Here is a 62,534-nt window from a genome sequence, read left to right on the forward strand (position 1 = left end):
TTATATTATTAGTTATTAACATTTTAATAAAATTTTATTTCCTACAACAGAATTAGATTATAGCAACATATGTTTGGAACACATTTGTATAAGTGTCGCATTTATGCCAAAACTTAAAAAAAAAACCTACTAATGCCTAAATATAAAGTCAAATCCAACTAAAAATAAAAGGGTACTCTACTCAACCCATTTCATCCAGCCCATTCGGCCTGATTACAAACAGAAAAGAAAAAAAAAAAGAAAAAGAAAAAAATAATCGATTACCATTTCCCCTTCTCCCCTCACTCAATCGATTGAAATTCTAGACGAAAATCTTTTCCTCTCATCCTCCTCCGCCACTGCAGCCAACAAGGTAGAGTTCCGACGGTTGCTGGATGCTTAAATAAATGTTGGTAAATTAGCAGCACTTTTTTATATTATAGCGACACTCTTTAACTGTCACTATATATCTAGCGACCCCACATATAGCAACACTTTTTAAAGTGTCGGTAATTTAGCCAACAGCATTTTTTTTTATCTATACCGACATTTAAAAGTGTCACTATAGACCGTTTTTATTGTAGTGTTTAGGTCACCAAATTTTCATGTCTTTCATTCGAGTGAGTGTGCTTGAACTTCAGTTTTCGATTCAATTAGGTCGCTGAATTTTAATTTCATTATTTTTTTGGTAAAGCTAATTCCAATAATACTCAAATTAAATATTATTTTATTTCAAAATTATAATTATTCAACTATTAAATCATCTTAAAAAGGTGATTTGATAATTGAATTAGCACTTAGATCATTTCTATGCGGTAAATTAATAGTCATATCCTTCTTGGAATGTGATGTAGTACCTAAATTAGTTGTTACATTACCATTTTATTTAAAAATTGTAAAAAAATAAACAACAACAATAAAGTAGCCTAAACGAAATAAATAGAATAATTTAGTGACCAAATTAAAAAATAATAATAAAAGTTCACTAAAAGTTTTGTCACTAGTGGAGGTGTAATATATTCTTTAAATTGCACTTTTTTTTTTATTTTGTATTTTTTTTGGAGGGAAATGGTCGGTTGGAGGGAAAGGTTCGGTTGAGCCCGTTACCATCTTTCTATCAAGCGGTTGAGATATCAAAACATATTATTATATTATACTTCATTGCAAATGCTAATTTTTTGTTTTTTTAATTTATTTTTTGGATGTATATATGTGAGAGATTATAATTAGCGTATTAGAGAGAGATTAATTATTTGATTGGAGTATTGGAAAAAATCCATGAAAAGCGATAGGTTGGTGGTAGGATATGTGGACATTAACACAGGGTATTGTTTTGTAAGGAGAGGTTCTAGCTAGTTTAACTTGTTATCATTGTTGTGATTGTGTCAAGGAATATTCTCTAGCAGATGAAGTGAGATTTGAATTCGAATTCCATCGCAGAAAGAGAATGATATAAACAAATTATTTTTACCAACAATACTATTACACGTATCTGAATTAGGCTCTCTTGAGGATAAGAGAAAATGCTATTTCTACACTCAAATAAAGTTTACGTCCCACTCATTTAAGGGATTTAGATTGTTTTTTTTTTTTGGTTTTTTAGTATTTTAAAGAAAGAGATAGATAAGACCAATGTGAAAAAATTGGCCGTTGGATGGAAAGTACTAAATTTATACCTACTTTTTGGATATACAAGCAGCATTGCCGTTGGGAATGATCACATAATTTTACTTGATCATTGTGGTTGTATTGTAAGTTATTGGTATCGAATTTTTTCTTGAACAGAAGCACTACTATATTTTGTCTCCGCGAGTCATTTAGATAACCTTTGTAGCGATGGACGGTATTTTATACATTTATTGGGTTTGGTTTACTAGTAATGTAGTTCAGCTCAACTATCGCCAAAATTGAGAACTGAAAGAGTAAATAAAATATACTGACAAAATGTCTAACTGGTTTATATGTAATAGTCATTAGATGATGATCATCTAATAACTAAACTGTTAAACGCCAATATGTTTAGATCATAGATTAATAAATTAATTCACCCTATATTCTACAGTAAAAAAAGAAAAATAAGATTAGCGAATAAATTTAGTCATACTTTTATTCTTTGCACAACCATTAGGCCAGCTAAATTTTCTAAAAACCGAATTATTTCAGTTCAGTTTGATTCTTTCATATATGTACACCATTCGCTTTGATTGATCAATTTAAGAAGGATCGATACATCTAAAATCGAGCCAAATCAAGCCGAGTCACAAATAAATCGTAGTAAAACTAACTAATTTTGATGAGATTAGGTGCCGACACTGCTACATTGCTGATCATTGCTCTCATAAATTAAATTGTGCACATTTTTTTTGGTCTTTTTCTCAAATTTTAAGAAATCGACAAAGTTTTTGACTTATTGTTGAAAAATCTCAAACCGAGTGTCTTGTTTCATTTCACCTGCATTTTGGCAGTGTAAAAAATGTTGTGAGTAGAATCCCCTCCTTATGCATCACGTGTTAGTTCCCATGCCAAGGAAAAATAATTTATATACACTTTCATATGCATCACGCGTTTGGTAAAACGTTCCAAAGTTTTATCTTTTCCCTAGCTAGATGAAAGATTCTATTGTTTGAGATTGTTCGGAATGTCGTTGTAGGATAGACTTACAGCGAAAGAAGCATAAGATCGTAAGATGAGATCGTCTTTTTTTTCTCTTAATTGCTTAGTTATATTGCAGATCGGAGCGCTTCTATTAGAGTTCATGCTGTTGGAAAAACTCAAAATTTTCTAATATATATTTTATTTATTTATATTTATATATTTATTATTTAGAGCCGTTTGGAATCCGAGAGTGGCGCGGACGTTACGCGCCATAGTGCGCGTCGTCAGGCGTGAAAGCGCTCGAAGGCCTACTTTCCGGAGCCGAACGTTGGAGTCCATCTCGTACTCGCCTTATACATATAAATGTTGTCCTAGCCTTCACCTTTACACAAGGGAATTAAAAAGGACAAAAGAGCTCACAAAAAGAGCTACTAATTAATTATTTTGAGAGTTGATTTAATTTAATTTTTATTTATTTTATTTGATCATTTTATCGCCGGGTGTTGAAAGAAGCTTCGTCAACCTCGTTCACGATCGTGCTCGCAGGAGGAGGAATTCCGATCGTACCTTGGGGTGTTGTTCCCGGTTAATCCCGCACGTAAGGACGGGAATACGCCTTAGGGCAGTGCCTCGCACACTTCCGGATCAATTAAATATTTATTTGGATTTAGCGATCATCTGTAAGTTGATTTATTTATTTTCATAATAAAATTTAGTTAGATTTAAATCACAATTAGATTTCTATGCGGCATTTGTTCCAGCAATCTAAGGCGTATTCCAATCTGATTGTTGTTAAATCTGACTGTGCTAATCCATTAAAATCTATACATATATACATTGTAGATAATTTGTTTGATAGCTTGCTTGTATAATTGACATATAATATTAATTTAAATTGGGATTAGCATTTTCAAATTTTAATTGCATATAGTTTGCTTGTAATTTTTTATTTGTCTTCTACTGTTATTTAGAATTAAAAAAAAAAATGTTACAGTATTTTTTTTATATCTCTTGTGTACGGAGGTTGGTTTGAATCTTGCTACAGTAAATTATTTTTAAGTGTATAGCTTTTTAAAGGTTAATTTATGTACATACTATTTTCAAATATATATATATATATATATATATATATATATATATATATATATATATATATTACTGTTTTGATAATAAAAAAAAAAGGAAAGGAGGTTTTTGTTACAGTAAAACAATTTTAGCGTGTACGGATTTTCTTAAAGCTTAATTTTATATACATATTATTTTTCAAGAAAAAAAAAAGGAAAAAATTCTGCTGCAAAATTAATTTTAAACAATTTTGCTCTAAGTGGGATTTCAACCCATAGTTTCTAAAAGCACGGTTTTTGAGCGAGATCACCTAACAAGCAGCACTAATACTATTGTATTGTTTTATTGTTGCTGTCATTGTAAACTCTGTTTGTTGGATTTAATATCACAACTATCTAACTTCTCAGCACGACTGAATATACAACATCTAGCACATATTTATTGTGATAATTTTGCTGATTGTATTTAATATTTTTATACATTGCTTGCAATATATTGTTTGCAAACAAATTACCTAATTAAAATCAATATTTTAAAATTGTTTCTGCAATCTATTTGTTGTTGAACCGAATTTTGTTAAATATGATTAAATTTTATAATTTTTTAATTTTTAGTATATCTCTGTAATTGTGGGGGAAGTTCTTTTATCAGTTTGATAAATTTTGATATTATACTTACCCTCGTGATTTTATTTTGTTTATCTTAATGTTTAGCTTGTAAATGATATTAGTAAATTCTAAAGTTAACTGACATATTAAATTGAAATAGAAGCATGTTAGATGACTAACCTCTCATGACATTATAATTTCAGTTTTGTCAGATTTGATCAGAAATTTTGTAGATTACTTAATGAAAGGCCTGAACAGGACTAAGCTCTAGAATCATCGAGGGGGATGGGACTTGCCCATAATGGGCCTTCCTGCAGTGGGAACCCAACCTTTGTGATAGGAGATCCCTTGAAGAAGGTTCAATGTGGTAAAAACAAGCTGTCAGGTTGGCCAAAGAGCACTTTCTACAAATTTTATATAGGAGCTTTAGCTCCAATCCCATCCCTATGGTGAGTAGTGCTCTGTGTAGTGGATTAGGTTGAGCTGATAGCTCTTAATGGGATCCAAGACGGTAATTTTCGCGAGATGTGACTCTACACACATCTCTGGAGGAAACCACCTATATAAGAGTATCCGTATGTGGCCGCGGCTATATGAATGGGCTATACATAGAAACTCTTATGAAAAATCAAGGTACTGTGCATGGCCATTAACGCACAGACCCGCGACGGAGAATTCTGTACTGTGTGTGTGATAGTTGAAGTCAGGGACAAAGGAACGTAGTTCAAGACCTGGTTCACTCTAATTCTTTCTGATGGAAACTATTTACACTAAGTAAGGTTAAGTTTCTTAAAGACATCTTACCTATTGCATAGTATAAACACCCGGTGATCTATTCTTTAATTTGTTTTCGAGTATAATTCTTATTTTGAAAATTTTAAATTTTGTGGGGGATTATTGAAAAAACTCAAAATTTTCTAATATATATTTTTATTTATTTATATTTATATATTTATTATTTAGAGCCGTTTGGAATCCGAGAGTGGCGCGGACGTTACGCACCATAGTGCGCGTCGTCAAGCATGAAAGCGCTCGAAGGCGTACTTTCCGGAGCCGAATGTTGGAGTCCATCTCGTACTCACCTTATACATATAGATGTTGTCCTTCACCTTTACACAAGGGAATTAAAAAGGACAAAAGAGCTCACAGAGAGAGCTACTAATTAATTATTTTGAGAGTTGATTTAATTTAATTTTTATTCATTTTATTTGATCATTTTATCGCCGGGTGTTGAAAGAAGCTTCGTCAACCTCGTTCACGATCGTGCTCGCAGGAGGAGGAATTCCGGTCGTACCATGGGGTGTTGTTCCCGGTTAATCCCGCACGTAAGGACGGGAATACACCTTAGGGCAGTGTCTCGCACGCTTCCGGATCAATTAAGTATTTATTTGGATTTAGCGATAATCTGTAAGTTGATTTATTTATTTTCATAATAAAATTTAGTTAGATTTAAATCACAATTAGATTTCTGTGCGGCATTTGTTCCAACACATGCTACAGTACTGCCGCTAAAAAACTTTTCGTTCCACATATTAAAAGAAGAAAAGAGGAGAAGGAGAATTGAGAAGTAGGAATCGGAGATGGAAAATTACCGTAACTTCCCATATTATACGAAGGGATGGGGACGGTTTTTTTTTTTTTTTGGTCAAAAGAGTCAACAGGCTAATTTATTAAAAGCAAAAACGGATTACACTTTGCGTAAAAAGACTCTACCTGCAAAGTCTTCAAAAAGTATCCTAACGAAGTCTATGGAAAGGTCACTGGTAGGATCAAAAACCAGTTTACTTTCTGAATTAAGCGCATGACATACTAAATAATCAGCGGCCCTATTAGCTTCACGATATATTTTAACAAAAATGCACTGCTGTAAATGCTTCGCTAGAGATGCGCATCGGTCAATGATATTTTGGAGTCGCCAAGGAGGTTTAATCTGTGACCTAACATAAGAGAACAAGTTTTGAGAGTCTATTTCAACTATAGTTTTAGAGATTCCATGCTTGATCGCCTCCCTCAACGCCTCGAGCAGTACGATAGCCTCGGCATGTAAGGCCGATGTAGCCATGAATTAGGCTGCCCCTGCCTAGAATAAATTTTCCGTGTCAATACGAATAATAAAACCCCAACCTCCCTTTGAGATTCGCATGTTAAAAGCACCATCTGAATTTATTTTGAAACATCCAGGAGGTGGAGGGTTCCATTGAACAATGGTTTCCACATCCATTGTAGACTGTTTAGCAAACTTGTTAGTTGGCTTGGTAGTTGATGGTTTTCGTAACCATTACCTCTCACTCACATTCTCGTTCAAACAAATGCTCTATTCGGCTAATGTGTTAATTTGGGTCGACCTCTTATTGGTGTCCTACCCGAAAATATTAATTAACAGCCACAAATGCAATAGTATCTGAGTTGCAGTGATAGTGGTCTCCTAAGGTTCTGTGGTGATTCCTTTAAGGTTTAGTGAGTAGTTTGTAAAATAGTATGATTTACGAGATGGAATTAATTAATCAAAGCATAGATTTAATGGTTAAAAGCTAGATAGCACCAAGTACTTGATACTATTAATAATATCTCAAACGGACTCAAAACAATCATCCCTCAAGATCATGTTATATATAGAAATAATTCAGAACACCAAAGAAAAGAAAGATCTTGAATGATTTTTCCTAGCAGGTCAAAATTCATGACGAATGATTTATTCTCTGTTCGGTATCAAAACAAAATGAAATTGATTTGATTTTCAGCTCAATGAATTTAAAAGAACTAGATTTAAAGTTGAACTCTTTCGTTCGATCGAAATGAATAGAATGGACTTGAATTTTTTTTATTATTCACTTTTTCTCGCGTATTCGTTTGCTGACTAATTAATTAATGCAGAAGGTGGAAAGGATAATTTTGAATAGATAAATTTTCTTTTATGTTTAGAAAATACAAATCATCACAAATCCGATCGACATCAAATCATTAAATTTGCTTATACTCCTAGAAATCCTTCTAAATCAGTACGTACAAATCAGTTGAAATCACAATCGCTAATAATTTCAAACGGGCGGAGATTTAACAAATTGAAATTTATAATTCAGTCCAAATTAATCAGCAATCTTGAGGATGCTAATCCATAATATTGGTGATAATCGACGAAAACGATAATATTATATAAGGAAAATAATATGTGCAACTTTATTAGATAGGTTGAAACGTTTGTAAAAATTTAAAATTTTCAATAAAATAAATTAGAGTTTAGGGTGCCAAAAAGCAATATCTCTCATTATATATATATATATATATATATATATATATATATATATAGCAACCATGCACCAGTGCAATTTTTTCTAGGTTCTAAATCAATTTACATAGTACATCACCTTGCCCGCGAGTTAAAAAATACTTATCACCTATTTGCTTTTATTTATAATGATCGGGACATTTAGTCTTCATATCGAGGGAATTAGCTAGCTCGTTCCGTAAAGTTAAATATTTAATTATGTAGTGTACATGCATTTGATAAATTAATAATACGTAAAAGTTGATTATATTTCACACGCCATTTCGGCGAGCATGTTTTCGTAAATACTATTGAGCCGAAAGAATAAAGCATATAAACAATACTTTTTTGTTATTATGATGAAAAAATAGAAATTATATTTTAAGTAAATTAGTACGGTCTTAACGATATTGTGTCACAAATAAAATATTTTTTTTATCGTACATTTTTACAGTACGTAACACATTTTATCTATAATCACATATCATGCGTAATTCTTTTCATCTATCATTACAAATCAATTAGCACGTAACATAAATGTTCCAAACACTGAATAACATTGATGAGATATACCGACCGTCTCTAATGCAAGTAACAAAAGGCTTAGTGATTGATACCCAAAATCTCAAATTCGAATCCTAACTGATTTACATTTCCAGCTAAGTTTATTTCTAAATAAAATAAAGGAAGCGAATAGCATATATACTATCTATCTCTTTCAAAAAAAAGAAAAAAGAAAAAGATTTATGAGGTATACTTCTTGAAACCCTTTTGCATGAATGAGATGAATCTTTCAAACTAATGGACAATTCAGGCTTAATGCGGAGAGAAAATTTTTTATAATTATTTATATAATTTTAAATTTTATATGTACAATTGATGGTTACTTTTATAGAAGGGTTAATTGCATACAGCTCCTCGTAAACATATCGAATAGTAAATATATCCCTACAAATTTCAACTTTTCGTATTTATTTTTGCCTAACATTTTTAAATATATCCCTGCTATTAGGAGCCATTAGAAAAATATAATTAACCATAGTAAAATATATAATCCTAGTTAGTGAATGAGGTAAATTAAATTTTTTACTTTTTTTATATTATCTGTGACGAAAGGAAGAAAATGACCATTAAAGATTTTTAGAATGATATTTCTGTATAATTCTAATAGTTGGAACTTCTGGAGGGGTATATTTGTGATGACAAAAGTATCATTTCACTTATGTTCTGTTAACAAATAAATAATATTCTAACTGTGATAAATTAGAGAGACAAATATAAATATCATCAGTGGACTTTGCAGGGGTAAATTAAAAAATTAAACTTTACAGTAATATATTTACTATTCAATATATTTACAGGGAGCCGTATGAAATTAATCCATTATAGAATTGTGTTAGATAGAAAATCTATATTTTATGTGTTACATATATGTGCAAATGTCTAATTTTTATGATAAGGGGATGGGTTTGCAATAAATTATTCTATAGGGTACAAGAACGCAAAAGTTACCAAGAGGGTGAAATGGTCAATATATAATATCAAAATTCCAAATAGGGTCATTGCAGTAATTTCACTTTATGCGCTTTATGCAAGTATCGTTGAATTCGTGCTTCGCATTCAAGTTTAAACGGCTCAAGAACACAGAAACATGATTTAGGACATTATTCAAACTTTTAGATACTAAATTTTATAATTTTTCAGTATTATTTGCTTAGGGTGGCTGTTTGGTTGCTTGAAAAAATAAACAAAATTTTTTGAAAAAAAAATTTCTATGAAAAATCCTTATTTCAATTTTTCATTTGTGTAGTTTCACGAAAAATTAGCATTTTTTTGGAAAGTTTTTTTTTTTTTTCAAATTTCATAGAAAACTCACTTTTTTTACTTTTCTAGAAAAATTTAAAAAATAAAAATATTAATTTGCTATAAAATTTGGAAAAAAAAAGCTTTCCAAAAAAATAATATTTCTTGAAACTAAACGACTGAAAACTAAAACAGAGGTTTTCGTAAAAAGCTTTTTTCTCAGAAAAATACTTTTTCACACTTTTCCGAAGAACCAAACGCCCTCTCAGTCTTGAAACCAAACAACTGTAAACTAAAAAAAAGATTTTTCATGAAAAATAATTTTCTCAATTTTTTATTTTCACACTCTTCCGAAGAACCAAACACCCCCTTAGTGATCAAAGGCGTCAAAGTGAAAATTTTGACGGTCTATATAAAATATTTTCTCGTTTAAGGGTGCAGAATGATCCAAATTGGTTGAATTTTTCATAAATTTTTTTTTAACTATTTTGAACAAGATCTACAACTCTAATCTTAAATCCTTAAATTTAAGGTTCCTATCAGCTATTTTTATCAATCGCTGATTGTTTTAAGTGAATTGATGACCTAACAAGTGATTTTCAAAAATCATAAAATTTAGATCTTATATTGTTCATATATCTCGGATCATATTAAACAGCGTTGATCATCGGATCAGCCATATTATAAAAATAAAAAAAAAGTCTACAGCACGAAAAGCTTGCTCGCTATCAATAGCACTATAATTCAACTCCTTAACGCGAATTTCTACGGAGGGATTGCAGATGAAGCAACATGAACCACAACCTTTTTATTAATACCAAATTGTTAGGATCCTCGAATTCTAGCAGTTGCTCTGATTCTAAGCTATTATGTCCCCTAATTCCAAAAGTCACATGGCTACCGACCGTTCCTAGAGCAAGTGGCAAAGGGCTCGGTGGCTGGTACCCGAGATTCTAAGTTCGAATTCTAGTTGATTCACATTTCCAGTTAAGTTTATTTCTAAATAAAATAAACGAATTGGGTAGCGTGCTATCTATCTCTCAAAAAAAAGAAAAAAAAAAAAAAAGAAAAGAAAAGTCGCACTGCTTAATATAGTTAGATCCCCCAGAGCATAACTTGCAAGTAACCAAACTTATTGGTAATCTTATAAACTTCCCAAAACCATCATTCATACAAAATAGTACAGCACAGAATTATTAGATAGTAAATAAATACTATATTATAACGCTCTATAATTTTTAAAAAGTATTAATTTACTATCCAATTAAACGACAGAATTTTACAATAAAATAAAAATAAAACTACAAAGTTGGTTATTAAGTGTAATATCTTGAACCACAAAACAGCGAAGGAAAANAGTAAATAAATACTATATTATAACGCTCTATAATTTTTAAAAAGTATTAATTTACTATCCAATTAAACGACAGAATTTTACAATAAAATAAAAATAAAACTACAAAGTTGGTTATTAAGTGCAATATCTTGAACCACAAAACAGCAAAGGAAAATTATACAGCTAAACGGTAAGATAGCAAAATTAAAACTTTCTCAGCTTATATATTATAGATGTTCCTCCAAAATCTAAAATATCATTCATATTACTCTAGACATATAAATATATCACAAATGCCCCGTTAAGTAAACCCTAAACCCTTGTAATTAATGCACTAATGATCCTTCACAATTTGAAGGGCATTTATGAAATTAAAAATTTTGGTATAATAAAAGACAATATTTTGTTTGTTGGACCCACAGTATTTTCATTGGCACAAATTCAAGATTACCTCCACCACCACCAGTCACCACTACTATTTCTTTTCTAGAAAGTCTAATAAACGCTCCACACACATACACACGTGCATGCTGTAGCATCATCATTAAGTGGTGTGGACTTTGCGCCTCTCTCTCTCTCTCTCTCTCTCTCTCTCTCTCTCTCTCTCTCTCTCTCTCTCTCTCTATGTAATATATATATATTTATAATATGTACTTGGACACTCCAACAACTCGGAAAGTGACAATCGACGCATTAGAAAAAAGCTGAGAAAAATACCTTTCACCAAATCCTGCAGCGCATTCATTCCTTTTTCCGTTTCTTTTTCTATGTATTTTATGTATGCATGTATGTATGTACAATACCTCAAACTCACTCTTCAACCATAAAAAGGTCCTCTGTCCTTTTCTTCTTCTTTTTTTTTTGTTTGGTTTTCTCTTTGTTTTTTTTTTGCTCTCAAATGTATTAGCACTGCATGCATTAAGGAGGACTAAAAGGCATGAGAGGAGAATCTCATTGCCCACGCTCATCAAACATGTGAATCTTCATTACTTACTATACTACATAACTCAAGAAGACCCCTATTGTTCTGTACCAATCGAGTATATATCTATGTACAACAAAGCCTTCTCTCTCTCTCTCTCTCTTCTCTTCTCTTCTCTTCTCTCTCTCTCTCTCCTCTGCCTCCCCATTTGCGAGAAATTAACCTCATTGCTTCAATCGCAGCGGTGGTGGCGGGTGCGACTCGACGAGTATCGACCAGAGTATGTGCACATCCTCATATTGGCATGACTTCACATCCTCGTAAAGGATGTATATCCCTCGTTCTATCAGAAGAGAAACAATAAATACGAGCTTGTTAGCTGCGAATTTTGCAATATAAGTGCATCAAAAGTCCAGAAAAGAAGTGATATCATAGCCACTAAACGTAAAATGATAGAGAACTACTACGTGCTACTCCAAGATTTCAAAAGGCAAGTGGTGTCGAATCTGTCGACTCGGATGTGTGAACTTGAGAAGATTTGCACAGCATGAATGAAGCGGTGAACAAAAGATAGTCGAAGATGATGCAAACTAAACAGTAGATTGCGTAAGTAACGTTTGTTGAAAAGAAGAAAAAGAAGCACTAGAGATTGTAAGCGTAGAGCGGAACATACTCTTTTTGTGGGCCGAATGGATACGAAACCACAGCTTCTTTAGTGGGGCGACGAGGGATCGAAGCCACCCCATGATGAGGAGGTGGGGACTTGCTATCGGTTCATCGGTAGAGAGAAATGAAGGAGAATGGAGAGGGAGTCAGGAAATAGAGAGAGGGGGATTGGAAAGTTAAGTAAACCCTCTGCTTGCTTTAGGCTTGGGTGAAGTCTATTTCACTATTCCTGCTGCCACATTCCATTCCCTTCAAATCAAATCATGAATATTACAAGTTTTTTCTTTCTTGGTACCATGTCACTTTCCACCTCTCACTCTTCCTTCCCAAGCTCAATCTCTCTCTCTCTCTCTCTCTCTCTCTCTCTCTCTCTTTGAAAAGCCATTTCTTTCCCTGTACACCATAAACAATAGAGGGGAAAAAAACAAATAAATATGCAGCACTATACATGTATATGAAAAATAAATCAATGTTTAAATTCCAATTAAGAGGAGACATATTAAAAGCTGCATGAAATCAACACAAGGCCCACAAGATAATCTCTCAAGTCAAATCATAGTAGGGAGGATGGTCCACAATCTTTCTTTGTCAAAAAGAACAAGCTAGCCAAGGGTCTCCCTTGCATTAAGGAGACTCTTCTACACTGAGGCACTGATATCTTAAAATCTTAGCAATGCCAATAGAAAATTTCTCTTCTAGTCGGCAGAGAGTATGTGGTATGGTGGTGAGATGTCCACATGGTTGTGATGCAAGTTGATCCACATGTCCTTAATCTATTGGTGCGACGATTTATCTCTCGTAAGCAGCTGTTATGCCATCACCATTAATGAATAATAAAGAATGCTAAAAATACAATCGTATAGTTGGATACCTTTCGAAATGAATCTTCTGAAGCCGAAATATTAATTGCTACGTTTGCTTCTCTGCTAACAATTAAGTTTCTTTATTTTCATTTCGTCCGCATTTGTGGAATTTGGCTTTTCTCTGCTGCTGGATCCGAGCAAGCAAGCGTGAGAGCAATGAATCTCTGCATTTAACAAACTAATAAACCATAAACAATTAGCTAGGTTGGCTCTGATCTTAGAGAAGATATTGACCTAGATGCAGGTGCCAACCTCCCAATATGCGACTCCTTTCTCCCAAGAAATGGTGTTCAAAGAGGTGTTATAGCTAACCGTAGGATGCAAGGTGATAACAGGGAAGAAAAGGTTAGAAATATTAAGTGCATATAAAAATTCAAGAATTTAGGGATTTGTTTGTTTCGGATTAAAGAAGAAATATTTTAAATAAAATAAGACAATATAAATATGGTAAAAAGGCAGTTAAAAGAGAAGTCGATGAAAAGGTTTACGAACATGTAAAGAAAAGATTAACATGCATGTGCATGTGCGTAAGTGTGATGATCGTGACATATATTATGCACACGGACACCAAAATACCTCAACTACAAAAGCAAGAAAAAAACATTAGGAATTGCATGTGTATGCTCACATTCCTGTTTTCAGCAATTATGGGACTTATGATCCCAATTCAGAGGATAGAAGTCAGTCATATCATTACAGAGAATACGCAGAAGGAATGATTATTAAGATAAACATTCATGAAGTCTCATAGGCTTAAGCATTCATTTATCCTGACCTAGTACTAGTAGCACTAGAAATAAAAATATGAACAAGTAGAAATGGGAGAAACACAGCATAAGAAGGATGAAGACAACTAAATTTACATAGAGAACACAATATGAAACCGTAGGCGTATTACGTCCCATGAATCATTAGCACAATAAAAGCTACTTTCATCTTTTAGTTTACATCAATGGATAATAACAATAAAAAAAAACAAAAATGGTATAGAAATATGCCGCCCAAGAAAACATTCTTACTAGATGATGCCGAACAAATATCAAGTAATTATTTAAGTTAATCATGTAAATGGTGGTTAGTGCAGCTCCAATAGAATGAAGGAAGCAAAATATGTGGAAATTTGCTGTACATAGAGAATGATGCATGATCAAATTAAGCAGCAGCTAATGAAAACTTCAAGTTATGGAGCTCAAAAGATCCCTATGAATTACAGTGTCCCATTAATCTGTCATGAAAAATACATTTAGGCTAAATTGCATGTTTGGTCCTCAAACTATAAGGTTTGTGACAATTTGGTCCTCAAATTTTAATTTATTGCAATTTCTGACTCGAACTTTCAGAACTATTGCGATCAAGTCCTATAACCCAATATAATTGATTAAATATTGATGAATCAATTCTCTCAAAAAAATATTGATGAATCAATGATATAAAAGTGCTGTAGCATTTTATTTATTGGCACATCATAAATCACAACACTGCTATATCACTTCTACATTAACGAATCATCAATACTTAATCAAGTAAATTGGCTTATAGGATTTAATTCCAATAATTCTGGAAGTTTGAGCCAGAAATTACAACAAATTAAAGTTTGAGAACCAAAATATCACCCGCCTCATAGTTTGAGGACCAAATGTGCAATTGCCCCATTTTTTTTCAAGCACTTATATTTTCTCAACAAACTTTTAATTGTAACTCCCACCTTGAAGGCTACAGCACAGTGCTTAGTTGCCTAACAAGAAAATTTCTTCTGAAGTTCAATTGATGGGGAATACCAACAAAGGAAAATTCTTACAAAATTTTCTAGTTTCTTCAGCAGTGTTCGGATTTCTTTGAGAACAAACATAGTAGCATTTGGAGATGATACTATCCAAATGGTTTCCAGTACATCATGTGTGCAGAAAGGTCAGCATCCTACCAACCTGGCAGAGGCCTGATTATGCTGAGCTACAGAGAAGACTTTGTAGATACTGTGTCTGTGCACCTTAGAAAAATTGACTGAATCCTTTCGATCAGTGTAAGCTTTCAGAGTAGTAGGTTAGCACTAAAGATCTTGACAAGTGATATAATTACATATATCACATGTTCGATTCCAAGGCATGTTGTGTAAATATGTGTAGGTATTTAGGGGTGATTCTTAGTGGATGCGCCAGGATCTAAAAATTCCCATGTGGCAAAAACCAAATTTGGCCAGGTCACCGTCGAGACTCTAGGGGCATTATGTTGTGCACTTTAAAGGTATTGGGTGTACCCTTCTCGTCAGCTTAAACTTTTCTGACAGTATGCTAGTGCCAAATTTCTCGGCACATGAGGTGCCCATCTTTAACAGTCATAACATATTTAATAAAGTATCTAGTGCAAACCCTCACAAGGTTTAATCATCAAATTTAAGCAAATTATTGCATTTGAATTTTTTTGCAAACAAAGTGAGTTACTGTTGCTGAAGACTTGACCAAACTTTCTTATAAGAACATTGTGCCGATTCTACTACAAATTAAGGAAAATCAAGAAGAAATAGGAGTACAGCATCAAAAGTTGCAAACCTGGAATGAATGAAAGGCAAGTTGACTTACCACTACAAAAATTTAAAAAACCTAGAAAGTAATATTTTTGATAAAAGGGTTTCCTTTACTTTTGGGGAACAAAAAGCTAAAAGTGCATAGTTGAAACCAAACCCAAAATATTCTCGCTGACTGCAAATTAGTATCTTTTACGAAACAAACAAAACAATGCTGAAAAACATCATTTTCATAAATCCTTGAGAGACATGAACAACAGAATCTGTTTTCAATCAAAAACATCAATTCCTTCTATAAGAAAGAATCATGTCAGGAACTTAGAAATTTCTGCACAGCCTAGTCCCTAGCCTAACTCCGTAAGTTGAAACAGGCTGTCAATAAGGCCTGATTCCAGCCCTTCTTTGGAAAAAGAAGAGTTGCAAAACTGCTGCCATTGTGCCTTAGAAAACTGCCTAAGAGGATAACTCTTAGACTTTGCATTAATGAGGGTGCATTACTATGTAATAATGGGTGAGTTATGGTAAGCTAAATTCCTTGTATCTTCGGCCTATTTTCTAAGCACCCAGACCCTCTCTACTTTACAATTACGAAAGGGTGTGAACTGTGACGAGATGACTTACCTTGCAGCCGCCATCTGCAAAGGAGGGCCTCAAGGAGGAGGGCCTTCAGATTGAGATTGAGGTGGCTCTGGCAGAATTCCAGGATGTTATACCAAAGAAGCTACCTAAGCAACTTCCACCGAGGCAGGAGGTGGATCATGCTATTGAGCTCTAGCCAGGAGCCAAACCGCTAGCTAAAACGCCATACAGAATGGCCCCGCCAGAGCTTGAGAAGCTGCAGAAGCAGTTCAGAGAGCTCCTCGATGCAGGTTTCATTCGACTATCGAAGGCACCCTATGGAGCACCAATTTGGTTCCAGCGGAAAAGCGATGGAAGCCTGCGGCTCTGTATCGATTACAGGGCGCTCAATAAGGTAACGGTTAAAAACAAACCCTATCCCTTTGGTTGTAGATCTCTTCGACCAGTTGGGCGGAGCGAAGTACTTCACCAAACTCGACCTTTGCTATGGGTAATATCAAGTGCGGATTGTAGAAGGAGATGAAGAAAAGACCACGTACATGACGAGGTACGGGGTCTATGAGTTCCTTTTCATGCCGTTCGGCTTGACAAACACGCAACGACCTTCTGCACGCTCATGAACAAACTGTTCCATCTCTACCTCGATCGCTTTATGGTGATGTAGCTCGATGACATCGTAGTATACAGCAACACCTTGGAGGAGCACATCGAGCACTTGCGAACCGTCTTCCAAGTGCTATGGGAGAACCAACTGTTCATTAAAAAGGAGAAGTACATGTTCACGAAAGAATAGGTGCACTTCCTTGGCCACTTGATAGGCCAGGGCCAGATTTGCATAGACCAATAGAAGATGCAAGCCATCTGCGAATGGGAGACCCCAACGACGGTGTCCGAGTTGCGGTCTTTCCTTGGACTCGTTAACTACTACCGCCGCTTCATTGCGGGCTACTCTGCGAGAGCAACCCCACTGACGAATTTGTTGAAGAAGAACCACTCAGGGGTTTGGACTTCTTAATGCGATGGAAGATCCAATGCTGCGACTGCCTGACTACAGCCGCATCTTTGAGGTACACACTTATGCCTCTGACTTGTCACTGACGGTGTCCTCGTGCAAGATGGACAACCCGTCGCCTACAAAAGCCGCAAGCTCAATGACACTGAGCGGCGTTACACCGTTCAGGAGAAGGAAATGACCGCTGTGGTGCATTGCTTGCGAGCAACATTATTTGCTTAGGAGCAAGTTTGTGGTGTCCACCAACAATGTCGCCACGAGCTACTTCCAATCACAGAAGTTGTCGCCTAAGCAAGTGAGGTGGCAGGATTTCTTAGTGGAGTTCGACATGGAGATGCAATGCAAGCCCGGAAAGAAAAACTACTCAGCCACGAGGCGAAACTTGGAGCTATAAAGCAGCTTCACGGGATGCTTCGCAATCGACTTCACTCAGGAACCAATGAGGACCCTATCGTTCAAAACTTGATGCAGCCTGTCAAGGAGTGCAAAACGCGAAGGTTTTGGCTGAGCAACGGGCCGCTCCTCACCAAACGGCGATGGGTGTACGTGCCTAAGTGGGGCAACCTTCGCTGCGAGCCCATAAAAGAGTGCCATGACTCTAAGTGGGTGGGCCACCCAGGTCAGAAGTGGACCTTCGCGTTGCTCGAGGCCGCCTACTTTCTGGCCGCAAATGCACAAAAACGTTGAGGCCTACGTGCGAACCTACTTGATGTGTAAACAGGACAAAGTTAAACTAGCGACCTAGCAAGCTCCTCGAGCCATTGCCTGTGCCTAGCCATCTGTGGGAGAGCCTCTACATAGACTTCATCTCCGCCTTGCCAAAGATAGGGGAACTTGGGTCCATTCTGGTGGTGGTTAATTGTTTTTCTAAGTACGGGACCTTCATCGCTACACCAACTGATTGCACGACTGAAGAAGCAACATGCCACTTCGTCAGCCACATCATCAAGCTTTAATGGATCCCCGCGAGCATCGTAAGCAACCGCAACTACACGTTCACTGACAAGTTTTGGACCTAGGTGTTCAAAATCTTAGGGTCCGAGTTGCTCTTCTCCACCAGTTTTCATCGGCAGACTAACGGGCAAAGGGAGTAGGTGAATGCTCTGTTGGAATACCCGCAACACTATATGAGTGCCAACCAGAAGGATTGGGTGCATCACCTGGATGTCGCCCAGTTTTCCTACAACCTGCAATGCAGCGACTCTACAGGTTGCAGGCCCTTCGAGCTAGCGACCGGATGACAACCGCTCGCCCCACACACGGGGGAGCAATTATGTAGCCTTGTTGCTCTGCAATTTACCTCTAATTTGCAAGAAAAATATGAAAGTTGGGAGAAGGCAGACACACTTTGGCAATACCAAGCACTCATCAACGTGTTCCAAAAGCAGCAGGCGACGAGAATGCCTGTGCATTAGGTGGGGGAGAGTGTCAGGGACTTAGAAAAAAGGGTTAATTTCACACAGGTCCCTGCAAACATAGTGATTGGCAAATATATCCCTACAAAGTTCAACTTCATATATTGTCCCTACAAAAGTCCTGATGTTTTCAAATATATCCCTGCCATTAGAATCCGTTGGAAAATTTTAGTTAACCATTGATTAAATACTTAACCCTGATTAGTTTTTGATATTTTTACCCCTCTTATATTATATTGTAATGGTTTTTGGAGGGACATCTTTGTGATAGCAAAATTGAAAAAATAAACAGTTCTCTAACAGTTCTATAACGATAACAAACCAAAGGGATATATTTAAAAACATCAAGACTCTTGTAGGGACAACATATGAAAGTTGAACTTTGTAGGGATATATTTGTCATTCACTATGTTTGCAGAGAACTGTATGAAATTAACCCTAGAAAAAATTTCTATCCAGTCTAGTATGATGCAAAACAGAATATAGGATCCGATCAACAAAGGTTCAGGCTTGTTCTGCATCATAGTCCCTAGCCCAGCTCCGCAAGCTGAAACGGGTTGTCAATAAGGCCTGCTTTCAGCCCTTCTTTAGGAGAAGAAAGGTTGCAAAACTGCTACCATTATGCCTTAGAAAACTGCCAAGAGACATAGGTAACTCTTGGGCTTTGCATTGATGAGGGCTCATTACTATGTAGTAATGGGTGAGTTAGTAGGTGAGTTATGGTAGGCTAGATTCATTATATCTTAGGCTTATAAATTGTGAGTATGGCTAAGGCCAAAACACACAAGAATGTGTGTGTTGTAATACTCTTTTTCTAAATAATTGAGAGTAAGTTTTTTTTTGGGTAATCTCTATCTGTCTCTTTTCTTTCCTTTGCATACTTAGTCGTGAGACGCAAAGATCCGAATTACCAACAGAGAATAAGGGTTGTCCTTGTCCATCTTTGTGGAGAAAAGTGGGTGCCGCATCAGTTAAAAATCACTACTTTAGAAATGTAGCAATTGCACAATAGCATTCAAGGAAATATCGAGGATCAATGTGTTGGATTATATAAAGCCATATTCCGAGTTGATATCATGTTAGGATTTGGTTAGTTTTGTAGTTGAATCCTATTTGGATAAAAATTAATATTTAAATCTGTTGGAGATAAATTAAGATTTAAATATTAATTAAAGGATAAACCTGATTAGATTAGGATTAATATTTAAATCTATTAGAGATTAATTAAGATAGATTTAGATATTAATTAAAGTTGAAATCCTAAATATACTAGGATCGGGTACATTCTTGTTTGAGCATTATATAATGCATTAGAGGCTCTTTTGGAGATGGGGAGTACAGCTGGAGCCTTTGGGATGTGTCGTACCAGAGAGAGAAAAACAGAGTTAAAGAGTTGATGCACCTAGTGCACAGGTGTACCAACAAGAGAAGTCTTCTTTTGAGTTTATAGAAGACGAGAGAAGGGTAGAAGAGATTCAGAAAGAGGGCTCGGGTTGTAGCTACTCTATGCAGAAGAGGAGTTAGGTGTAATCTTCTCTTATTTAATTGAATCTTATTTTACCTGCATATTTTTCTCTTTTATGATTGTATCAACTTCTGCTGAGGAGACGGGTTTGAAAACCCGATTCGACACTTCCGTTGCGGAATCCCAACAATCTGTTGCAGATTCACAAGATCCGGTACCGGGACGAGTACCGGATTTCCAACAATTGGTATCAAAGCCGAAGGTTACCGATCTGCGGGAGAGATCGACGGAGATGGCCACGAAATTCAAAATCGAGAAGTTCAACGGCAAGAACAATTTCGGATTGTGGCAAATTAAAGTACGAGCAATCCTCGTACAGCAAGAGTTAGACGAGATGTTGAACGGGAAAAAGGCGAAGCCGGCGGAGGTAACGGATACGGCGTGGACGAAGATGGAGCGGAAGGCGTTGATTACGCTTCATCTATCATTAGCAGATGAGGTTCTTTACAACGTAGCCAGCGAGACGACACCGACGAAGTTGTGGAAGAAATTAGAAGATCTGTACATGACCAAATCCTTGACGAACAGATTGTATCTGAAGCAGCGACTGTTTACGCTGCGGATGCAGGAAGCGGCGAGCCTACATGAGCATCTTAACGAGTTCAACAAGGTGGTGGCCCAGTTGACTAGCATCGGAGTCAATCTGGATGACGAAGATAAAGCGCTGATTTTATTATCTTCGCTACCGACAACATATGAGCATCTAGCGACCACGTTGCTTTATGGCAAGGAGACCATAAGCGTGGAGGCGGTCACGGCGGCGCTTCTCTCGAACGAGATGTGGAAGATGACTCAAGAGTCCGGCCCTCAAAGTCAGGATGTAGGGCTGGTGGTGAGTGCGAAGAAGGAGGCGACAATATCGGCGACCGGATTTCGACAGAAAAAATCGCTATTTGAGGTAGTGTTTTTACTGTCACAGGAAAGGGCATATCAAGCGCAACTGTCGGGAACTTCAGAATGATCTGAAGGAGTTGAAGCGACAGAAGGAGAAAACTGTCGTGAACCAAGACGAGACGGTATCAGCGATGGTGCAGGTGGCAGAATTGGAGATGATGGATTCTGATGTCCTGTATGCGGCGACCGAAGGTACTAAAATTTCGGATGACGCGTCGGTGCTCGATTCAGCGTGTTCTTTTCACGTATGCCCGGAGAAGGAGTCTTTTGCCACCTATAAGGCGATCAAGGATGGAAAGGCTCTAATGGGGAACGGGACGGCGTGAAAAACTTTAGGAGTCGGCACGGTGAAGATCCAAATGCACGATGGGGCTGTGAGGACACTGACTGGTGTGCGACACGTTCCTGGATTGAGACGAAATTTGATCTCGTTAGGCGCGTTCGACTCGAAGGGTTGCGATATTTCGGCTTCAGGTGGAGCTATGAGGATCCGAAAACGAGATTGGATCGTGTGCAAGGCGAACAAGCGTGCGAACTTGTACGTTCTGAACGGGGGCACAGTCAGAACGGAAGCGAAGACGGTTTGGGTTCCAAAAGTTCGCGGAGGTGCAGTCGCTCGAGGCAAAGCGACGGATGCGACAACATCGAACGGAGAAGACAAGCTCAAGGTGGAGCTTGCATGGTGAGCTCAACATAGCGGTTGAAGACTACAAATCCAACCAAGGTGGAGATTGTTAGGATTTGGTTAGTTTTGTAGTTGAATCCTATTTGGATAAAAATTAATATTTAAATCTGTTGGAGATAAATCAAGATTTAAATATTAATTAAAGGATAAACCTGATTAGATTAGGATTAATATTTAAATCTATTAGAGATTAATTAAGATAGATTTAGATATTAATTAAAGTTGAAATCCTAAATATACTAGGATCGGGTACATTCTTGTTTGAGCATTATATAATGCATTAGAGGCTCTTTTGGAGATGGGGAGTACGGCTGGAGCCTTTGGGATGTGTCGTACCAGAGAGAGGAAAAGAAAGAGAGTTAAAAAGTTGATGCACCTAGTGCACGGGTGTACCAACAAAAGAAGTCTTCTTTTGAGTTTATAGAAGGCGAGAGAAGGGTAAAAGAGATTCAGAAAGAGGGCTCGGGTTGTAGCTACTCTGTGCAGAAAAGGAGTCAGGTGTAATCTTCTCTTATTTAATTGAATCTTATTTTACCTGCATATTTTTCTCTTTTATGATTGTATCAGCTTCCGCTGAGGAGACAGGTTTATGGTGAAAACCCAATTCGACGCTTCCGTTGCGGAATCCCAACAATCTGTTGCGAATTCACAAGATCCAGTATCGGGACGAGTACCGGATTCCCAACATAACATGGTGAAAAGTCGAAGATTTGACGTTTCTAGATGTTGAGTGCCGGAACTTGAAGTTTGAGTACTGGTATTAAAGAGAACCTTAGGAGTTCCTCAAAATTCGAAGCTTGAAAAATTATTTTTTGTCTTATGTATCAGTATGCAATTTGAGTAACGGTACTACCAGTATCGGTATTCTAAGCTAAATATTGGTACTCAACTCTACGACAGGCTGGATATGTTCGATTTGGTTCCAATTTAATCTAATCGTGTTCCTAAAGATTAAGGATGGTCTAGGAACACTTTAAAGAGGGTTCTTAAGAAGAGATCGATGGCTAAAAATGAATCAAAGACTTGGATGGATGGTAGAGAGCATTTCCTACTAGGATTGGGATTTTAGGGTTATATAAACTCTTGTAATTCATATTTTCGAGTTTAGAGCCTCAACATTGGAGGTTTCTCAGGGAGATAGCTTCATTGTAAACACCTTAATTGAGAGTAACGCATGGAGAGCTCTTAAGAGAAAGTTTCTTGTAATCCATTCTCACTGTTGAAGGTTCATACTGATGCGAATCCATCAGATATTTTAATGAAGTCGGTGACTCGAGAGAAGTTTCATTGGAGCATGACTTATCTTGGTCTTGGAGCTACGTGAGGAGAGGAGTTTGGCAAGACTTCCAATTTAGTGTTTTATGGTGTTCGGCGCATGTTTTAGTGGGAGAATTGTTGGATTATGTAAAGCCATCTTCCGAGTTGATATCACGGTGAAAGCATCGAAGATTTGAGATTTCTGGATGTTGAGTATCGAAACTTGAAGTTTGAGTACTGCTACTAAAGAGTACCTTAGGAGTTCCTCAGAACCCGAAGCTTGAAAAATACTTTTTGTATTGTGTATCAGTATGCAGTTTGAGTACCGATACTGCCAGTACCGGTACTCCAAGCTGAGTACGGTACTCAACTCTGCGACGGGCTAGATATGTTGAATTTGGCTCCAATTTGATCTGATCTGGTTCGTAATGATTAGGGATGGTCTAGGAACACTTTATAAAGGATTCTTAAGAGAAGATCGATGGTTAGAAGTGAATTTGAGACTTAGATGGATAGCGGAGAGCATTTCCTACTAGAATTGGGATTTTATGATTATATAAATTCTTGTAATTCATATTTTAGAGTTTAAAGCCTCATCATCAGAGGTTACTTATGGAGAGAGCTTCAGTGTAGATACCCTAATTGAGAGAAAAATGTGGAGATTTCCTGAGAGATTTTCTTGTAATCCAATCTACTCGTATATTTGTGCGGAGGATTAATAAAAGAACGTATTGGGATGGTCTTGCCCATGGACGTAGGTCGACTCATTGTTGGCCAAATCATGTAAATCCTATGTTTATGCATTCTCCTGTCTGTTTTATTACTTTGTTATCCTTGTTCTTGTTTTCTACAATTGTTCTCATCTATTTTCATATACGAAAGATCCTGTTTTAATTGCGCTAGTGTGCTGTGTAGGTTTGAGGTATGCTGGGTAATCCCTCAGCCGGTCCCTTCACAGTCCATAGCCCTTCACAGTCCATAGCATATCTAACTTATAGAGAAAATATTGATAATTATATAATATAGTTCACGAAATTTTATGATAAGCTATTCAACAAACAAAAAGAAACTGAATGCAAAGAAGACCTTGGATGCCAATGAGTGGCCAAAGGAATAGAAATGTTGACAGACTTTAGGATGGCAATCTTGCATTCCAAACATTATAAGAAATACTTCATGCAGAACCATGGTTTTAAAGTTGGAGATTTGCTAAATGTCAAATTGAACTAGAGTCATTGCGATTTCAATTGAAAAGGATCTAAAGAAAGCAAAGTATTAGAATAACAATCAAATTTACCTATTAAATTTGGAATTGTTTTAGTCATTTATGAATCTTACATATTATTTTACTAACTATATTTTGATCCAATTAATCAATGGCTACATGCAAGTTGTTACAACATATTTAGCATCTTACGCTATGTTAGGATATTGTATATTACGACATATTTAGAGTAGGATTATATAGTATGATATAGGATTATATGGTATGTAATCCTAATTGTATTGTTACTATAGTAGGCATTGTTACTATAGTAGGTTTAGCTCCTGTACTATATAATTTCATCAATAGAACCCAAGAGTGCATGCTCTTTTTCCCTTCTTTCATTGTATCAGAACGGGAATCCTAATTTGAAGATATCGATCCATAACCACCATTCACCACAAGTCCCACCTTCTTCCATAGGTGCTTTTTCTTTTGGTGTTCTATCTCCCATTATCCTTGGACTTTTATCTCCCCGGTACTGCTATAGTACCAGTACCAGCGCAACAATACTGCTACAATCAGCGCTACAGTACCCTACAGTACTGGCGCTATAGTAATTTCAGCCTCTTTGAGTTTCTTCTTATCTCGTTGGTGCTACTTCCTGGTGTTGCCTGGTTGATCTCAAGTACCGCCAGTTCATCTCGGGTTCAACTCTGAGTCACTTTTCCTCTTTTCTCTGGATCTGTGATTACTTGATCTATTTTCGGATTCGTCTCTTTCGTGGTGGATTTTTTTTTCTCTTGGTGGTAACATGTCTTTCTCTTCAAACCTGCTAGTAATTAACATCAAAACTCTCATACCACTTGAACTCACGGATTCCACATATTTGGTATGGAAACAAATCTCTCTTAATATTTTGGAGTGTTTTGGTGTTACTTCGCATGTGAACGGAATTAGCACTATACCGTCTCAAACTATTCAAACTTTTGACAAGAAAACAAGTGCAAACCCAGAATATCAAAATTGAAAAAAGAAAGACACCACTATACTCTCGTGGATTAATGCCACCATTTCTCTTAGTATATTACAGATGGTCGTTTCTAGTTCTCCTAAAACTGCATATGAAGCTTAGAAAACTATTGAAACATATTTTCTTGATACAACTGCTTCCACGCCTCTTTCTAAAGTCCGAATTGTGAAGCATCAAGAAACGTTCAATGAACATGAGCAATTAGATGCAAAATATTAAATCAATTGGTGATGCTCTACAAGCGATTGGTGAAACTGAGTCAGAGCATAACTTGGTCATGACCGTTCTTCTCAGGTTACTGGAAGAATATAGAGGTTTTGTCAGTGCCCTATATACACATCGAAATAACCCCACTTTTGAACAGTTTCGTCCACTTCTAATGCAAGAGGAAACTGAAGTTCAACGTCTTACTAGTTTAACGACATCACCAGCCATTCTCTCTATCGACGGTGAAGCTCTTTATGCAAATCGTGGACGTGGAACTCGCGGAAGTCATAGAGGTAAATATCGCGGCGGTCGAGGACAGCGTGGTAGATTCAACTCATATCCTGGTCGTGGATCTCCTGGAGCCTATTCATATTCTCAACCTAATAATTCTCAACAATTCTATACTCCGACTCATAAACCTTACATTTCGAAGTCTGGCACACAATGTCAGATCTGCGACAAGTTTAATTATTCTGCTCTTCAGTGCAGACAACGCTTCAATCATTCTTTCGTTGCAGATGATCTTCCTTAAACCTTTGCTGCTATGAACCTTCATGAACCTGGTGAGGAAGTGACCTAAGTATCTAATCACATGACCGCAACTTCTGGTATTCTCTCAACTTCTAAACCTTATAAAGGGCATGAAAAAATTCTTGTTGTAATAAAAATTTACTTGATATTACTCAGACAGGTAAAACTCAGTTGCATTCCTCCTCTAAATTCTTTGCTCTTAAAAATGTTCTTATTGTTCATTCTATTAAGAAAAATTTACTTTCCGCACGCCAATTCTGTCATGATAATAATTCCTTTTTTGAGTGTCACTCTTCTGGTTTTTCTGTGAAGAATAAGAAAACCGAGACGGAGCTTCTTCGATACCCTAGTTTGGGAACATCACTTTATCTACTCTCATCTAAAGTTGCAAGTGTGGAAAATAAGCAACAGCTAGCACTGGTCGCATCTAAGGTAAATAGTGATATTTGGCATAGACGGTTAGGTCATCCTAGTTTTTCTATTCTTTCTATATTTCTTAAAAATAATAAAATTGTCTCGGACTCTACTTTAAAATTATTTGTTTGCAATGCTTATAATATGGAAAAACATGTTAAACTTTCATTTAATGATTCAGAATCTCAATATACTTTTTCCTTTTATATTGTTCATTCGGATGTATGATAATCACTGTTCCCTCACTCTCTGTCTATAAGTATTATATTATTTTTATTGATGATTACTCTGGATTCTCTTGACTTTATCTTTTAAAATCTAAATACGAAGTTTTTGATAAATTTTTAGAGTTTAAGAGAATGGTTGAAAACATATTCCATAGCTCGATTAAAATTTTCCAATTCGACAATGGCACTGAATTTGTAAATGAAAAGTTTTCTACTCTTTGTTTCCAAAATGGCATTATTCACAAATTTTCTTCTCCTTATACTCCTCAACAAAATAGTCTTGCTGAGATGAAGTATAGGCATTTATCTAACGTCGTTAGAAGCCTACTATTTCAAGCTTGCTTACCTCCTCAGTTCTGGGCTGAGGCTATTCAAACTATCGTTTTTCTTGTGAATAGAATTCCGTCTCTCACTATTTTGCAAGGACGATCATCATATGACATTCTGCATGATTGTGCTTCTCCTGACTTGCAACTTGTTAGAGTTTTTGGATGTTTATGTTATTCCGATGTACAGGACATTGCTGCTCACAAGCTCTCTCCCCGGTCACTTCCTTGTGTCTTCTTGGGACTTCCTGACAAATATAAAGGATTTCGCTGTCTATATCCAAGCACCGGTAAAGTCTTCATTTCTCGTCACGTTATATTTGTTGAACATGTTTTTCCTTACTCTTGTTTTTCTAAATTTTTTTTCTTCCTCCTTTCTTTCCAACTTGCAAATGTTTCAAAATTCTCTCTAATCCGCCTTTATTGGGTGAAAGTCCTTCCACTCTTTATGTGATTTCTGGCTTCACCTTCACTCGTCCTCCTCCTGACAATAATTCACATACACTGGTTTCACCGTTTGAGGACTTATCAATATTTCCTTCCAGCTTGAATTCTAACGCTTCACAGGTTGGTCATGAGAATGTTGCCACTGTTGTTGGTCCATCTGAACTCCGAGTCTATATCTGACGCCTCGCCAGCCGACTTGCTGCTCCTCCATCCGCTACTGATGCGCCACCTTCATCCGCTACTAATGTGCCACCTTGTGAAACAACCGTTGTACTCTAAAAGCTTATAATGTTATAGAACAGTGTTTATATATTTTTATATTTAACACCCCCTCACGTCTAAGCTCGAGATTTTTTGCAAGGCTATGTCATGACTCAAACTCAGGACCTGCTCTGATACCATGTGAAACAACCGTTGTACTCTAAAAGCTTAAGCTATTAGAGAACGGTATTTATATATTTTTATATTTAACACAAGTCATTTGTACCATAAGGAAATGACATATGTTAAGACTATTCCATGGCAATTTCATATGTGACCAATCTTTAGATGACATGGGTATCAAAGTTTGTCCTAAGCACCCTTAGTTATTGAGGTCGTGAATTATAGTCTTTTCTTTGACCATTTAATAGGTTAATCCTCATGCTTTTCCTCTTTCATCCCTCTTTAGTCAGTGCACATTACATAGTTCTCTTAGTCTCCACCATGCATCTGAGGGGATACAATAGGACTATTCTAGAGTCATTTCTATTTGTCATCAATTTTTGTAGGTCACACCATAAATCAACACTTTCAGATGTCGAAATTTGTGAGATTTGTCTCTTTACAATTGTTTAAATTCTCTATATTTATTTTGATATTTTTGAAAAGCTTGAAACCTCTGAACTGCAATCTAGCATTGAAACTAGAAACTACCGAAACTAAAACTATAAGAGCCCGAGTTAAAACTGAAATCAAAATTGACATGGACAGATACAACTTAGGAGTTCTAAAATAATGTAACTGAATATGTTATGTAACTATGTATATAGCAATTTTATATCTTTGCACAGAAACAAAGATTGTAGTGCCATTGGCAAAACCACAGCGAACTCGGTAGGGTCTATTGACCACATTGATGTAGCCAAAAGAAAGGCTATAATATATTTCCTTAGTATTTTGACCCCACTTTAGGGCCAAAGTTGACTCCAAAGGGGTCAACAAATAGGATGGCACTGCTTATACAGCAGCGCCATCCTTTAATTCTCGTCGGCTTACATGGTAGTCGGCTCATGAGAAAGCCTAGTTAAAAAAAAAAAAAAAAAGAAGCTTAACGAAGCTTATAGATCAATAGGATAAAAAGATGAAAAAACAGATAGTGTGTCAGACCCCCTTAACTCATCTTTCTTCCCTGTATTATTTATTAGTGGCAGCAACAACATTACAAAGTTTCTTTTTTAAAAAATAGTGTTCCAGTTTTTATTTATCCAAACACTTTTCTATCAATATTTGATGTTGGACTAAAAGGTCCTGTTTGCATGCTTCAGGGTCTAGTGTTTTTGAATGGATTTGTTGTTTGAGTAGCGGCCGGAAGAGATGCACTACTTAAAATTCCTCCCAAAAGCTTCACTTTGCAACAGAAGCAAATGCTTCAAATTAGAGCTTTTATCTTTTCAGGCTCACATTCTCATTACCACAGCAGAAGTTCCAAAATTTTCTGTTTGAAAAGCAGTCTTCTTGAGGAAAATCGAACTTGAAAAAAGTAGAGGCTAGCAAAAAAGAAAAAAAGAAAAACACTAGTTAGGATGTCAAAGGAGCACTTACTTCCTCAGCAGTTCTGAATCCTTGGTCGCGTCGCCGAGTGTTCGTTGCATATCTTTTATGCGTGCGCGCAACTCCCTGATAAAATGCGCATTGGTTCGAGTGGCTGCGAGGCTGAGATAAACCTTTGCCCTGATCAATTGGTCCTTAATATGCCGAATTCTCGAATCAGGTATTTCCGAGTTACCGCTGTTTTTATTGCTGCTCACTGGGTGATTATTTCCAGGAACAATCTTAGTAGATGTTGTCTCCAGCTTAACTTCCGATTTATTTTCCTGGGAATAAGTTTCAAAATGTAAATACACAGCCATAGACAAAGATAAAGGTCTATACTATATGAATATTGCAAGTCGGTCCTTTAAGAACAAGTAATTTCTTGGCTATATTGCACTTCTGGTCCTCAAACTTTTAAGACCGGTGACACTTCGATCCTCAAACTTTAATTTGTTGCAATTTCTGGCTTTAACATTCTAAATTATTGCAATTAAGTCTTACAGTCCAAATTAGTTGACTAGATACTGATATTACGCTGATGTAGTAGTGATATGACATCTTAATAATACCACATTATCGGTTACAATACTACTACAACAGTATTGTATTAGGAACGCATCACTATTTAATAAGCTAATTTAGACCGTGGGACCTGATTGCAACAATTTAAAAAGCGAAAATCGCAACAAATTAAAGTTTGAGAACCAATCATCGCACGTCTCAAAGTTTGAGGACCAAGAGTGCAATTTAGCACTATTTCTTCCTACAAAATGATCATTTCGATCATATGTCAAGAACGCTAAAATTAAACTTTTTCCCCCGCCAGGGATGAAATCACAATATTACAAATTTACGTGATAATTTCCTCCACCAATCATTATAATAACATTATCTGTCGCGATTAGTTACCAACTAAAACATCACAAGAACTAATCCAACAACGTTAGGGCTTCTTAGAGAAATAGCGACAGCAATACAGCATCAGCCACACTAAACTACATCTGTCTTAAAAACATCCGATGACCGAAACGTCATCGAGACAAAAAGATGAGAGCAACTTAAAAAAAAATTACACATGACATATGATGCGGACCGGGCCCCATTTCAGACTTATACCCGTCGCCGTCGTCGAAGACCCAATATCTGGCTTGATGACGATATCGCACCATGATTCAGACATTGAGTGCGACTTGAGTTCGAGCCGGATTTGCATGAGGATAGGTTTAGATATTCTAGTTATTGAGATATTATTTTATGTTTTAGATTTTTAGATTTGCCTGAATATTGGTATTTTAGATAAGACCGGTTATCAGTTGGTTATTAGTTTATTTCAAGTTGTTAGTAGAAAATTCTATAAATTGACCCCGACCATCTGTATGAGACAGACATTAATTATTATGAAATTTCACTTTTTCGAGCAAGGTTCTCTAATGTTTTCCTTCGCGATTTCGCGTCGACCGGAGTGAGTCCGTAGGGAGTGAGTCCCTTATTCTATTCGTTTTTTATTTCTCTTCGAATCGACAATCTGTTTGCGAAATTCTGACGTTGTTTGAGCAAGAAACAAAAAAAAAAAAGAAAGCTTATTGGATCGTTTTGTTAACGGGTTTCAAACCCGCGAAAATGCGGTCCATTAAGGTTCTTATTCCCTAATTTTCTAGGTCGTACGTCTTCAACAAAAAAAACAAAAAAAAAAAACGTCATTAAAAAAAATAAGACGTAAAAAAAAAAAAAAGAGAGAAAGACAGACCTCGTTTGCCCTAGCCGCCGTTCTCATCTTTCGACCGTACGCTCACCTCAGCCGTAACATCAACCTCTTGGAGATCGCGCCTTCGACCGATGCATGATGGTACTCCGGCAGAAAAGGGCGTTGGAGTAATCTTTAAGAATTTGACGACTTTCGTTCAGCGCTTGCGATTTCTAATTCTGACTGCGGATTTTTGATGGTACAACTTTCCATCTCGTTCTCTATTTTAAATTCAATCTTTTATCTGGGGTTTTATTGCGCCGTTTATGCTTTTCATTATTCATAAATTATTTTTACGCATCTGTGTTTAAGTCTCGCCGTGACAAAGCATATAGTTGCAATAGAAAGTTTCAGATTGATAAGATTTCGCTTTCAACTTGAGGTTTTTGATTTCTAAAACTTTTCCCCTGCATCAACATAAGGAGGAATTATTCTACATAACCACTGTTATAAAGAAATGATATAACCATTCATAAGAAAAGGAGAATACTCTCTCTCTTAGTTAAAATTTTAAAACCTAATCCAACAAATTTCTATATTCTGACTAAACTACTGAACATTTTAAATCTTATTACCATCAACTAAATCAGGGATTTAATGATGACTCTGATAAACTGTTGCTAATTGTCAACAGTGCTAGACATTGGAGCTGTTAATTTTGACAAATACTCAATTTAATTTACAACGATAAAATGATAAAAGGTCAAGGCATTATCAACAAAAAAAAAAGGAAAAAAAATTGGAGGGTCTATTTCAAAATGGCCTATGCATTTTACCAAAACACACATTGAATTAGTCGTGCTATCGACAAGAAAGGTTATAAATACGAAAGCAAGTATAGAAACAGTTGCATGGTCTAGAAGGAGTTTGTCATAACTCATAAGTAATGACTCGAAAAGTCGACATCGCGCAAAGACACGATGGCTTTCTTGTAGACTCCTCTCCCATGCATTGGTTTTAAGTCAACAAAAATAAAAGAGAAGTAATTGCATGTGGCCATCAACCCATATAAGCAAAGGGATAATCTAAATAAATCCAACCTATCGCTGTCGTGAGCTTTACTAAATCGAACTTTTTATAGCATTTGCAATTAAAAAAACTACCTAAAAAAGGGATAAGTGCTTGAGAAGCACCCAAAAAATATCCTTTTCGACAGATAAAACTGCTTGAGAAGCTCCACTAATCTTATAAATGGAATAAAATGCTAGTGCGGTTTATTATTTAATAGAAAATAAATATATTAAAGGAAAAAATCAACTAGTCGGATTGTTGGCGCTAACCATTGATCCCAAAAACTCAAGTTGTTAGAAATACATAATTAATTTACTTAAAGCGTACAGACACAGCGTTCATGGGTCTCGATTGCGACTCGGCCCGAACAGCCTCACAAACAGCCTTAGTCACTTCCAACATGACTCGGCCCAACCCAGCCTCACACCATTCCGAACATGACTAGGCCCAACCCGGCCTCCCACCGCAGGGCATTATGTTGGCCCCTTTAAGCCACAAAAAATCAATTAAAAAGTTACCTCTTTGGTGGTCACTTGCAGGATCACGCCGCCGATGTCCGGCGGAGGCGGAGTTTTTTTCTCCGGCGCTTCCGACAGCACCTTGCTCTTGTGCTCTCCGGAATTTCTCAATTGGGTCTCTAAAAAAATTTTAAAAAAAGTAAAATTACAAGATTTCAACAGTAAAAGTTCATTCTTTTTTTTAAAAAAAAACTCCTAATTTTATCTAATACAGAATAAATTGATGCTTATATATACTANGGAAAAAAACGTTAAAAAAGAAAAAAAACACCTACCTGAGGAAGCGCGTTTAATTTCTCATTCTCAATTTTATGGCCCTAGTTTCCAACAAAAAATAATTTTTTAAAAAAAGTTAAAATTTTAGCCCTATTATTTAATTATTAAAAAATAAGAATAAATAAATATATACACACCAAATTCGTCACTTCCTCAACAAAACCGTTATTCTCTGTGAGGAGGGAAAAAAAGGGAAAAAAAAAACCTAATTAAACCCAAAAAAATGTCACCAATTCACGCGAAATTACTCAAATTAAACCAAAAAAATGCCCAAATTAACCTCAAAATGTCACCAGTTCATGCCAAATCACTCAAATTGAACCCAAAAAACCCTAATTAAACCCAAAAGAATGTCACCAATTCACGCGAAATTACTCAAATGAAGCCCAAAAAAATGCCCTAATTAACCTCAAAATGTCACCAGTTCATACCGAATCGCTCAAATTGAACCCAAAAAAAACCCTAATTTACCTCAAAACGCCGCTAATTCTCACCAAATCACTCAAATCTAACAACACACCCCCCAAAAAAAGAAAAAAAAAAACAAAAGAAAATCCCATTTTTGTTTCGGATTACTCACGGATGGGATCGGCGGCGTGGAGAGTAGAGAGGCGATCCGTGTAGAGGAGGAGGGGCGCGAGAACCGAGGCGCAGAGCAACACCAGCATCGTCTTCTTCCTCCGCCCCATTACTCCCCTCCTCCTCCTCCTCCTCTTCCTCGATCCACCATAAAATGCACCAAAAAAAGGGGGAAAAAATGGGGGGCGAGGAGGCGGTGGAGGAGGAGGAGGAGAGAAGCTCGGGGAGAGGGAGAAAACAAGAAAAAAAAGGAAAAAAAAAACGGCTTTTTCGTTGGAGAAGGGAGGGGCGGAGAAGCGCTTCTGGGTGAAGCGCTTTTGTGGTGTAGCAGTCAGTAGCAGCAAAAGCGAAAACGACCAGTGGCGATTGGGATCGTGTAATGTGTACCGGTGAAAGAGCCCGCGCTTATTCACATAAATTTTTTTTTTATCTTTAAATATATAGATTAAATATAAAATTATATTATTTATTCTAATATAAATATAATACTTTCATATAAATAATTAAAAAAATAATAATAAATAATTTTAAAAAAAATAACGGGAGTGTTTGGTTGGATGTAAAACTGTAAAAAATATTTTTTGTGAAAAAAATATTTTGGTAAAATTTTTTTTACATTTTATCATGTTCGATTTGTAAAAAAAAAAAACTTCATCAATATTTATTTGATTAAAATATATATATATATATTTATTTATTTATTTATTTAGATCGGTGGAAACAAAATAAATGAAAACAATTTTAAACAATTTGGGTTTTTATTTATTCTAATATAAAAGTCAAAAAAATCTCCCAAATAAAAATAAAAAAGAAAGAAAGAAAAAAAAAACTCTATCATATTAATATTGTCCGAAAAACTTACAAAAAATAGATGAAAAACTTTTTTTTTATCGTCTAGTCACATATTATTTTTAAATTTAGTATTCATTTAAAAAGTCTGTTGCAACAAAATAACACTGCAGCATCAGTATATTTATCTCTTAATAAACATCACCTATTAATAAATTATCAACTTTAAAAAAATTTAAATAAAAATAATTAATTTAATCCCTTCCTAGAATATGTCCCTCTTCCTCCCATCTTCTCTGTATCCGCCACCCAAGTAGCTTTCATCGCTACGACTGTCACCCAAGCGGTCGTCGCCGCCTTCGCCGCCACCGCCGTCGCCATTACCTAAGCTGCCATCGCCGCTGCCTTCGCTGCTACTGCCACTACCTTCGCCGCCGCCATCGTGGCCTAAGTTGCCACCGCCGCTGCCGTCGCTGTCGCCTAAGCCGCCACCGCCGTTGTCGTCGCCGCCTAAGTGACCACTGCCGTCACCGCCTAAGCCACCACCGCCGTCACCGCGGAAGGCCGACCAAACCCTGCACGAAAAGATTTTCGATGAGAGAGAAAGAGAAATAGAAGAAGGAGGGGATAAGAGAGAGAGAGAGAGAGAGAGAGAAATAGAAGGAGAAAAGGATAAGATCTAGAGAGAGAGAGAAATAGAAAGAGGAGGGGATAAGAGAGAGAGAGAAATAGAAGGAGGAGGAGATAAGAGAGAAATGTTGGAAAATGATGCAAATCTTATGATGTTAGTGGCCCTACTATTGTGCAAGTAGTGGGTGTAGTGGGCTAAGATCATGGAAATAGTGGATTAGTGCCTTAATTTGTGTAAGTAGTGGGTAATGTTGTGGAGTTCATGGTAGCTAGTTTCTAGGAGCACATGTGTAGTGGATGTAGTGGAGAACATGTGTTGAGTTAGGTTTTCTTATGCCTCAAGTTTCTTCTTTTATTTAAGTCCTTTAATTGTAAGCCTTTAGTAATGAAGTTTTTTTTGAATGAAAAGTGTTTATTTTTCCTTCCACTTAATTGCTGTAGCAAAGTGTATTAGCAAGTCTTAAATTACTTTCAAAAGCAACTTCCATCTACAAGAAAAAGAGAGAGTAGGGAAGGGAGAGAGAGAGAGAGTGGGGGACAACTGGAGTAAGGAAGAGAGAGTGGAGATAGCTAGCTGGAGGAGGAAGGAGAGAGAGGGTGGAGGCCACCTTAGGGAAAGAGAGAGAAATAGAGGAGGCGAGAGGGGGAGAGAGAGAATGGCCATCTGTTGTGGGGGAGAGAAATGCCTTGAGCCCGCCACGTGGAATAGGCAAAAGAATGCTTGCCACGTGGCTTTGTTGTACTGTCAAATTAAGTATTCTTAGATAAAATATAAATAATTGCCGCGGGTACATAATAGTTTAATAAATTAATATACATAATTTTTAAAATTTAAAATTAAAAAAATTATAATAAAAATATAAAATAAATTTATATATTCTTTATATATTATTAAAAAGCATATAAAATCAAAATAAATATTTTTATACTATAAAAAAATTTAACTACCAGATGGCATGATAATTTCAATAATTCTAAAATATTTTTTTAATGGTTGTTATTTTATTCCTAATTTTTTTTCTTTTTTTTTGCAATTAAGCTTTCAAACCTCTTAAAAATTCTTGTGATAAAATAACAACCATTAAAAAAATATTNACGAGCCCGAATCCGACCAAATAGGCGGAGCTCGGGGCGTGACAGATTAAATGGTATCAGAGCATAAAAGAGCATAAAAAGAATAATAGAAACGGTTTAGATGGACCTAGGAGACCTAGGATAGTAAACCGTAAGGATTCACGCTCGTGAGAGACGATGACTTGTGACGTGTGGCGAAAGGAAAAGCAATTGGGTCAAGTTTAGTAAACCTCTAAGACGGATATTAGAGGTAGATTCAAGGTTCAGTTTATTCTCAGCCAAGTAAGTTCATGTTGGGTCGACACAACATGAAACCGAGGGATGGGAATAAGCTTCCTTGCATGATTTTCGTCCGATTTGAGTCTGTACTAATTGTTTCGTATTCGGCCCAGAGGGTCGAGGACTGAGTGAGTTGTCGTGTCGTGTTTCAGGGAACGATGGCACCGCGTAGGCGATCTTCGATTAGATCGGCGCGGGATGGGACAAATGGTATCCCCAAGCAAACCGAGACGAGCAGAGACTTGGAGCTTCGCGAGCAGTTGACCACACTCGTGGGAGTGGTCAGGCAACAAGCGGATGTGGCGCAGCGTCAGCAGGAGGCTGCCATGCGTCAAGAAGAGCGGATTAAAAGACTCCAGGAAACAGTAGATCAGTTGGTGACTACACCGGTTTCGGCTCGTCGTGTACGGCCGACAGTTGTGACAGAGGCATTTCCGTCGGGGTCGGGCAATCCGACTTCCGTTAGTACAGAGATGGAAATTGAAAGGGAGCGTGCTTTAGCGGCTCTCATGTCCTTCAAGAAGTTTGATCCGCCCCTTTTGATGGAGAGGACATAGATCCATGGACTGTGGAGTCGTGGCTTGACTCCATAGAGACTATTTTCGAGGACTTGTACACAATGGAGCGGGACAAGGTACGCTTAGCCGTGCATTATCTGCAACGATCAGCGAAGGTGTGGTGGAACGATATCAAACGGAATCGATCACCTAGTCTGCCTCCTATGGGTTGGACGGAGTTTCGGGAATTAATAGTTTCAGTTTATTTCCCTGATAGTGAAAAGAGAAAGCTTCGGGACAGGTTTCAAAAAGTACGACAAGGAGATCGCTCCGTGAGAGAATATGAGCGAGAATTCTCCCGTATCGTGAGTTGTGTTCCGAACGTGGTACAAGATGATAAGGATCGAGCTGAATGTTTTGTACGAGGACTTCGGCCTAATATTTTCAAAGCAGTGCACAATCTCAAGTTGCAGACGTTTGCTGAAGTCTTGGATCGGGCTCTGTGGATAGAGCAAGGCAATGCTTTTGTGCGCGAAGAGCGCGAATCTGAGGAATGGAAGCGAGTAAGGTCACTACCAACTAACTCAGATGCACAGTCAAGTTTTGGGCATCTCTCGACATCATCCTCTACTCGATCCTCCCCACGATGTGTGATTTGTGGTGGTTCCCATTGGGCACGACGTTGCGTGCAGCGGGAAGGAAAGTGCACTCGATGTGGACAACCAGAACACCCAGGTTATGAATGTCTACAAGGTGATAGTATATTGGCGACGCCTTCTTCCTCCCCGGGACAACTTGCAGATGTGCCACCTGTGGCACGGTCTGGAGAGCGAATGAGGATAAGGCAACCGAGGGGTTCGCGACGAACGGCAAGTGGCCGTGGATAGGTGTTCCATGTGGAGGAACCTGCTACGACTGTTGGCACTGTGACAGGTACGAGTTAATTAAAGCAAGCATGTATTTCAATATGATATAAATTGGTGCATTGCATGCCTTCTTTATGTATTCTATTACTACTATTTGTGCATGAGGATAGTAGTGATTGATTATAGAGACCCGAACATGCTTGTGGTGGATGCGTAGTACCTGCTATTGCAGGTAGGAGGCCAAATGGCACTAGCAAATTGCTGGTAAGAGCCTGTGAATAAGATGTAAGACTCGTAGTAGAAATGGTAGTAGCTGACCAACTCTCAAATTAATGTGAGTTGCTGATTGCGAGAGTCTAGTCGCGGTGTTCGTGGAACTCGTGTAAGACCGAGTATCTTGTAGGTTGTTCTAGTAGATCGAACAGTGAAAGTGGAGTCACTGTTGCGTCTGGTACGTGCACGTGGACCTAACAATACCTCGAATTGAGGTCAATGGGTCGTGCTCGTGTAGTTGAGTGCATAGGCAAGAGTTGCCTGATGCTAGACTTAATATAGCACGCGATAGAGTCGTGTAGAGCGCTCGAGTGTTGGTGCTCGTAGAGTGCAGATTTGTTTCAGCCGTGAGTGCGTTGGCAGTAGCACTTTAGCATTGCTAAGTGTGAAGCGTGCCAGAGGTCACTCGTAGGGCTGGTGGCTCGCACTAGGTGCGTAGGAGCCGATAGTGGTATGTGTGCTCGATAGAGAGTGTCGGGTAAGACGACGTTTGCGGGTAGTGCTTGGAGACGATCCGTGCCTGGACCACTTGTGGACTGTGGAGCCTGGACCCATTGGGTAGGCGCAGTCAGCTGTGAGAGACAGCGGCCCGATACCTGCAGGTAGGGCGGAGAGTTTTGGTCAGGACGGTAGTCCGAGCATAGACCCGAGTACGTGGAATGCCACGTGTTGGATCGTGAAATCGGTGATGCACTAAGAGTGCGGTTGTGACCCAACCCGAGGCCTTGGCGTGGTTTGGGGTCTCGGTTGCTCCCAGTTGGAGTAGGTATAAGGTATCTCGAATGAGAACTTTGCTTCGTGATAATTGGGTTTACGCTTGCGAGCGAGAGGCATTATGTCGTGTCACGGTTGAGTTAGGCAATCGGTCTATAGCGAATCGGTAACTTATGAACCGAATTGTGGTATTGGTTTACTCGTTTATACTGAAAGCGAGTGTAGTGGACCCATTCCAGTGGCTTGTGAGTAGGGCCGTGAAAGCGAAGGCTTAGTCCTATGGATGAATTAATCAGACTTGCTATGATAAGCATCGATAACGAGCTGAGAATGGAAACGCGAACAAAGTGTTCGTAGAGACTGATGTGGAGAAATCAGTATAGTATAAAATGAAATTGAGAAACTGTAGAATAGTATTGGAATTTATCTCCATCCGTTAAGTAATGAGGAATAAGATGTATCTAAGTTTCGCGGACGAAACTTTTGTTAACGGGAGGAGAATGTAACATATGGAAACTTGGAGTTGCGATGTCAACTTTGACCTAGAGGGTCAAAGTGAGGATTGAGCTAGTTGGACATCATCCCCGAGTGATTTGTGATGCGTGTGAATGAATTCTGGAGATAAATAAGTGTTTCGGCGCAAATTGGGCGCGAAACGAAATATAAAGAGAATTTCGGATTTCCGACGCTAACTTTGATTAAAAGAATTAAAGTAAGGCGTGAGGATAAATTGTGGTATCTCCGAATCAATTGTGAAGTTTTGGAAAAGCCAAGGGTGTGCTTTCAAAGGGTTTTGAAGTGTTCAGTGCGAAGTGGTAGTGCAAAAAGGAGAAATTTCTGCCGTGTAATGAAATTGGAGCCGATTCTATTGCTAATTCGGCTCAAATAATGTCAAAATAAAAAGGAATTGCTTCCAAATTAAATTGGTAGCTTATGAAGGTCCCTTGGTATATTTTGGAAGTGTTTGGGTGAAATCAGAGCGAAAACGGAAAATTTAGAATTTTCTGTAAAGATCGGGACTGAGAAAATTAGCAGAAAATGCATAGTGTCAGAAAATTATGAAAATTGACAGAGATGTCAGGAACATTTTTATGAGGCTATATTTGAAGTTTCAGATTTTTCTGACACCTGTAGAGAGAGAAATAGCATTTGAAAGTTATCTGATAAAGATTACAGTTCGGGACAGTTCGCAGTGACCAAACGGGGTCGAAACTGAAATATTAAAATTTCAGTGGACTTGTTAAGTAAAAACGAACATTCCTGTCAAATTTGAGCTCAATCGGACTTTCGGAAGAGCTTACGAAGGGTATCTGATCCAAGGTCGCTAAACGGATAAGTCGAGGGGCATTTTGGTAACTTGGACAGGTTTAGTGGAATTCCACTAACCAGCCAGGTTCCCCTCCATCCTTATCCCCTCTGCCACCTCTCCATTCTGTCTACGTAGAGAGGGAGTGAGGGAAAAGAAGAGCAAAGGAAGAGAAGGAGAAAAGAGAAGAGAAGAAGAAGAAGAAGAATAAAAAGGTGAAAATTTTTATTTCCCTCCCCCTCACCCCTTTTCCCTGCTGCTGAAAACAGCAGCAGCAGTAGCCCTTGCTGCTGCTGTGAGCAGGAGCAGCAGCAGCTTCTTGCTGCTGCTGTGAGCAAGGCAGGAGCAGCAGCAGCCTTAGCAGCTTCAGCAGCAGCAGTGAGCAACAGCAGCAGCAGGCAGCTCAGCAGCAGCAGCCTCAGCAGTAGTAACATCAGCAGCAGCAACAGCCTCAGCTCAGCTCAGCAAAACTGCTGAGCAGCAGCAGCCTCAGCAGCAGCAGGAGTAATAGCAGCAGCAGCAGCTTAGCAGCCTCAGCAGCAGCAGTGCGCAGGAGCAGCAGCAGCAGCTCAGCAGAAGCTGCTGAGCAGCAGCAGCAGCAGCTTGCGCAGCTGCTGTCAGCAGCTCAGCAGCAGCAGTAGTAGCTGCAGGCTGCAGGGAAAAGAAAAGAAAGAAAAGAAAGCTGCAGGGAAAAGAAAAGAAAGAAAAGAAAAGCAGGGAAAGAAAGAAAGGAAGAAAGAATGAAAGAATGAAAAGAAAGAAAAGAAAGCAAGAAAGGAATGAAAGAGAGAAAAATGGAATCAAAGTAGTTGGACAGTTTTTATTAACTGTTTTGAGGCTCTTGGGCTAATAAGAATTGAATTACGCTATGTAATTGTGAAACTTGCATTGAACAGAGGTTTTTATAGAAACTGACCCCGATAATGCACTTTTGCAGGATAGAAGCCCTGACGTAAAATTGACCACGTACAAACCAAATTGGGGGTAAAAGAAACGCGCTGGTGAAGTCGGTTCGGCAATCCGTCGCTTCTACGCGAAGATATCGCCAAAACGGCGTTTTCGGCATCAATAGTCACGAGCGCGGGTCGCGGCTCTTGGAAAAGTACTCGAAGCGAATTTCTCCCATTCCGGCATCAAAGAAAGGTGGGTTGTGCTTACCGAAGTGATTAGGTCACTTCCATGCCAAAGTAAAGTATGAATTCAATTGACGCATATATGTGTAGCGATAGTTCATGAATATGATTATTGAACTGAAAGCATGAATTATATAAGTTGCTTATCGATAGAATATGTACATGACTATAGTGATAATCCTGTATGATTATTTACGTGCGACAAACATGCTAGAGACATATGAATGCGTGACTTGTGGGTGCTAGTTGCAAAAAGGGCTAAACGTATATGAAAATGAACGCGGGAGACATGAGAATGAATATATATATATGAACGGGAAAGCCATAGTTATGCTAAATTCATATGTTCATGATATATATAAATGTTGAACTTGTAAACATCATGTTAAACCTGTAAAAGCCAAGGGCATGTAAATTGAATATGAAATGTGAACCTAGATGCTGTTGTCGACACTTAAAAGCGAATATTTGAGGCATGTGCCCAAACATATGTGAAAATGAATATATTATAGTTCAAGCTATATGAATGTCGATAATGATTAGAAACCTCGGTGGCAATAAGTATATAATCTGTAAACCTCACGTGAAATCCCTAAGTATTGGGTATAAATCGACAACTCCAATTGAGTAGAAATCTAAACGGTAACGAGGTAAATGAAAATGTGCAGATTATAAACCTGGGCATGGAGAACTAGGATATTGAACAGATCGAGCGGCATGAACCTAGAGTTATTAAACATAGGTTGGACATGAAATAAGCCTAGTGTTATTGAACATAGGCCGGACATTAACCTAGTGTCATTGGACCTAGGTCGAGTATGCAAACCTAGAGTTGAGATCTAGGAGAAAGTAAATAAAACCTAGTGTAAGTGAACCTAGGTTATGATGTAAAGAACCACTTAGTAAAAGTAAACTAAGTTGTGAATCATAGTGGCAATAGGACCACTAGAAAGTGAATAGAATAGACCTAGAAAGGTCGTCAACATAGGGTCAGTGAGTAAACCCTTAAGTTGTGAAATGGATTCCGGAATCCTTAGGAATGGTGTGATGGCAGAAATAGAATCTTAACTACGGGATTGACGGTTCTCCTCTCCCGGTAGTGATTCAACGGGATTGACGGTTCTCCTCTCCCGGTATGCCATGAAACAAGTGAAGTGAATCGAAACTACGGGGATCGACGGTTCTCCTCTCCCGGTAGTGATTCAACGGGATTGACGGTTCTCCTCTCCCGGAGCTAATGGGTTTGACGGTTCTCCTCGCCCGTTGAGCTTGAGCGACTTAGGGTCACGGGGATCGACGGTTCTCCTCTCCCTGTGATGGACCTAGTGTCGCGTGGACTTAAGGCTGAGGTGTTGTGAGACGTCCTTCACCTCGAGCCTGACTTGACGCGGTACTCCGCGGTTGATTGACTCAAGACCGAGTCGAGTGGCTAGATGGCTAAGGTAAAGTAACCTTAGGAAAAAATCGCCAGTGAGTACAGTAAGAATAAAGAATAAAGCATAAAGAAAAGAATAAAGGAAATAGCTAATGAATGAAGCTAGCTAAGAAAGAATAAAATGGCTACAAATAGAGAATGGCTAATGATATAAAGTAGAATCAAGTAATCTACTTACATGAATTACAGGTAATGCATATTGCATAGCAGCGAGGCAAGGTATGGTTTTATTTATCGCATCGTTAAATATCTATCTATCTATTGTTGAACTAACCTACTGTTGCCTCCTTTGGACCTGGTGGGTCGAGCTCTTCTCTTGGGTGGCCGTACCCACTGGGAACTATGTTTATATAGTTCTCACCCCCGTGTTGTTTTGGGGGTACAGGTTACACGCGAGCGGCGCGGCGGCGCGAGGATAGGGCGTAGCTTCGTAGATAGCGCCCCACCACTGAGACTGAGATAGCAACACCCTGAAGAGGTCAAGTTCAGAGTTCAAATGGAAAGAAACAAAATTGTAGTAATTGGTATAAGTTTCATATTAACTTAAAAGCATATGTGGTTATGTAAATGTAAAATATGGTAAATGTAAAAGAATCTTTGAGATGAATACTTGTAATAGCATAGTTTGCACTTTATGTTTTTGATACATATGCAATCTACATACTTGCTACAGTTCCTGTTTGGAACCTCTTGTATTGCATTGTTTAGATTGTTGACGCCTAGAACGTACAGGGGAGGCTCTGTCCGTTCGGCGGTCTGTCGACGAGCCCGAATCCGACCAAATAGGCGGAGCTCGGGGCGTGACAGATTAAATGGTATCAGAGCATAAAAGAGCATAAAAAGAGTAATAGAAACGGTTTAGATGGACCTAGGAGACCTAGGATAGTAAACCGTAAGGACTTACGCTCGTGAGAGACGAGGACTTGTGACGTGTGGCGAAAGGTGAATCGATTGGGTCAAGTTTAGTAAACCTCTAAGACGGATATTTGAGGTAGATTCAAGGTTCAGTTTATTCTCAGCCAAGTGAGTTCATGTTGGGTCGACACAACATGAAACCGAGGGATGGGAATAAGCTTCCTTGCATGACTTTCGCCCGATTTGAGTCTGTACTAATTGTTTCGTATTCGGCCCAGAGGGTCGAGGACTGACTGAGTTGTCGTGTCGTGTTCAGGGAACAATGGCACCGCGCAGGCGATCTTCGTCTAGATCGGTGCGGAATGGGACAAGTGGTGTCCCTGAGCAAACCGAGACGAGCGGAGACTTGGAGCTTCGCGAGCAGTTGGCCACACTCGTGGGAGTGGTGAGGCAACAAACGGATGTAATGCAGCGTCAGCGGGAGGCTGCTTTGCGCTAAGAAGAGCGGATTAAGAGACTCCAGGAAACGGTGGATTAGTTAGTGACCGCACCAGTTTCGGCTCGTCGTGTACGGCCGGGAGTCGCGACGGAGGCATTTCCGTAGGGGTCAGGTGATCCGATTGTTGTTAGTTCAGAGATGGAAGCGGAAAGGGAGCGAGCTTTGGCGGCTCTAATGACTTTCAAGAAGTTTGATCCGCCTACTTTTGATAGAGAGGACATAGATCCATGGACTGTGGAGTCATGGGTTGACTCCATAGAGACTATTTGCGAGGACTTGTACACGATGGAGCGGGACAAGGTACGTGATGCAATTTGCTAATTAACCCAAGAAGGAGGCAGAGAATTCATGGTGAATTCTGGTGCTCTCCTTATCATAAACACAAGAATGGGAGAAATGGGAGGGAGGATAAGAGAAGAGAAGAGAAGTGTAGAGGAATGGAGAGAAAATTATATTGATACTCAAAAACTGAATTACAATAACCCTAATCAGTCTATTTATACTTAGTTACAATGGCAAACTTGTAATAAAAGGAAAGTAAATAGTGCGGGTCCTAGTTGTTAATCTAGTTACCCTGATAAACAACCAGGATCGGATGACTTGGGCCATCAACGGCTCCGATCATCCCACCTCAATGTTACCTATGAATGAAGTCGGCAACTATTATGGGAAAATGCCGTAATTCCCTGTTATTAATTACTGCACTACTCCGCAACCAAGCTTCGCTCTATTGCCCTGCTTCGCTGCCCTGCTTCGCTACCTTGCTCCGCAACAGATCCCCCCTCTTGAAGCAATCCTTGTCCTCAAGGATTAAAGTTTGGGTACCTCTTTTGGAGATCAAAGAGGTACTCCCATGTCGTTTCCTCCTTAGGTAGGTTTGACCACTGTATCAGGACCTGTGTGACAGCCTTGTTACCTCTTTTTGTGATGCGCCTATCCAAGACAGCAATCGGTTCCACCAATAGCTGGCCTTCAGCATTGACATAGGCAGGAATGGTAGAAGACGATGCTGCTGACCCTATCTTCTTCTTAAGCTGTGAGATATGGAAGGTGTGGTGAATTTTCGCTGTCTCAGGTAACTGCAATTTGTAAGCAACTTGACCAACTCTGGCAACTACAAGGAATGGTCCAAAATACTTTGGGGCTAGCTTTTGTGAAGTTCGTCGATGCACTGAAACTTGACGGTAGGGTTGAAGCTTCACATACACCCAATCCCCAACTTGTAGTTCCCTCTCGGACCTCTTCTTATTAGCCAATTGTCGCATACGATTCTGCGCCTTATGCAGATTGTGCTTGACCATTTTTAGAATAGTCTCCCTGTGAGTGAGATTTCTATCTACTGCCTCAAAGTGAGAATCACCAGCTAAGTAGGGAACATGTAAGGGTGGGGTTTGGCCATAAACGATTTCATAAGGTGTTGATTTAATTGCCGTGTGAAACGAAGTATTGTACCACCATTCCACCATAGCCAGCCATTTAACCCAATCTTTAGGTCGCTCTCCTGTCATACATCTCAGATAATTCTCTAAACACCTATTCACCACTTCGGTTTGCCCATCCGACTGCGGGTGATATGCCGTGGATATATTCAGCTGAACCTTCAAGTGTTTAAACAATTCCTGCCACACGTGACTTATAAAAACAGCACCCCTATCGCTCACGATGCTTTTTGGAAGACCATGCAGTCGATATATATTATCGAAGAAGGCTTGAGCCACCGTTGACGCAGAATAGGGATGAGAAAGTGCTATGAAATGGGCATATTTGCTCAATCTATCCACCACAACAAAAATCACTTCCTTACCGTTGGATGGAGGTAACCCTTCTATGAAATCCATGGAGATTTCAGTCCAAATTCTGTCAGGAATTGGTAAAGGTTGTAGTAATCCAGCAGGTGCCATGTTTTCACTCTTGTTTCTTTGGCATATGCCACATTCGTTCACGAACCTCTTCACATCCTTGTGGAGACCCTTCCAATAGAAATAGCTACTAATTCTCTTGGTAGTGACATCAATGCCAGAATGTCCCCCGGCACTGCTACTATGAAATTCCTGGAGAAGCTTTTGTTTTAAGTTAGCATCATTTCCTACAACCAACTTCCCTTTTCTTCTTAGCTGATCATGAGCCCATGTGTAATGATGTCTAAATGCAGGATCGTGTTGCTTTGCTTCTATTAAAGACTTCAATTCTGTATCTGTCTCCCAGCTCTTCCGAATTTCGTCAAGTAACTCTGTTTTCACAATAGAAACCGCAGCTAAAGTTGGAGCTCTAGACAATGCATCAGCCACCACGTTCTCCTGGCCCTTCTTGTAGATTAATTCATAATCGTAGCCCATCAATTTTGATACCCACTTCTGTTGACTTGGTGTTGATACCCGCTGCTCCATTAGGAACTTAAGGCTTTGATGGTCTGTTTTTATTTTAAAATGTCTCCCAATTAGATATGCTCTCCATTTTTGGACCGCCGTCACAATTGCTAGCATCTCCTTTTCATACACTGATAAGGACCTGTTTCGGGAGGATAGAGCCTTACTCATGAAGGCAATTGGTCTCCCTTTTTGTTGAAGGACTGCTCCAATACCACTTCCCGAAGCGTCCGCTTCAATTGTGAATTCTTCATTGAAATTTGGTAATGCTAAAACTGGTGCACTACTAATTGCCTTCTTCAAATCATGAAATGCCCATTGTCCATCCTCAGTCGATTTAAACCCTCCTTTTTTTAGCATATTGTGTAGTGGTTGACTGATTTTACCATAATTCCTCACAAACCTTCTGTAATATCCTGCCAACCCAAGAAACCCCCGCAATTCTCTCACTGTGGCAGGCATAGGCCACCCTTTAATGGATTCGATCTTCTGAGGATCCATATAAACCCCATTCTGATCAATGACATGCCCCAAATACTCTATTCTAGGTGCAGCAAATGTACATTTCTTCTCCTTTATGAACAACGAATGTTGCTTCAAGATGTCAAAAACTATTCTCAAATGTGCGAGATGTTCATCCTCACCTTTGCTATACACCAGAATATCATCGAAAAATACAAGGATGAATTTCCTCAAATATGGCCTGAAAATTTCATTCATGAGACTTTGAAAGGTGGAAGGAGCATTGGTTAACCCAAAAGGCATAACCAAAAATTCGTAATGTCCTTCGTGTGTCCGGAAGGCAGTTTTTGGAATATCATCTTCGAACATTCTAATTTGGTAGTACCCCGATCTCAAGTCTAGCTTAGAGTAATGCGTTGACCCATGCAATTCGTCAATTAATTCATCCACCAATGGTATTGGAAACCGATCCTTCACAGTGCACTCGTTTAAGGTCCTGTAATCAATGCACATTCTCCACGAGCCATCCTTCTTTTTCACTAACACCACCGGGGAGGAATAGGGACTAGTGCTAGGCCTAATTACCCCCTGGGCCAATAGATCTTGCACAATTTTCTCAATCTCATTTTTTTGATAGGCTGGATATCTATAAGGCCTTACGTTTATAGGATTAGTACCTTCCTTCAGTGTGATTCTATGGTCATGCGATCTGTGTGGTGGCAGTCCTTCAGGTTCAGCAAATAATCCTGAGTATTCCAACAGTAATGATTGCACTAGTTGTATAAACCTTGGTGTAGAATGAGTCTCTTGAGTTCTATTTACAATCTTGACTTCAGAGTTACCACTAAAAGGTTCAGCAGAATGGATGCAGCACAAGTGCATAGAAAACAGTTGGGTATCAGTTTGCATTATCTTCTTCAATTGCTTGCCCTCGATGACTTGTAAAGGAGCTTGTGGGGAGCCTCTTAAGGAAACCTTCCTGCCTTTAATGTGGAATTCCATCTTCAATTGCTTAAAATCCCATAAAATAGGGCCTAACTTCACTAACCATTGTATGCCCAGCACTACATCACAACCACCCAATGGTAACAAGAGTAAATCTGCTTCAAATTCTAGTCCTTGCATTTTCCACTTGAAGGCCTTGCAAACAGAAGAACAAGACACCTTGTTGCCATCTGCTATTGTTACTCGCACCGGAGGAAATGGCTCAATCTGACAACCCAATTTCTTAGCTACAGCTAGATCCAAGAAATTGTGTGTACTTCCGGAATCGATTAAAATATGTATTTTTCTATTCTTCACTGTCCCAGAGAGCCTCATAGTCCTGTAATCCAGCAGTTGGTTGGACCCAGCGAGTGCATTCAAAGATATCAAGGGTGCTGAGTTAAGTAACTCATCTGTCGCAACTTCTTCCTCTGATTCTCCCTGGTCTACTTCTTGGGCCTCTTCAATTACTTCTATTTTGTATAATTGCCTTTTCTTACACTTATGACCTGGTGCGTATTTCTCCTCGCACCAAAAACACAATCCCTTGGCTCGGCGCTCATCAAAGTCAGAGTTTGACACACTCCTCACAGTCTTAGTTGGATTATTTCCTTGGGAATTTACAATTCCTGGCTGCATGGAAGGTCTTGGAGCTTTAAAGTTGTTGGAATTATGGTGGCCTCCAATGCTCTTAGGAGTTGGTAACAGAGGTGGAGTATTCAATGGCATGGGTTTAGTTCCACTCTTAATATGTTTGTTGGAAGCTTCCACTGATACCTCTTGTAGTTTAGCCAAACTGAGAGCCTTCTGAAGTGTTCTCGGCTGAAACATTCGTATTGGTATTTGAATTTCTTCCTTTAATCCGCTCAAGAAGCAACTAACAGCGTATTCCTCAGAGAGATCTACCCGGTTTAACAATTCATCAAATCTGTCCTGATACTCTTGAACAGTTCCAGTTTGTCTCAATTTCTTCAGCTCAGACATGGGGTCGTCATATAGCTCAGAACCAAACCGGATGTTGAGGGCCGTCACATACTCTTCCCAGGTTGGCCTAGATCTTGTTAATCTAGCCTTCATAAAAACTTGATGCCATTGCAAAGCTCTCCCTTCCAAGTGTATAGCAGCTATCTTGACCTTGGAATCTTCAGGGGTCCCATCAATCTCAAAGAATTGTTCACATCTATACAACCATCCCTTAAGCTCTTCGCCATTAAACCGAGGGAACTCTAACTTAGTGAATCTCGTCGAAAGTTGTAGTTTAGTAGAGGAATTACCTTCAGTTTTTGACGTAGAGGAGTAATTCGAATTGACTCCTGTTGAAACTGACGCTTGCAAATTAACAAACATTTGGCATACCTCCTCCATGTCTCTCACTTGTTGCTCTCTAACCTCCTGAATGGATTGCTCATGGCGACTGGTAGTATCCTTGATCATCGCCCGCAACAATTCTTCCATCTTCTTCAGCTCCTGCGACCTCGTTTCCATATTAGTGCAGCGAGGTGGCCGAGGTTCGACCTCTCTGATACCACTGATGCAATTTGCTAATTAACCCAAGAAGGAGGCAGAGAATTCATGGTGAATTCTGGTGCTCTCCTTATCATAAACACAAGAATGGGAGAAATGGGAGGGAGGATAAGAGAAGAGAAGAGAAGTGTAGAGGAATGGAGAGAAAATTATATTGATACTCAAAAACTGAATTACAATAACCCTAATCAGTCTATTTATACTTAGTTACAATGGCAAACTTGTAATAAAAGGAAAGTAAATAGTGCGGGTCCTAGTTGTTAATCTAGTTACCCTGATAAACAACCAGGATCGGATGACTTGGGCCATCAACGGCTCCGATCATCCCACCTCAATGTTACCTATGAATGAAGTCGGCAACTATTATGGGAAAATGCCGTAATTCCCTGTTATTAATTACTGCACTACTCCGCAACCAAGCTTCGCTCTATTGCCCTGTTTCGCTGCCCTGCTTCGCTACCTTGCTCCGCAATAGTACGCCTAGCCGTGCATTATCTGCAACGATCAGCGAAGGTGTGGTGGAACGATATCAAACGGAATCGATCACCTAGTCTTCCTCCTATGACTTGGCAAGAGTTTCGGGAAGTAATAACTTCAATTTATTTCCCCGATAGTGAAAAGAGGAAGCTTCGGGACAAGTTTCAAAAAGTACGACAAGGAGATCGCTCCGTGAGAGAATATGAGCGAGAATTCTCCCGTATCGTGAGTTGTGTTCCGAACGTGGTACAAGATGATAAGGATCGAGCTGAATGTTTTGTACGAGGACTTCGGCTTGATATTTTCAAAGCAGTGCACAATCTCAAGTTGCAGACGTTTGCTGAAGTCTTGGATCGGGCTCTGTGGATAGAGCAAGGCAATGCTTTTGTGCGCGAAGAGCACGAATCTGAGGAATGGAAGCGAGTAAGGTCACTACCAACTAACTCAGATGAACAGTCAAGTTTTGGACACCTCTCGACATCATCCTCTACTCGATCCTTTCCACAATGTGTGATTTGTGGTGGTTCTCATTGGGCACGACGTTGCGTGCAGCAGGAAGGAAAGTGCATTCGATGTGGACAACCAGAACACCCAGGTTATGAATGTCTACAAGGTGATAGTATCTTGGCGACGCCTTCTTCCTCCCCGGGACAACTTGCAGATGTGCCACCTGTGGCGCGGTCTAGAGAGCGAATGAGGATAAGGCAATCCAGGGGTTCGCGGCGAACAGCAAGTGGCCGTGGATAGGCGTTCCATGTGATGGAACCTACTGCGACAGTTGGCACTGTGACAGGTATGAGTTAATTAAAGCAAGCATGTACTTCAATATGATATAAATTGGTGCATTGCATGCCTTCTTTATGTATTCTATTACTACTATTTGTGCATGAGTATAGTAGTGATCAAGTGAACGGATAAGTGCAGAGACCCGTACATGCTTGTGTTGTGGATGTGTAGTACCTGCATGTGTGTGGCACTGTAGTGCCTGTTAGAGCAGGTAGTGAATCTGATGGCACTAGCGAATCGCTGGTGAGAGCCTGTGAATAAAAGTGAGACTCGTAGTAGAAATGGTAGTAGCTGACCAACTCTCAAAGGAATGCGAGTTGCTGATTGCGAGAGTCTAGTCGCAATGTCCGTGGAACTCGTGTAAGACCGAGTATCTTGTAGGTTGTTCTAGTAGATCGAACAGTGAAAGTGGAGTCACTGTTGCGTCTGGTACGTGCACGTGGACCTAACAATACCTCGAATTGAGGTCAATGGGTCGTGCTCGTGTAGTTGAGTGCATAGGCAAGAGTTGCCTGATGCTAGACTTAATATAGCACGCGATAGAGTCTTGTAGAACGCTCGAGTGTTGGTGCTCATAGAGTGCAGATTTGTTTCAGCCGTGAGTGTATTGGCAGTAGCACTTTAGCGTTGCTAAGTGTGAAGCGTGCCAGAGGTCACTCGTAGGGCTGGTGGCTCGCACTAGGTGCGTAGGAGCCGATAGTGGTATGTGTGCTCGATAGAGAGTGTCGGGTGAGACGACGTTTGCGGGTAGTGCTTGGCGACGATCCGTGCCTGGACCACTTGTGGACTGTGGAGCCTGGACCCATTGGGTAGGCGCAGTCAGCTGTGAGAGACAGCGGCCCGATACCTGCAGGTAGGGCGGAAAGTTTTGGTCAGGACGGTAGTCCGAGCATAGACCCGAGTACGTGGAATGCCACGTGGTGGATCGTGAAATCGGTAATGCACTAAGAGTGCGGTTGTGACCCAACCCGAGGACTTGGCGTGGTTTGGGGTCTTAGTTGCTCCTGGTTGGAGTATGTGTGAATTCTCCAATGAGAATTTCGCCCAATAATGATAATTGGGTCTCCGCTTGTGCGCGAGAGACGTTGAGTTAAGTTGAACAGATTTGAGGTAATTGAGACAAATAGTTTACCCATGTGCATGTCCAAGTGAAGGATAGTGTATTGGGACTGTGAGAGCGAAGGCTCGGTCCTATGGATTAATGAGTCAGAATTGCTAAAATAAGCATCGATGACGAATTGAGATTGGAAATGCGAACAAAGTACTCGTAGAGACTGATTTGGAGAAATCAGTATACTCTGGAATGAAGTTGAGAAGCTTTGGAATAGTGTTGGAATTTATCTCCATCCGTTAAGCAATGAGGAGTAATAAGTATCTAAGTTTCTCGGACGAAACTTTTGTTAACGGGAGGAGAATGTAACATATGGAAACTTGGAATTGCGATGTCAACTTTGACCTAGAGGGTCAAAGTGACGATTGAACTAGTTGGACAGAATCCCCGAGTGATTTGTGATGCGTGTGAATGAATTCTGGAGATAAATAAGTGTTTCGGCGCAAATTGGGCGCGAAACGAAATGTAAAGAGAGTAAAGAGAATTTTCAGATTTCCGACGCTAACTTTGATTAAAAGAAGTAAAGTAAGGCGTAAGGATAAATTGTGATATCTCCGAATCAATTGTGAAGTTTTGGAAAAGCCAAGGGTGTGCTTTCAAAGGGTTTTGAAGTGTTCAGTGCGAAGTGGTAGTGCAAAAAGGAGAAATTTCTGCCGTGTAATGAAATTGGAGCCGATTCTATTGCTAATTCGGCTCAAATAATGTCAAAATGAAAAGGAATTGCTTCCAAATTAAATTGGTAGCTTATGAAGGTCCCTTGGTATATTTTGGAAGTGTTTGGGTGAAATCAGAGCGAAAACAGAAAATTTAAAATTTTCTGTAAAGAACGGGACTGAGAAAATTAGCAGAAAATGCACAGTGTCAGAAAATTATGAAAATTGGCAGAGATGTCAGGAACATTTTTATGAGGCTATATTTGAAGTTTCAGATTTTTCTGACACCTGTAGAGAGAGAAATAGCATTTGGAAGTTATCTGATAAAGATTACAGTTCGGGACAGTTCGCAGTGACCAAACGGGGTCGAAACTGAAATATTAAAATTTCAGTGGACTTGTTAAGTAAAAACGAACATTCCTGTCAAATTTGAGCTCAATCGGACTTTCGGAAGAGCTTACGAAGGGTATCTGATTCAAGGTCGCTAAACGGATAAGTCGAGGGGCATTTTGGTAACTTGGACAGGTTTAGTGGAATTCCACTAACCAGCCAGGTTCCCCTCCATCCTTATCCCCTCTGCCACCTCTCCTTTCTGTCTACGTAGAGAGGGAGTGAGGGAAAAGAAGAGCAAAGGAAGAGAAGGAGAAAAGAGAAGAGAAGAAGAAGAAGAAGAATAAAAATGTGAAAATTTTTATTTCCCTCCCCCTCACCCCTTTTCCCTGCTGCTGAAAACAGCAGCAGCAGTAGCCCTTGCTGCTGCTGTGAGCAAGGCAGGAGCAGCAGCAGCCTTAGCAGCTTCAGCAGCAGCAGTGAGCAACAGCAGCAGCAGGCAGCTCAGCAGCTTAGCAGCCTCAGCAGCAGCAGTGCGCAGGAGCAGCAGCAGCAGCAGTGCGCAGGAGCACCACTCCTTTTGTTTTATTTTGGAGAGGTTGTGAGACTTGTACCACTTTGTAGAGACCACCCCTTTATGTATCTAGAGCTATGTTTGGATCTTGTGATGCTTTTACTGTTGGATTGTTGTTATTTAGTCCTTTTACTTATCCGCTTGTCATTAGAATTTTAGTTGTGCACATGCTCTGATATCTCTAGTTGTTTTATTTTCTTGCTTCCGTACTTTATTGTTGTTAGACACCTTATATGTGTTGGCATATGATGGGTCTGGACACGCACCGGGCGGGCCTCTGCCGTGTCCCGGGGCGTGACACCTATGTTCATTCCATAGTGTTTCTACTATACTAGATTCAAATGCCACTCGTTCATGCCATATGTTGTAAGTGTCTCAACTACACTAATTTACATGCCACTTGTTCATGTTATAAGTGCCCTACTACACTAATGTACATGTCACTTGTTTTCATCATCACATGTTCAAGTTCATCACTTATCTTTATCACTATAGAATTCCATGTCGCAAGACCCAATCCTTATGCATCCTTAAGTTCATGTGTCCAGCTACAATGCTATACTACTAAGGAGGCATGCAAGAAAATGGAAGTGCAATTATCTACTCATCCTATAATACATAGTATTAACATGTGAAAAATATGATCAACAATATAACTTGGACATAGAAGGAAGTTCAACTTCTTTGGATAGCACCCCCCACCTTCTGGTGATGCCGCGACGCTAGGATACTAGTCCCGAGATTTTAGGATGTTGCTTCAGCTCAACCCAACGGAAACGAAGCCAAAACGGTACTTTTCTTCGATTACTCGTCGCACGTCCGTAGGAACTTCAGTTTGAGTCGCCCACAACGTCGACTTTATCTTCAATTGAAGTTACAAGGGCTCAATTTAGATCAAACCCTAACATGAGGCAAAACCCCATTTGGAACCCTAGAATACAAGTATTGCAAGAATACACCATATAAATCTTTGATTCAAGCAAATAGCATCTACTTAGCACCGAAGGGTCATCTAAATCCCATTCTAGAGCTTAAAACCCAAACCCTAAAAATCTACCATTGAACCTCAAGAAGCTTACCTCACAAGCTTTCCTCTCTTGGGCCAAGGAAGAAGAAGAAGATGATGCTTCACTTCAAAGCTTCCTTCTCCACCAATCCCTCCTCTTGATCCAACCCTAGGAGAGAGAGAGAGATGTCTTAGAGAGAGAAAGGGAGAGGGTTTCTCTTTGGTGTGTTCAAGTGTGAGGGATGAAAGGAAATGGCTCACAACACCTCCCACTTAATCCCCACACAGCACGATTGCATAAAACCCCTCAAACAAGCTGCCTTGTGCACTGCCAGTATTGGGCAGTTTCGGACTACGGGGTCCGGACCTCTGCAGGGTCCGGACCCCGAGAGCATAAAAATTTTGCAAAATTGCAGAATCACTTCCGCTTGCTCTCCAAGGCCCCCTACAACCCTGAGAAGCCATTCGGAAGCGTTCGGGCCTTTCCGAAACGTTCCGAAGCGATCATGTCCGCACTTTGGTCTATTCCGACTGAAGTTCGATTTTTACACATCGAGAATTCAATTCCGTACACTACCCAATACCGCACGAGCGAGCATATGTTGCGTAAGCAAACACCGGAGTGCTGACTTGCGGGGAGTGACCCTCGCAAACATGTGCGAATGAGCACAAATGGCAAGCATGTATGGTCATCATCTCAAGTACACGATCATCATGTCTCAAACATGATATAACACTAGCAACCCATAGGTCTAGTTCTATGTCACAATGTAAAGGTTCAACCGTTTACTAAGTCTAATGCCATTTTATGACATTATGTTTTACTATGTCAATACATGTTCCAAGTCCAATGCCACTTTATGACATTATATATTTTCTATATTAACATATGTCCAATGTTCACAAACAAGTAAAAGCTTGTCATATTACTGCATATAACATAATTTCTAACATATCATGAAAATGCCATACACTAGCATTAGTACTATACACATATCTCTCTATTATATAGAGGTAAAATTTCATGATATATAACATATGCATTTTAAGCATTCTAAAATTCACATATGCTCTATCTAGCATGAATATGCATGATTTTCTATTTTACAATAAAGAATATAACATAGGGGGAGTTCACCCATTTCGGTGAGGTCAAACCTACCGAGAACTCCTTGGATTCTCTTCGTTTGTGCGAAGGAAGATATTCACAAGTCTCTAGCTCCATAGAGAAAATTCTAAGAGGGTTAAACGAAATGAACGAACACCCCACGAGCTAAGCTTTAACCAACCCAGGAAAATGGCAAAACTCACCTAGAATGGTGAAAAACCCTCTCAAACTCCAAATGAAAGTTAGAGTGCTTCAAATCCCACCTATAAGAAGGTTCTACACCTATCAATTAAGCCCCAAAAGCTACAAATCAAAAACCCCCAAATAAAATCCTAGATTCTTATTTCTAGGTTTTCATCTCAAGAAAGCTACCAAAATAAGATCTAAAGAGAAGATCTAAGGTACTAACCTCTCAACAAGCTCCAAACCAAGCTTGGAATGAGCTAAGGTTGAAGGTTTATCCTCTAGCAAGCTCCACTCTCCAATCCAAGGCTTCTCCAATGGTGGAAATTCAACATGAAGCAAAGAGGAGAGGAAAAGAGAGATCAAACCAAGCAAAATCCTCAAGAAAATAGAGAAAATCAAGAGAGAGAAGCTTACCTGAGCTCTCCACAGTTTAGAGCTCAAAAGAGCTCTCCAAAGGGCTGTGGGGGGTTATATAGAGATGTAACAATCTCAAAAAGACCCTCCAACAATGTGGAGTCTACATCTGCACTACGTACCGGTGACACGGGATGGGGTACCCGTACCAGGTAGTAGCACGCGCAAACCCGAGCCTCGAGTTCGCGAGAAAATGCATTTGGTACCGGTACCATCGCAATGCAGTACTGGTACCAGGTCCAGTACCGGTACTAAGCCGATGCAGTACCGGTACTCTGCCCTGCAGAGTCCAACCCAAGAGCAGCCCAAATCCTTCATTTTAGAGGTTTTGGTGCTAAGTTTTCACCATCGCTCATCGGGATGCGAGTCATAGGTCGGAACACAGTCAACGACCATATAGAAAACCCAAAAAGGCTCAGAACACTAATCAAACACTCGAACCTTGCAATTTGCTAAAGTTTAGTGTGTTACAAGGTGGAGCCTTGGGGGGACAGGGGAGGTTTTGTCCGTTCGGCATCTGTGGCGTACCCGAACCGACCAAATTGTCGGTCGCGGGGCATGACAACATTGAACTATTTTAAGTGTTGGAGCAGATCGGCCTCGTGGTGTATCGAGTTGCGCTACCCTTGAGCTTTGGGGAGTACAAAACGTGTTCCATATATTTCTACTCTGTAAGTATGTATCTGATCCCATGCAAATTCCGGATGATCCCATCAAGCGTCCGAACCCTTTTGGATAGGGGTGTAAACGAGCCGAACACGAGCGAGTTGGGGTCGGCTCGTGAACACGAGCTGGCTCGTTAAAGTATCGAGCCGAAAAATTCAGCTCGTGTTCAGCTCGTTTATTAACGAGCCGAACACGAGCTGGCTCACGAGCTGGCCAACGAANGAAAGTTTGGGCAGCACTATGCAATTAATCCTAAAAAACTCATTGACCCCACACCCTTCAAAATAAGGGGAGACCTTTTTTAGGTTTTCAATTAGATAAAATTTTAATTTTATTATCTTGACAATTAAAAAATAAAATTGATCTATACGATAAAATTTTATACTTGATATAGACAAAAATTAAAAAAAAAAATTGATATTTAGTAGATGAAAATTTAATTTTATTATATTGACTATTAAAAAATAGAGTTGATTCATATGATAAAATTTTATACTTGATGTAGGAAAAAAATAAAAAAATGTTGAAAGAGAAAAAATAAAAAAGGAAGTAAGAGAGATAGTGAGAGAGAGAAAAAAATAAAAAAAGAAAGTAAGAGAGAGAGTGAGAGAGAAAAAATAAAAAAAGAAAGTAAGAGAGAGTGTGTGAGGATCTATTATCCGTGGTGTTTGTTGCCAGTTACATTTCAGCATCGGAGGCTTGTCGACACATCTGAAGAGTGTCGTGACAAGTCGGAGTCGTTTTGGCGCGAAACGGAGGCAAAACGGATTCGACGTGAGGCGGGAGTGGAGTTCTGACGTTGAAATCCGCAAAGTGCGGGATTTCATTGTTGAGTACCGGTACGACATCAGGCTGGTACCGGTACCCTGTGTGCGAGTTTGCGGGCTGAAAGGCCGAGTACCGTTAACCAAATCGGGTACCGGTACTCTAGTTATAATTGAGTTGGTGGGGGTAGGGTAGTAATTTTTGTTGGTGGTTATCCACCCCACCTACTCCCTTATATATAATTATCCACCTGAGAGTTGAGAGAGATAATTAATTATCTCATGTTCATCTCTCTAGTGTTGACCGAGAGTTGGTGGAGGCCGCGGCTTGAGCTCAGAAGTTGTTGCCGTTGCACAGAGGGTCGTTCGAGCGCGTGGGCGTCACGGTTATGCCATTGGAGGCTGGGCGAGCGCGTGTTTTCCTCTCTTTTCGACTTCTCGCCGTCATGGATTAGCGTTCGAGGTGGGTTAATGATATGCTTATCGGATTCTACGGATTTCCTTCTAAGTCTAGTGTTGTCAGCATGTATATTTGGACATTATATATCATATTAATTAGCTCAAACTCATTGATTTGCATGCCTATTGAAATCTGAATTTGGAGCTTAAAATGTTAGTTTTAATTATACATGTTGGACTTGGAATTGACTTAGGAGAAAACTGCCAATTCTACACCGTCATTTGTTGAAACTATCAGATTTAGCTCTAGGAGCTATAGTTTGTTTGTATTGCCTCAGTTTGTGGCGGTGTCACGCCCCGGGGCTCAGCGGAAGCCTACCCGGCACGTGTACAGACCCGCCATACGTCTAAAACATATAAGGCGTCTACCAAAATTTTAATAAATACAACTATGCCATAAAGAACTCTAGCGATATCAGAGCAAAAGTAACTAGGTTCTACAATAAGGAATAGTAAGAGAGTGCTAGAAATCCACTAAAATAAAGCATAGCTTAAAAGAAGGGGAACCCAAAATACAAGTACAAAGGGGAGTACAATGGTGGTCTCTATACATGGTAACAAAACTCTCTCTCACCAAAAACCAAAAGAGAGAATGACCACCTAGGAGCAAAACTGGCTCCACTAGCTAGCTAGGCGATCTTCTTGCCGCGATCCCGTGCCTCCACCGGTGTTGAAGGCTCTGAAATAAAACCATAAAACAGGGGGCGTGAGAACTATTAAATAATAGTTCCCAGTGGGCAATTACTGACTTCAGTGAAATGCGCCACTAGGCCCAAGCGTGAAAAGGGTAAGTAGATACACGATAATTACAATAAGTATGTAAATAGCGTAAATAATAACCCATCACATGATCTCTACTTTGCATGAAATTGCAAAAGTAATAACCTATCACATGATCTTTACTTTGCATGAAATTGCACAAGTAATAACCTATCACATGATCTCTACTTTGAAAGGTCTAAAAGACCAGCCAGCAACTGACATAAGGCTGGATACCGTGCATAGGGTTCTTAACACCCAATTTCGACACATGGTTTTAGGTTTTTTTTAACCTTCAACCAGTCGAGAGCCCATCGGGAGTCGTCCCGAACATGGCCATATTCCGACACCGACATGGCCATGTTCCAACTACCAACATAGCCATGTCGGTGGCCCGAACATGGCCATGTCCCGGCGTCTTGGGGCGTTGGGCTCGGAGCCCAAACCGAAAAGCACCCAGAACATGGTCATGTTCCTGGGCACATGGCCATGTTCCGCCGTCTAAAGCACGTCAAGCTTGACGTCCCTACAAAAACGTAACACCGAAGAGATATAATGTGGGTGCGGACAACCTCACAAGGGACTCGATCCCGTGTCGTTCTTGTTCCACTCCTCGGGAGAGGAAGGGGAGAGAAAACACAAGAACGAAAACCTAATCTAAAAAAACTCCCAATTTAGGAAAGAACGAGGGAGAAAAACAAAGAATCACCAAAGAGGAGGTATCAACTTCGAACTCGAGCCTAAACCTAGAACAATTTCCACTCTAGAACAATAAATCTCCTGAATCTCGAACCTAACTTCGAAGATTTTCCATTCGGTGAATGAGAAAAGGAGATCTAAACCAAAAACAGCTAGAGATACTCAACTTTGGGATCCAACACCTAAATCCCAAATAAAAAACCCCAAAACCTGAACCCCGAAAAATTAGATTTAAATACCCAAATCTTGAAACCAAATCCAACCTAAACTTCCCAAAAATGAGGGTAAACCTCTAACTCTCTCCTAAAGTGGAGTGTTCCACTCAAAACGGAGAAAAGAACATAACCAATTACAAATTGGATCCTCAACAAGCAAGCCAAACACACTGAGAAGCAAAACATGGGAATCCCAGGATCTTCTCATCACCTATGGAAGCAACCTCGAATACTTCCCAAAGCACTGCGGCACCGCCCAAACCGAAGAAACTTTATCCTCCTTTAAGGAGAATACACCAATTTACGAAAGTAAATGATATTTAAGTACGTATAAGTACAAATCATCGTAAATACTTTTAAAAACTTACGAATCTTGAGTATACAATACGGAGTTCTTTTAAATGAGGTATATCATCTCCCTGTATATACGAAACAATTATACGTACGCCACTTGTAAGGCACTCTACTATACTTTAGTTCAAAGAACGAAGCTTATACTGATCTTAATGTTCAAGAACTCGAATCATAGGTACAACCCTGTATTACTCGGTATCACAGTACTTCTCCGTGAACCAGATCTTTTAACAATTTGACGTTGTATCTCTGAACTACTATCCGGTAACCTGTAGCTGATATAAGGTATAAAACCTGTACTACTGTACCGCTATCCGGTAGCTGTATCAACTGTATATAAGGTACAAAATCTGTACTCGTGAACCATGAACTCTGTATGACTATCGTACGAACGGTAACACGAGTAAACGTGTACGAATACTCCCAGCGAGGGATGTTCGGCCGTGAAGCCTTAACCGGAACACTACGCAAGCGGCACGCCCTAACCCGCGGCTTCACCTAACGGCACCCTTTCCGAGTAAGGATCCCACCCTTACAACTGATGGTGCCCCGATGATCCGCCCCGTTTCGGTCTGTCGGAAGCCCACCCAGAATGGTCTCAACTTGGAACTTGTTAATTTCACTTGAAAGTGATCTTATCATTTGTTACTGTAGAAATGATACTATAACACCTGTAACCTAATCAACGCATGAATACGTAATTGTACAACCTATGAGGGTACATGTATGAACACCATTAATGAAACAATTAATACGTTATACGGTTACATACGATTCATCTTATGTTCTCTACCAACAAGTAATGAATACGGTTACATACGATTCATCTTATGTTCTCTACCAATAAATAATGAACACGTTAAAGTATGTTTCATCTCTAGTACACTATCCAATGATGAACACGTTAAAATACGTTTCATCTCTAGTACACTATCCAATAATGAACACGTTAAAGTACNTTCTTGGGATACGTGCCATAGGTCGGAATACAGTCAACGACCGACCAGAAAATCTGGAAAAGCTCAGAACACAGCCAAACACTCGAACCTTGCAATTTGCAAAGGTCCAGTGTGTTACAGGCGATGATACCCAGAATAGTGTAGAATAGAGTTACGCTCGTGCTGGGATACCGAGCTTACTTTTACAGCAATGTTTAGGCTGTTCCAGACTGTCGGGTGCCGTTGAGGTTGACGGTGGACCCAGATCGTTGTTTTTGCATTAGATTGTGCCGATGGCACGGGAGTTGGTTGTTAAACCCTGATTACTTTGACTATAGCCTGTGAAAGCCTGATTGAGCTCGGCAGAGATACGCTTGCATACTCGGTTGGGTAGCGCCCACGAGTGCTACTCCGGAGTAGGACTTTGTGCTTTTGCGTTGATGTCATTTTGTCCTGAGGTTTCAGTGCGATGAGATCGCAGTTTCTGTGTGGATGGTTCTTGAGCTAGATTCAGGCTGGGTGGGTCCGTTTGGGCAGCCCGTGTGAGGTTGGATTAGTGGTAGTTAGTGACGCCTTTCTCGACCATCAGTGAGGTTGTGACGTGGGGGGAGTTACAGCCGTCCTGTCGGACCTTTTTATCTGGTCCGGCTACTCTTGAACTACGGTGTAGTCTAGTTAGGCGAGACCGGTGTATTCACGGTCTCTAGAGAGTTTTTTCCATCGACTACTCTTGAGCTACGGTGTAGTCAAGTTAGGCGAGACGGATGTATTCACAGTCTCTAGAGAGTTTTCTCCACCGGTTACTCTTGAGCTACGATGTAGCCTAGTTAGACGGGACGGGTGTATTCAGTCTTTAGAGAGTTTTCTCCAGCTGCTACTCATAGGGTAGTATACGGGTTCGCTTCGACAGGCAGGACGGGTATATTCACAGTCCCTAGTGAGATTGGGTCAGGACTTGCATCATCTATAGATAGTCAGTGTTGGATCATGATAGTACAGTGACATATAGCTGTAGATTTATTCCAGCTTTTCTTACTATCCCTGCTTACTTCTGTAGACTTAGTGGGTGAGCCATTGAGGTCGGTAGCGGTACCCACTGAGGACTACTTCTTTTTGCAGTAGTTCTCACATCCAGTTGTGGATCCTTTTTACAGAGCCTTCTTCTTCGGCTGTTGCTGTCACGGATACTGATTGTGGAAAGGGAGTCGCGAGCTAGATCCCTTCCCGTTTTGCTGCTGATCTAGAGTTATACGAGCTACAAGTAGTTGTAGTTTTTTTATTCTTTTACATACTGATGTTAGTGCCTCGCTGGAGCGAGAGTTTTTGTACCAGGATACTATGTATGTATTGAACCGAGGATTATTTATATATGTTTTATTTTAGTAGCTCTATACTACTTGTTGTAGTGTTATATGATTACAGGTACAGGTACAGCTTCGCTTCGTATACAGAAAAAATTTCTATATATACGGCGGGTCTGTTAGTGTGCCCAGGAAAATGAGTAATTCAGGGCGTGACAGAGAGAGAGAAAAAAAATAAAAAAAGAAAATAAGAGAGAAAAGGAGAGAGAAAAAAAAGGGCCCCACCGAAGCCCCCCGCCAAACGGGGAGGCTTCAGCTTAACTACCCTTTCATTATATTTATAGATTTTTGACCTAAGACTACTTCTCTCTTTACCCTCTCTTCAACTACAATATGGGCGTGTTTGGGTCGCTTCTTTTTCACCCTGAAATCAGAATCGGAATGGGCGAATCCGTTTGTGGGTGTTTGGTACACGGGAGTCCCATTCCGATTCAGATTCCCGAGTGGAATGGGAATCCCCTATCACATCTGTTTCCAATCTGGCCTCCTAGGCCGGATTGAAATTAAATCCGGACGGAATGGATATTTATTTGGATTAAATTTATTTTTAAAACTTTTAAATTAAAATATGAGTTTAAATTTAGAAATTAAATATATAATTTTAAATTTTAATTTCAACTTGAATTAAAAATCAAAATTTAATCAATTATTTCAAATCTAACCTATGAATTTGAATTTAAATTAAAT

At 39.4% G+C, this 62,534-nt stretch overlaps 2 protein-coding genes across 10 annotated transcripts; both read right to left on the reverse strand.

The window, feature by feature from the left end:
• Positions 12,334-33,456, reverse strand: LOC109712963 (probable galacturonosyltransferase 4). 9 transcript variants are annotated; one of them, XM_020236829.1, is made up of 6 exons: positions 33,303-33,456; positions 32,447-32,565; positions 29,183-29,454; positions 13,355-13,409; positions 13,111-13,266; positions 12,334-12,632 (listed from the first exon to the last, which is right to left on the reverse strand). In XM_020236829.1, the coding sequence occupies exons 1-5, from the start codon at positions 33,409-33,411 to the stop codon at positions 13,189-13,191; spliced, it is 633 nt and encodes a 210-aa protein (XP_020092418.1). In that variant the 5' UTR covers positions 33,412-33,456; the 3' UTR covers positions 12,334-12,632; positions 13,111-13,188. The 9 variants fall into 9 exon arrangements, with proteins under 9 accessions (XP_020092418.1, XP_020092419.1, XP_020092421.1 ...); XM_020236830.1 differs by lacking the exon at positions 13,355-13,409; XM_020236832.1 differs by lacking the exon at positions 12,334-12,632 and having other exon boundaries at positions 13,134-13,226; positions 13,337-13,409.
• On the reverse strand, positions 34,356-36,137 carry LOC109712812 (glycine-rich cell wall structural protein 1.0-like). Its single transcript, XM_020236580.1, has 2 exons — positions 36,103-36,137; positions 34,356-34,665 (listed from the first exon to the last, which is right to left on the reverse strand). The coding sequence occupies exons 1-2, from the start codon at positions 36,135-36,137 to the stop codon at positions 34,356-34,358; spliced, it is 345 nt and encodes a 114-aa protein (XP_020092169.1).

The sequence above is a fragment of the Ananas comosus genome, linkage group 7 (assembly GCF_001540865.1).
Source record: "Ananas comosus cultivar F153 linkage group 7, ASM154086v1, whole genome shotgun sequence".
Lineage (NCBI taxonomy): Eukaryota > Viridiplantae > Streptophyta > Magnoliopsida > Poales > Bromeliaceae > Ananas > Ananas comosus.

Excerpts from the sequence above, each read along its gene's own strand:
- LOC109712812 (XM_020236580.1), bottom strand. The coding sequence starts at position 36,137 with ATGCAAGGAAGCTTATTCCCATCCCTCGGTTTCAT. Across the intron at positions 34,666-36,102 it reads TTCCCATCCCTCGGTTTCAT|GGTTTGGTCGGCCTTCCGCG; the intron begins GTTGTGTCGACC and ends CTTTTCGTGCAG.
- LOC109712963 (XM_020236829.1), bottom strand. The coding sequence starts at position 33,411 with ATGGGGCGGAGGAAGAAGACGATGCTGGTGTTGCTCTGCGCCTCGGTT. Across the intron at positions 32,566-33,302 it reads CCACGCCGCCGATCCCATCC|AGACCCAATTGAGAAATTCC; the intron begins GTGAGTAATCCG and ends AAATTTTTTTAG. Across the intron at positions 13,410-29,182 it reads GATTCAGAACTGCTGAGGAA|CTATAACACCTCTTTGAACA; the intron begins GTAAGTGCTCCT and ends TCCTACGGTTAG.